We start from the raw sequence: 71,397 nt of genomic DNA, 5'->3' as shown, positions 1-71,397 counted from the left end.
AGATTTTGATTGGGATTTGGATGTTGTAGAATTTTCTTTTTATTGCATATAGGGCTCTTCGTGCTTTTTCTTTTAGTGCATTCACTGCTATGCTGAAGCTCCCTGATGCTGTAATAGTTAGACCAAGGTAGGTGTAGCTCATAGTGTGTCCTATAGTGGTATCACTGAGGGTAAACTGGTATTTGTTTTCCTGACATCTGGGCCTTTTTTGAAAAATCATGATGTTGGTTTTCTTTAGATTTACTGTTAGAGCCCAATTTTGGCAGTATTTGTCGAGTAGGTCTAGTTGTTGCTGTAATCCCTGTTCTGTGGGAGACAGCAGAACCAGGTCGTCCGCATAGAACAGGGATTTCACTTCTCCATCCAGGAGACGGAGACCTGGTGACTCGCTTTGCTCCAGCATGTCTGCTAATTCATTTATGTATATGTTGAACAGGGTCGGGCTCAAATTGCAGCCCTGCCGGACGCCTCTTCTCTGGGTGAAGAAATCGGTGCGTTTGTCTCCAATTTTGACCCCGCATTTGTTTTTCAGATACATTGATTTAATAAGGTCATAGACTTTGCCCCCTATTCCACACTGAAGAAGTTTATAATAGAGCCCTTCGTGCCATATAGAGTCAAAGGCTTTCTTGAAGTCGATGAAACAGGCGAATATTTTCCCATTTTTTGTTTGGTGTATATGTTTTTCAATGAGGGTGTGAAGGGTATAGATATGGTCGGCGGTGCGGTGTTTTGGAAGAAAGCCTATTTGGTTTTTTCTGAGGATATTATGTTTGTTAAGAAAATCAAGTAATCTACTATTTAGAATACTGCAGAATAACTTCCCTAGACAACTGTTGACACAGATGCCGCGGTAGTTATTTGGGTCTGATTTGTTTCCACTTTTATATATGGGGGAGATTAGTCCTTGGCACCAGATATCGGGAAAACAGCCTGAACGTAATATGATGTTGAATAATTTGAGTACCGCACCCTGCATCTCCATATTGCTGAACTTGAGCATTTCATTTTTGATGTTGTCTGGGCCACAGGCTTTCTTTAGGTGGAGAGATTTTGTTTTTGTGGCCAGTTCTTTCCATGTGATTGGGGAGTCTAGAGGGTTTTGGTTGTCTTTAATTGTTGCTTCTAATGTGTGGAGTTTTTCTGTGACCTGATGTTGACTTGGGTTTGTTTCGTTTATTGGGATGTCTTTGTAGAGGTTTTCAAAATGTGTTCTCCAGATGTCGCCATCTTGGATTGGTAATGCTTGCAATTGTGTTGTACTCAGGTTATTCCACATTTCCCAGAATTGTTTTGGATTGGTGGAGTTTTCAATTTCTTCGAGTATTTTGTGGGTATAGTTTTGTGTTTTGTTCCTAATGGTGTGTTTATATCTTTTGAGGGTTTCATTGTATCTAGTACGTAGGTCCGGATTGTTTGGTTGGCGATGCTTTTGGTTTGATATTTTTCTCAGGTCTTTTCTGGCATTTTTGCATTCGTGGTCAAACCATTTCTTATTTTTATTTTGTCTTTTGTGACGCTTCCTCTTCTGTTTCACAAGGTCGGCTTTTACAGCTGCCTCATGGAAGATCATATTTATATCCTCTATGGCCATGTTTACACCATCTCTGGTGATCTCGTATGGGTTTTCTTTAAATTTTGATATTTTACTTGTGAGATCAGGTGACTTTAGTGCTGTGATGAATTTTTCTCCACTGTCTGGGGCCCATCTGTATGTCTGGTTTATTTTATGGAGCTTACTGGGTTCCTTTTTTGTGTCTGTAGTTTGGGCAGAAAGTTTAAGGTACATATTTATTTGGTTATGGTCTGAGAGGGGGGATTGCTGCCTGACAGTGAATGAGTTGATATCGCAGGGGTCCAGGTCAGTGATTGTATAGTCCACCACACTAGACCCAAGAGTTGAGGAGTATGTGAGTCTCCCTAGGGAGTCCCCTCTGAACCTACCGTTAACTATGTACAGGCCTAAGGCTCGGCAGAGTTGCACTACCTCCCTACCGCTTTTATTTATTTCACGATCAAGGTTGTTCCGATTTGCGATGGCTGGTGTGACATCTAAAGGGGTCTGGCCAAACACATGGTTGTTTCCCTGTGGGTCTATGAAGTCAGGTTCACAACCGGTCCTTGCATTTAGGTCCCCACATATTATCACCTTTCCTTGGGCCTGGAAATGGCTGATTTCCATGTGGAGAGTATCAAATAACTCCTCTTCGAAATATGGCGATTCTATTGGAGGTATGTAGATCGCACATAAGTAAACATCTTTTTTTGCTATTCCTATATTTTTATCTAGTTTTAGCCATACGTGTGATTTTCCCTGTTTTACCGGTGAGATGTGTTTGTCCAGTTCTCCCTTATACCACACCAATATTCCCCCGGAGGCTCTGCCCTTGCGTGTTTTAGTGTTCTTTACTGAGGGCACAATGATTTCATGGTACATTGGAGGACAGTGGGTCGGCACGTCCTTTTGGCACCATGTTTCTGTTAACACAATTATATCAATGTCTTTTATAGCTTTTAGGAATTCAGGGTCTGTACTCTTCATCCCAAAAGTTGAGGAGCGGAGGCCCTGGATATTCCAGCAGCTTATGTGGAAAGAACGCATTTATATAGTTCAATAAAACGAAATAAAATGGACCTATTTTGTGGGATGAGTGTGGAAACACTATTTTCTATAATGCTAAATGATGATTTAGTATAAATTTCATGAGGCATGCACATATATCTATCTAATAATAGTAATAATACTGATCAATAATGATAATGATAAATAACAATACTAATAATTTCTCCGGCTTTCTATCAGGCTGTTCAGCATCGTCATGATCTTTCTCAGTTCTTGGTCTACAGTCTGTGGTCTAGAGTGGTCTAGAGGGGGGTCTTGGGTCAGGTATAAAAGCATGGTTCTGTTGTTGGTTTTGTAATGGGGGGTGGGGGACATTGGTGGTCCTGTTTGGGCTCCCAATGGTAGAGGGGGTGGGAGGGCTGCGTCTTTTGGCAGTGTTTATGAGGTTTCTTGCGAAGACCCACATCCGCTGTTTGAGTAGATGTATTTCGTCATAGAGGTCCCTTGTGTTGATGTTTGGATGATGGGCCAGGGAGACGTTGGGGAGGACAGAACATCTCGTGTCGATCTCCCTGTTGGTGTTGTGGATTATATAGGCTGGGGTGTCCTTTCTGGGCAGTAGTGTGGAGATCACGATCCGCGCCTCGGGGAATTCCCTGCTGGCCTTTTCCGCCATCCTGCTCACCGCCCTAGCAGTGCCTTCCTGTAGGGTGCGTAGGTCGTTCGTGCCTGTGTGGATCACAATCCATTTGGGGCTTCCAAGGGATTCTTTGTTCAGGATCTTCATTGCTTGGTCTGTGTTGCTGCACCATTTTTTCAGGACTTGATGGTCTGGGAACAGCCTCTGGGGGTCCAGAAACTTTCCGTTGGAGTCGGTCAGCAGGACCGCCTGAGGGGCTGGTTTTTCAGACTGGGTAACAGTAGTCTGGGTAGGACTCGCCTGGTGGCTGGTTGTTGGCTGGGTTTCTGGGATATGTTGTGTGGCAGGAGCGGGGTTTGGGGCTTTCGGTGTGTCCTCGTTTGGGGGGGTATCTGTCGGTTTTTGTGTTCCTGTGTGTGAGGACTGGGTAGCAGTAGTCTGGGCATGATTCGACTGAGGGCTGGTTGGAGCGGGGTTTGTGGCTTTCGGTGTGTCGTCGTGTGGGGTGGCATCCGGCGGGTTCTGTGTCCTTGTGTGTGTTGTTTTTGTGTCCTCAGGTTTTTGGACCTTAAGAGGTTTGTGTTGCCTGCTGAGCCTTTCTACGGTCTCCTTCGTTTTGTTTAGTTGAGTACGGAGTTCTTTGATCTAATTTCTTTGCTCCTCTATGGTCTTTGTCATCTTGTGGATGGTGGACTCGTGTTCCGTTTTTAGCTGTTTGAATTCCTCCTTCAGATTCTTGGCCAGTGTTTCTCTGTATTCGTTGAAATCAAGTTCTAGTTTGGCCAGATTCTCTTTCATCATTTTGTTTTCGTTGAGAGGTGTGGGGGGGGTGGAGATGGACAGGGAGGTGTTTTCCTCTGCTGGTCTCTCTTCTTCTTCCTCCACTTGGTTCTCATCATCCTCTGTTCGACTCTCTTTTGCTTCCTGTCCATTGGTCCTCTTTGTGTCTGCCTTAGTTTTCAACTGGGGGAATTCCTTTTCGAAGGAGTCCAGATTTTCCACATTCCCCTGTATCATGATCTTTCTATTTTTGTTGTAGTAGCTTATGGTTAGCAGGGGGTCATCTTTATCTAGGTTTCCATCTTTACATATTTTCAGTCTGCCTCCACTGCCAATACCTTCACTGGAGACGTATGCGTAGTGTTTTTGTAAAGTCTCCTTCCAGGAGGTGACGTATTCGGTGTAGAATATGAGGTTGTTCTTCAGCTTAGTCCCTTTGTGTGTGGTATAGTCAACGTAGAGGATCTCTGGGTTATTTTTTAGTGTTGTGTACTTGTATTTTTCCTTTGCTTTATTTTTTGTGCATTGCTCAGGATATATCATTTCCCTGCTCATTGTAGTCGTTTGTTTTTTGTCTCAGATAGATATCTTTTTTTTCCTCTTTTTTGTGTCGTGTTCCACCTTAGCCCACTTTTAGGTCCAAAATTGGGAGTTTTTCAGGGGTTCATCTTTGATATAGCTGTTCTTAAAGGTTTATCTTTCTCTTTCTCTCACAGGATCTTGGTTCGGGTAGTTTATCGTTTCTCTCGGGTTTCTATTCCTTTTCCTCGCGGGTTTGTTGTTCTTTTTTCAGGTTTTTTCGAACTAAATTTAAATAAAATTAAACTTTTTCCGAACTAACTTTAACTAAAATGAAACTTAGGTAGAATTAGGTAAAACTTATTTCTCCGTTTTTTTTTTTTTCTCTTCCGACTCTCTCACTCGTTCTCCGGGCCTTGGACTCGCTCTCTCTCTCCGTGTTCCAAACTCGTCCACTCTCCGTGCCCCGGACTCATTCGCTTTCCGCGCTCTGGGCGGATCTCCTCGTGTCGTCGTGTCGGTCTCAGGCCCCCGGGTTTTTTGACTGACCAGGCTGTTTTCTGCCCTGGTCTCCCGGTCTCCGTTCCCGCGGTCTCTGGGCCTCGCGGTCTCGGGTTCACCCTCCCCAGGCCTCTTACTCGTTTTCCCGGTTCGGGCCGCTCCTCCCGTTCTCCGACCTCGCGGTCTCGGGTTCGCCCTCCCCAGGCCTCTTACTTGTTTTCCCGGTTCGGGCCGCTCCTCCCGTTCTCCGACCTCGCGGTCTCGGGTTCGCCCTTCCCAGGCCTCTTACTTGTTTTCCCGGTTCGGGCCGCTCTCTCTCTCTCTCTCTCTCTCTCTCCCCCCTCTCTCTCCCCCCTCCCCCCTCCCCCCTCTCTCTCCCCCCTCCCCCCTCTCTCCCCCTCCCCCCCTCTCTCTGCTCTGTGGAGTATTGTGAGGTTATGGGCTGGCTGTGGTTCTCTAATAACACTGTTCCCAGAGCCAGGCCAGCTCTTTGAAGTGCTCTTATATTTGAAGAATGCTGGCTGTAATTCTGCCTGATTAGCTCCTCGGGGACCTATCCAGTTGGTGATAGTTCCTGTTGCTGGGAGGCTCACACATCTCAAATGTTTTCCTTTTTGTCTGTAGGAATTCCCTTCTCTGATGAGTTACTGCATTTAATGAACGGATAGAGTTACACCCCCTGGGGAAACGGCTCAGATCCCAGTCTGTCAGCATGAATGTGCAGCCAAAGGTGCCTCACCCCTCCACTCTGTCACCACCTTCTCTCGCTCGCCCTCTCTCTGTCTCTGACTCTCTCCCTCTCTCTGTCTGCTTCTCTCTATCAGTTCAGTTCAGTTCAGTTCAGTTCAAATGCTTTATTGGCATGAAAGTTTACAGAGAACCATATTGCCAAAGCTTACATAGCAAAAAGGTACAGTTTTCCAACATTCTGTAGGTGTCAATCGATTTGACATTTGTTGGGTACATACAATATTACTTTTAAACAATATTAATTTTAAACAGTCTTTCTACTTCATTTGGTACGTTCAATATTAATTTTAAACAGTCTTACTTTTACTATCTCTGTACACCACATTCTCTCTCAGTCTCTCCATCTCTCTCTCCATCTCTCTCTCTGTCTCTCTCCCTCCCTCTCTCTCTCTCTGACTCTGTCTCTCGCTCTCTCTCTCCCTCTCTCTGTCTCTCCCTCTGTCTCTCCCTCTCTCTGTCCGCTTCTCTCTGTCTCTGTCTCTCTCTCTGTCTCCCTCTCTCCGTCTCTCTCTCTGTCTCTCTCCCTCCCTCTCTCCCTCTGACTCTGTCTCTCGCTCTCTCTCTCCCTCCCTCTCTCTCTGACTCTGTCTCTCGCTCTCTCTCTCCCTCTCTCTGTCTCTCTCTGTCTCTCCCTCTCTTTGTCCGCTTCTCTCTGTCTCTGTACACCACATTCTCTCTCAGTCTCTCCTTCTCTCCCTCGCCCTCCTTCTCTGTCTCTACACACAATATCTGTCTCTCCCCCTCTGTGTTTCTCTCTCTGTCTCTCCCCCTCTCTCTGTCTTTGTCTCTCTCTGTCTCCCTCCCTCTTTCTGTCTATCGCACTCTCGCCTCTGAGTCAGAAGAACATAACATAAGAAACAGGATCAGGAGTCTGCCATTCGGCCCCTCGTGCCTGCTCTGCCATTCAATGAGATCATGGCTGATCTGATCTTAGCCTCAATTGCACTTCCCTGCCCGCTCCCCATAACCCTCGACTCACCTGTTTTTCAAATATCTGTCTAAATCCGCCTTGAAAATATTCAATGACCCAGCCTCCTCGGCTCTCCGGGGTAGAGAATTTCAAAGATCCACGCCCCTCTGAGAGAAGAAATTCCTCCTCATCTCCATTTTAAATGGACGACCCCTTATTCGGGGTCATGGGTTCAAGGCCCACTCCAAAAGCTTAAGCACATAATTCGAGGCAGACAGGCCCAGTGCAGTACTGAGGGAGCGCCGCACTGTCGGAGGGGCAGAACTGAGGGAGCGCCGCTCTGTCAGAGGGGCAGCACTGAGGGAGCGCCGCACTGTCGGAGGGGCAGTACTGAGGGAGCGCCGCACTGTCGGAGGGGCAGTACTGAGGGAGCGCCGCACTGTCGGAGGGGCAGTACTGAGGGAGCGCCGCACTGTCGGAGGGGCAGTACTGAGGGAGCGCCGCACTGTCGGAGGGGCAGTACTGAGGGAGCGCCGCACTGTCGGAGGGGCAGTACTTGGAGCGCCGCACTGTCGGAGGGGCAGTACTGAGGGAGCGCCGCACTGTCGGAGGGGCAGTACTGAGGGAGTGCCGCACTGTCAGAGGGGCAGTACTGAGCGAGCGCCACACTGTCGGAGGGGCAGTACTGAGGGTGCGCCTCACTGTCGGAGGGGCAGTACTGAGGGGGCGCCGCACTGTCGGAGGGGCGGTACTGAGGGAGCGCCGCACTGTCGGAGGGGTGGTACGGAGGGAGCGCCGCACTGTCGGAGGGGCAGTACTGAGGGAGCGCCGCACTGTCGGAGGGGCAGTACTGAGGGAGCGCCGCACTGTCGGAGGGGCAGTACTGAGGGAGCGCCGCACTGTCGGAAGGGCAGTACTGAGCGAGCGCCGCACTGTCGGAGGGGCGGTACTGAGGGAGCGCCGCACTGTCGGAGGGGCGGTACTGAAGGAGCGCCACACTGTCGGAGGGGCAGTACTGAGGGAGCGCCGCACTGTCGGAAGGGCAGTACTGAGCGAGCGCCGCACTGTCGGAGGGGCGGTACTGAGGGAGTGCCGCACTGTCGGAGGGGTGGTACTGAGGGAGCGCCGCACTGTTGGAGGGGCTGTACTGAGGGAGCGCCGCACTGTCGGAGGGGCAGTACTGAGGGAGCGCCGCACTGTCGGAGGGGCGGTACTGAGGGAGCGCCGCACTGTCGGAGGGGCGGTACTGAGGGAGCGCCGCACTGTCGGAGGGGCAGTACTGAGGGAGCGTCGCACTGTCGGAGGGGCAGTACTGAGGGAGCGCCACACTGTCGGAGGGGCAGTACTGAGGGAGCGCCGCACTGTCGGAAGGGCAGTACTGAGGGAGCGCCGCACTGTCGGAGGGGCAGTGCTGAGGGAGCGCCGCACTATCGGAGGTGCCTTCTTTCAGATGAGACATTAAACCGAGGCCCCGTCTGCCCTCTCAGGTGGATGTAAAAGATCCCACGGCCACTATTGGAAGAAGAGCAGGGGGAGTTCTCCCCGGTGTCCTGGGGCCAATATTTATCCCTCAACCAATATCCCTAAAACTACCTGATCATTATCACATTGCTGTTTGTGGGATCTTGCTGTGCACAAATTGGCTGCCTCGTTTCCTACATTACAACAGTGACCACACTCCAAAAAGTATATCATTGGCTGTAAAGCGCTTTGGGACGTCCAGTGGTTGTGAAAGGCGCTATAGAAATGCAAGTCTTTCTTTATCTCTCTTTGTGCCTCTCTCTATCTCTCCGTTTGTGTCTCTCTCTATCTCTCCGTTTGTGTCTCTCGCTATCTCTCCGTTTGTGTCTCTCTCTATCTCTCCGTTTGTGTCTCTCTCTATCTCTCCGTTTGTACCTCTCTCTAACTCTCCGTTTGTGTCTCTCTCTATCTCTCCGTTTGTACCTCTCTCTATCTCTCCGTTTGTACCTCTCTCTATCTCTCCGTTTGTGTCTCTCTCTATCTCTCCATTTGTACCTCTCTCTATCTCTCCGTTTGTGTCTCTCTCTATCTCTCCGTTTGTGCCTCTCTCTATCTCTCCGTTTGTGTCTCTCTCTATCTCTCCGTTTGTGTCTCTCTCTATCTCTCCGTTTGTGTCTCTCTCTATCTCTCTGTTTGTGTCTCTCTCTATCTCTCCGTTTGTGTCTCTCTCTATCTCTCCATTTGTGCCTCTCTCTATCTCTCCATTTGTGTCTCTCTCTATCTCTCCGTTTGTGCCTCTCTCTATCTCTCCGTTTGTGCCTCTCTCTATCTCTCCGTTTGTGTCTCTCTCTATCTCTCCGTTTGTCTCTCTCTCTATCTCTCCGTTTGTGTCTCTCTCTATCCCTCCGTTTGTGTCTCTCTCTATCTCTCCGTTTGTGTCTCTCTCTATCTCTCCGTTTGTGTCTCTCTCTATCTCTCCGTTTGTCTCTCTCTATCTCTCCGTTTGTGTCTCTCTCTATCTCTCCGTTTGTGCCTCTCTCTATCTCTCCGTTTGTGCCTCTCTCTATCTCTCCGTTTGTGCCTCTCTCTATCTCTCCGTTTGTGTCTCTCTCTATCTCTCCGTTTGTGTCTCTCTCTATCTCTCCGTTTGTGTCTCTCTCTATCTCTCCGTTTGTGTCTCTCTCTATCTCTCCGTTTGTGTCTCTCTCTATCTCTCCGTTTGTGTCTCTCTCTATCTCTCCGTTTGTGCCTCTCTCTATCTCTCCATTTGTCTCTCTCTCTATCTCTCCGTTTGTGTCTCTCTCTATCTCTCCGTTTGTACCTCTCTCTATCTCTCCGTTTGTGTCTCTCTCTATCTATCCGTTTGTGTCTCTCTCTATCTCTCCATTTGTCTCTCTCTCTATCTCTCCGTTTGTGTCTCTCTCTATCTCTCCGTTTGTGTCTCTCTCTATCTCTCCGTTTGTGTCTCTCTCTATTTCTCCGTTTGTGTCTCTCTCTATCTCTCCGTTTGTCTCTCTCTCTATCTCTCCGTTTGTGTCTCTCTCTATCTCTCCGTTTGTGTCTCTCTCTCTATCTCTCCGTTTGTGTCTCTCTCTATCTCTCCGTTTGTGTCTCTCTCTATCTCTCCGTTTGTGTCTCTCTCTATCTCTCCGTTTGTGCCTCTCTCTATCTCTCCATTTGTCTCTCTCTCTATCTCTCCGTTTGTGTCTCTCTCTATCTCTCCGTTTGTGTCTCTCTCTATCTCTCCGTTTGTGTCTCTCTCTATCTCTCCATTTGTCTCTCTCTCTATCTCTCCGTTTGTCTCTCTCTCTATCTCTCCGTTTGTCTCTCTCTCTATCTCTCCGTTTGTCCAATTCCAATTCCAATTAAAATGCTTTATTGGCATGAAAGTCTCTCTCTCTATCTCTCCGTTTGTGTCTCTCTCTATCTCTCCGTTTGTGCCTCTCTCTATCTCTCCGTTTGTGTCTCTCTCTATCTCTCCGTTTGTGTCTCTCTCTATCTCTCCGTTTGTGTCTCTCTCTATCTCTCCGTTTGTCTCTCTCTCTATCTCTCCGTTTGTCTCTCTCTCTATCTCTCCGTTTGTGTCTCTCTCTATCTCTCCGTTTGTGTCTCTCTCTATCTCTCCGTTTGTGTCTCTCTCTATCTCTCCATTTGTCTCTCTCTCTATCTCTCCGTTTGTGTCTCTCTCTATCTCTCCGTTTGTGTCTCTCTCTATCTCTCCGTTTGTGCCTCTCTCTATCTCTCCGTTTGTGTCTCTCTCTATCTCTCCGTTTGTGTCTCTCTCTATCTCTCCGTTTGTCTCTCTCTCTATCTCTCCGTTTGTGTCTCTCTCTATCTCTCCGTTTGTCTCTCTCTCTATCTCTCCGTTTGTCTCTCTCTCTATCTCTCCGTTTGTGTCTCTCTCTATCTCTCCGTTTGTGTCTCTCTCTATCTCTCCGTTTGTCTCTCTCTCTATCTCTCCGTTTGTGTCTCTCTCTATCTCTCCATTTGTGCCTCTCTCTATCTCTCCGTTTGTGTCTCTCTCTATCTCTCCGTTTGTACCTCTCTCTATCTCTCTGTTTGTGTCTCTCTATCTCTCCGTTTGTGTCTCTCTCTATCTCTCCGTTTGTACCTCTCTCTATCTCTCCGTTTGTGTCTCTCTCTATCTCTCCGTTTGTGTCTCTCTCTATCTCTCCGTTTGTGTCTCTCTCTATCTCTCCGTTTGTGTCTCTCTATCTCTCCGTTTGTCTCTCTCTCTATCTCTCCATTTGTGTCTCTCTCTATCTCTCCGTTTGTGTCTCTCTCTATCTCTCCGTTTGTGTCTCTCTCTATCTCTCCGTTTGTGCCTCTCTCTATCTCTCCGTTTGTGTCTCTCTCTATCTCTCCGTTTGTGTCTCTCTCTATCTCTCCGTTTGTGCCTCTCTCTATCTCTCCGTTTGTGTCTCTCTCTATCTCTCCATTTGTGTCTCTCTCTATCTCTCCGTTTGTGCCTCTCTCTATCTCTCCGTTTGTGCCTCTCTCTATCTCTCCATTTGTCTCTCTCTCTATCTCTCCGTTTGTGTCTCTCTCTATCTCTCCGTTTGTGCCTCTCTATCTCTCCGTTTGTGTCTCTCTCTATCTCTCCGTTTGTGTCTCTCTCTATCTCTCCGTTTGTGTCTCTATCTCTCCGTTTGTGCCTCTCTATCTCTCCGTTTGTGTCTCTCTCTATCTCTCCGTTTGTGTCTCTCTCTATCTCTCCGTTTGTCTCTATCTCTCCGTTTGTGTCTCTCTCTATCTCTCCGTTTGTGCCTCTCTCTATCTCTCCGTTTGTGTCTCTCTCTATCTCTCCGTTTGTGTCTCTCTCTATCTCTCCGTTTGTGCCTCTCTCTATCTCTCCGTTTGTGTCTCTCTCTATCTCTCCGTTTGTGTCTCTCTCTATCTCTCCGTTTGTGTCTCTCTCTATCTCTCCGTTTGTGTCTCTCTCTATCTCTCCGTTTGTGTCTCTCTCTATCTCTCCGTTTGTGTCTCTCTCTATCTCTCCGTTTGTACCTCTCTCTATCTCTCCGTTTGTGCCTTTCTCTATCTCTCCGTTTGTGTCTCTCTCTATCTCTCCGTTTGTGTCTCTCTCTATCTCTCCGTTTGTGTCTCTCTCTATCTCTCCGTTTGTGTCTCTCTCTATCTCTCCGTTTGTGTCTCTCTCTATCTCTCCATTTGTACCTCTCTCTATCTCTCCGTTTGTGTCTCTCTCTATCTCTCCGTTTGTGCCTCTCTCTATCTCTCCGTTTGTGCCGCTCTCTATCTCTCCGTTTGTGCCTCTCTCTATCTCTCCGTTTGTCTCTCTCTCTATCTCTCCGTTTGTGTCTCTCTCTATCTCTCCGTTTGTGCCTCTCTCTATCTCTCCGTTTGTCTCTCTCTCTATCTCTATCTCTTTCCCCACAGCCCTGCGAATTTCTCCCCTTCAAGTATTTCTCCAATTCCCTTTTGAAAGTTACTATTGAGTCTGCTTCCACCGACCTTTCAGGCAGCGCATTCCAGATCACAACAACTCGCTGCATTAAAAATTGTTTCCTTATGTTCCCTCTGGTTCTTTTGCCAATCACCATAAATCTCTGTCCTCTGGTTACCGACCCTCCTGCCAGCGGAAACCGTTTCTTCTTATTTACTCTATTCATGGTTTTGAACACCTCTATCAAATCTCCTCTTAATCTTCTCTGCTCTAAGGAGAACAATCCCTGCTTCTCCAGTCTCTCAGCATCACTGAAGTCCCTCATCCCTGGAACCATTCTGGTAAATCTCCTCCGCACCCTCTCCAAGGCCTTGACATCCTTCCTAAAGTGCAGGGCCCAGAATTCGACACAAGACTCCAGCCGGGGCCTAACCAGTGATTTTATAAAGGTTTAGCATAACTTCCTTGCTTTTATACTCTGTGCCTCTATTTATAAAGCCACTAGCTGAAGTGCCCGGCGGTGCCGAGGGTCTTTTGAGGGCATGTTGTTGTTGGAAGAGAGAGAGAGAGCGCGACTGGGGGGGGGGCGGAGAGAGAGAGAGCGCGACTGCGGGGGAAGAGAGAGAGCGACTGGGGGGGGGAAGAGAGAGAGCGACTGGGGGGGGGAAGAGAGAGAGCGACTGGGGGGGGAAGAGAGAGAGCGACTGGGGGGGGAAGAGAGCGAAAAAAATTGTACCATTTAGTTTGTATTACCCCTCCTCATTCTTCCTGCCAAAATTAATCTCTTCACACTTCTCTGTATTAAATTTCCTCTGTCGTGTGTCTGCCCGTTCCACCAGTCTGTCAGTGTCCTCCTGAAGTCTGTTACTGTCCTCCTCACTGTTGACTACATTCCAAGCTTTGTGTCTTCTGCAAGCTTTGAAATTGTGCCCTGTGCACCCAGGTCCAAGTCATTAATATATATCAAAAAGAGCAGTGGTCCCAGCACCGAACCCTGGGGAACACCGCTGTGTACATCCCTCCAGTCTGAAACACAACCGTTCAATACAATACAATACAATACAAATCGCTTCATTGGCATGATAAGGTACATCTTATGTTGCCAAAGCATCAAAATACATTTATGGTTGAACACATAAACGCGGTTCCATTCATACAGTGTATAAACAGGTATATCCCTGAGTGTATAAATATACATTCGCATTGTTTATATACACTCTTGTCTTAGTTTACTGGTTGTCCCTCTGTTCATGGCAAGCTGTAACATAGTGTGCCGCCAGTGTTACACAGCTTCTCTCCTCCCCCAGTAGGAATGGGAGTTTTTGGTTGTCAGTCAGATTTCTGAATTCAGGGCATATTTGTGAGAATTTTTGGTAGAAATTCTCTCTGATGCCCTGATATTTTCCACAGGCTGTGAGGAAGTGCATCTCTGTCTCAACTACTCCCTGACTGCAGTGAGAGCATATCCTGTCTTCTCTTGGCAGCCTGGTCTGCCTGTGTCTGCCTTTTTCGATCGCTAGGCTATGTTCGCTAAGTCTGTACCTTGTCAAGGTTCTTCTCAGTTTGTTATCCTTTACCATGGTCAGGTAATCAGCTATGTTGTATTGTCTGTTTAGGGCCAAGTAGCAATTGAGTTTGCTTTGGGTTTTTGTTGTTTCTGCCCAATATGACAGATATTTTTCCTTTTGCTTAGCGACGATTGTGTTGGGTCGAATTCTTTGTGTTACCCTGTCACTGTCCTGGGACTGGTTATTGTTAGTATTGTTATTAGTTACTTTATTGAGTCCCAGGACTAGTTGGTATTCTTCTTTATGGTCAGCTCTTGGCATTTCAGGGCGTCGTAGTGATAGCATTGGGGGTTGCTCATTTGTAGGTGATTCCAAAATTTGGTGGCTCTTTTTTGGATAGTGATTATTAATGGGTATTGGCCTAGTTCCGCCCTGCATGCGTTGTTTACTGTTTTCCTTTGAGTCCGGAGGATACTTTTACAGAATTCCGCATGTAGGATCTCAATTGGGTGTTTGTCCCATTTTGCAAAATCTTGTTGTGATTCAGAAGTGAGAGCGAAGGTGCCACTGAACCACAGCCAACAGCTCAAACCCACTTATCAATGTTCGAGAATTGGCAGTCGTAGCTAGGTGTGATCATGAGATAATTGACAATCATACAAATGTATAAACAGGGAATTTTTCACTGTCACACCCACATATTAACGTGGGATAATGGTCGCTTGCGTAATCAAGAAATATTCTAACTAAATTGGCCCTTCCACCCCAGACGTCAACATGAGATAACTGGCGGATCCCTCAGTGTTACTGAGAGATTTGAAACTCAGTCCCACGTAAAAAGCTGGCACTCAGCGCTCGGAGACAAGGGAGTCATTGTTCCCGACTCTGGGATTGCCGATCGGAGCAACAGTTCACAGACCTGGCTTTGCCTGGGGGCAGGTGGCTTTTTCCAAGGACAGCTCAGCCAGCCATTTCAATGTTCCGACTGCCCTGCAAGAAAGAAAGAGAGAATTGCATTTACATATCGCCTTTCACCAGCACCGGAAGCGCTTTACAGCCAATGAAGTACTTTTTGAAGTGGAGTCACTGTTCAAATGTGGGGAACGCAGCAGTCAATTTGCGCACAGCAAGCTCCCACGAACAGCAATGTGATAATGACCAGATCATCTGTTTTTTGTTATGTTGGTTGAGGGATAAATATTGGCCCCAGGACACCGGGGAGAACTCCCCCCTGCTCTTCTTCCAATAGTGGCCGTGGGATCTTTTACATCCACCCAAGAGAGGGCAGACGGGGCATCGGTTTAACATCTCATCCGAAAGATGGCACCTCCGACAGTTTGGCACTCCCTCAGTACTGCACTGGAGTGCTACCTGTAGTGTCCACGTATCAATAACACACGGACTGCAGGAGAACGGTAATAACAGGTGTTTACTGAACAGACGGTATGCTGAAACTAACTGTACAAATTACTACACGGTGTTATATACAGGTGTGGTCACTACTGGTACTGCAGTATACAGGGGCTGTAAAAGATAGTTCCTCTCTTAAAGGTACATACATTACAATTCCTCCCCTTTTAGATAAACAGTACATAACATTCATTTAACAATTAAATAATAACTAATTACAATTACAATTTTCTTTGTACTATATACATCAGCTGAAAGTAATCATTTATAAATTCAGTCTTTGAGGAGGCTTCCTGATCCTGTCTGGATAGCGCCTTTCTCGAGTATCCTGTTCTTGCGGCAGAGTCGATTCTGGCTCATTGTCATTGGTTGGTTCGTCAGCTTCCAATATCACTGATTCTGAGGTAGACGCAATCTGTACTTCGGGTTCATCACCAGGTACGTATGGGCGAGGCATGGGGTTGACTTGTTCCTGTGACTCTAGAATCTGGTCAACATGGCGTCTCACGATGCTCTCTCCAACGTCCACTGTGTACATTAGTGGTCCCTGCCATGTGCATATCGTTCCTGGCTGCCATTTTTCTGTTCGGTAGTCGTGGGCCAAGACTGGTTGCCCTATCTTGAAGCTCCTGGTTGGCTTCTCATTGATGTGCTGGAATTGCTTATTCTCAACATCTCGTCTTATGTTTGGTTTGAGCAAATCCAGGTGACATCTTAACCTTCAGTTAAAGAACATCATGGCTGGAGCTTGGTTGGTGACTGCATGTGTCGCATTCTGGCAAACAAGAAATTATCCACCTTGTGTTGCAGTGGTATGTTGTCGTTATACATCGCCTTTATTGCTTTTTTAAAGGTTTGAACAAACCTCTCAGCCAATCCATTTGTGGCTGGATGATATGGGGCGGATGTGTAATGCTTTACCCCATTATTCCTCAAAAACCTCTGGAAATCCTCGGACACAAACTGTGGTCCATTGTCGGAGCAAATCTGTTCTGGCAAGCCATTCCTGGCGAAGATGGTCCGTAGGACTGCAATAGTTTTCTCCGTGCTGGTGGAGGACATTTTGATGACCTCTGGCCATTTCGAATGTGCATCCATGGCGATTAAAAACATTGAGTCCATAAATGGACCAGCAAAATCAATGTGTACCCGTTGCCATGGAGATGAGGGCCACTCCCATGTGTGTAGCGGGGCCTGTGGTGGAGCGTTTTGGACTTTCTGGCATCCTGTGCATCTCTTGGTCATTTCCTCGATTTCTTTATCGATTCCCGGCCACCACACAAACGCCCTGGCTAGGCTCTTCATTTTTACCCCTCCCAGATGACCCTCATGAAGCTCATTGAGCACTCTATCTCTCAACTTGGGTGGAATTACCACTCGGGATCCACACATCAAGGTCCCCCGGCACACTGGCAGCTGTTCTCTCCTTGGCGAGAATGCTGGCAACAGTGAGTCACCATGTGCTGGCCATCACTTCACCATCAAATCATAGACCCGAGAGAGTGTCGGGTCATTTCGGGTTTCCTTCTCTATACTTGAGTTTGTAACAGGTAGACATTCAACTATGGTCGAGTGGAATATCTCAACAGGGTCCACTGCAGGTGCTTCCTCCACCGTAGGCAGCGGCAGGCGCGACAACCCATCAGCGTTTCCATGCTGTTTCGTGCCATTATACTCTATGTCGTATTGATGTGCCCCTAGAAAAAGGGACCATCTTTGCAGCCGTTGCGCCGTCATCACTGGAACGCCCTTCTTTGGGTTAAAAATGGAGACAAGAGGCTGGTGATCAGTCAGTAAGGTGAATTTCTGCCCGTGCAGATAGTGATTGAACTTCTTCACCCCCCACACCAGGCTGAGGGCCTCCCTGTCAATCTGGGCATAGTTACGCTCGGCTGAGGTTAACGAGCATGATGCAAAGGCTATTGGCCTCACTGAACCGTCAAGGAATTTGTGCGACAGCACCGCTCCAATGCCGTAGGGAGATGCATCACATGCCAACCGAATCGGTAGTGTTGGATTGTAGTGGGCCAATACTTCTTTTGAAGTGATTAGGCATTTACATTTCTGAAAGGCACGCTTACACTCATCACTCCATTTCCATGCTACTCCAGTTTGCAGCAGGGCGTTTAGTGGGTGCAGAATTGTAGACAAATTTGGCAAGAACTTATGGTAGTAGTTCACCAACCCGAGGAACGACCTCAGTTGCGACACATTTTCCGGTGCTGGAGCCTTGAATACTGCCTCAATCTTGTCTGGGGACTTATGTAACCCCTCTTCATCAATCACGTGGCCACAATACGAGATTTGTTTCCTGAAAAACTCGCATTTGGGGCGGTTGGCTTGTAGCCCATATTCTTGTAATCTAGTGAGCACCTGCTCCAGGTTGGCAAGGTGTTCACTGTCATTTTCGCCCGTGATCAGGATGTCGTCCAAATAACACTGGGTCCCTGGAATCCTTTGCAGGACTTGTTCCATCGCCCTCTGCCAAATAGCCGGAGCTGATGCTACCCCGAATACCAGTCAGTTGTACTGGTAAAGACCTTTGTGAGTGTTTATCGTGAGGTATTTTCTAGATGCTTCTTCTACCTCCATTTGTAGATATGCTTGGGCCAGATCAATCTTCGTAAAGCGTTTCCCTCCAGATAGTGAGGCGAAAATATCTTCTATCCGCGGAAGTGGATATTGTACTGTGTGAAGGACTGGGTTCACAGTTACCTTAAAGTCCCCACAGATGCGAACCTTCTTCGGCTCCCCAGGCCTGCTGCTCAATGATTTCTTCATTACAGGAACGATGGGTGTGGCCCACTTGCTCCAGTCCACCTTGGACAGCACACCCGAATGCTCCAGACTCTCCAGCTCTGCTTCGACGGCTGGGCGGATCGCATACGGTACCGGTCTGGCCTTAAAAAATTTTGGGTTTGCGTTATCTTCAATTTTTATCGTTGCCGTTACGCCTTTTAGAGTCCCAAGTCCTTGCTGGAACACCTCTTTTGCATCAGTTAGAATTTTTGACAGTCGTCCAGGTGTGACGTCGTCATCCTTTTTGTCAGCCACAGTCAGCGCCTGAATGGAATGCCAATCCAATTGTATTTTTCGGATCCATTCACGTCCCAATAATGGTGGTCCTCCATCTTGTAGTATATATAGATACAGTTTCTGTGTTTCCTTGCCGTTGTATTTAACGGGCACCCTTATTTTTCCTCTGGGGTAGACTTTTTGCCCCGTATATGTCTTCAAGACAATGGACGTGTCCTTCAAGGGTATGTGTGAGAATAGCTGCTCGTAGTCTCATCGATTCATGACTGTTAGGGCTGATCCTGTGTCCAATTCCATCTTTACTTGGGACCCTGCTATCATGAGGGTGACCCAAATGGTTCGGTGATCCTCCTTTGCGATCACGTTGTGTAACTTTAGACAACTTAGCCTCCTGCTCCCGGAGTCATTATCACTCTTCTGATCTTCTGAACTACTGTCCGTCATCTTTTGTACTTTCTTGTACTTTTCCTTAGTAGTTCTTTTAGTGTTGGTTTTCTTTCCCGACCTGCAGACTCGTGCTATGTGTCCCACTTTTCAACATTGCCTGCATACTTTGTCCTTAAACCAGCAATCCTTCTGGTCATGGGTTGTTCTGCCGCAGCGATAGCACTTTTCTGCTCTATATGCCATTTCATTGGTGCTATATTCTTGCGGTTTCTGTTGTATTTCCGCAGCTCCCCATGCTGCTGCTTCGTAGGATACTGCCACGCTGAAAGCCTTTTCTAGCGTAAGGTCCTTTTCTGAAAGTAGTCGTTTCTGGGTTCCTTCACTCTGGAGCCCACAGACAAACTTATCCCTTAAGGTATCTGCCAGTCCTGCTCCGAACTGGCAGTGTTTCGATAACTTGCGTAGTTCTGTAAGATAGTCAGCATTACTCTCATCTTTGTGCTGGTTTCTTTTATGGAACTTGAATCTTTCTGCTATCAGCAGCGGTGTAGGGTTTAGATGTTCCTGTAAGATATTGACAATCTCTTCAAAGCTTTTCTCCATTGGTTTAGCTGGGGTAATTAAATTCCGCAATATGCCGTACGTTCTCGCGCCCATCAAATTCAATAATACCGACACCTTCTTTTCATCGGCCACCTCATTTGCCTTGCAGTACACTTCAATTCTTTCCACATACGTGGTCCAGTCTTCTATTTCGTTGTCGAAAGCAGTGATGCTGCCACTCTTCGGCATCTTGGGTGGTTTAAAATGGCGCCTCCCGCGCTTTTCCTTCTTCCCCAATGGATTAAAATGGCGCCTCCCGCGCTTTTCCTTCTTCCCCCTGCTGCCAATGCTGCTCCTAGCGTTCTAAATAGTAATGGCGGCGCCCCGCGGATTTCTGCGCGTCTCTCTTTTGTTAATTAATTTTCTTAGTTTTATTCTTCTTCAATGCTGTCCACTGCGCGTCTCTTTTCCTTCCCCCTTTTTTATTTTCTTTAAAGCTGCCCGGCTCTTGAGCACCGGCCGCGCCCTGTGCGCTCCACCATCTCTCTCTTTTCCTTCCCGACGATGCTGCTCGGCCCCCTTGCAGAGCCGCTCGATCGAGCTCTAGCCCGCCGCAGTCTGGGAAGGGTCAGCGCACTACCTGCTACCAGCCCGATTTGCTGGAACACCTTGACTGGAGAACCAAGCCCAGCTCTCCACAGCCTCCCCTGCGATTCTCTGAACTCCGATGGATCACTGGGCGGTTGCCCTCGGTCGACGCCCGTTGCTCTGGCTTCGACCTCCAAGAAGCTTCTTTTCAGGGATGGATCTCCGTGAGGTGATGCAGTACTGCAGGTGAGTTTGAACCTGCTCGTCGCCACTGTAGTGTCCGGGTATAAATAACACACGGACTGCAGGAGAACGGTAATAACAGGTGTTTACTGAACAGAGGGGATGCTGGAACTAACTGTACAAATTACTACATGGTGTTATATACAGGTGTGGTCACTACTGGTACTGCAGTATACAGGGGCTGTAAAAGATAGTTCCTCTCTTAAAGGTACATACATTACACAACCCACTGAGCCACAGAGACCCTCAGCTGCTAACAGGTCATGGCACAGGAGGCTGACGAGAGCAAGGTGACGCTCTCGCATCCTCCCAGCCTGAATTACTGTTGAAGTCCAGCCGTTGTTGCATACGCCCACCCCACGGCCATTTTTGTGCACAGCAAGATGCCAAATCAATAACTGAACAAATAGCCAGTTAATCTTACTTACTGATTTTGGTTGAGGGCACAATGTTGGCCAAGTACAGTTTACCCTGGCCCAGCACAATCCCCTCATACCCAGGACAATCCCCATATCCCAGTACAATCCCTGCTAACCCAGTACAATCCCCCATGTCCCAGTACAATCCCTGCTAACCCAGTACAATCCCCCATGTCCCAGTACAATCCCTGCTAACCCAGTACAATCCCCCATGTCCCAGTACAATCCCTGCTAGCCCAGTACAATCCATGTCCAAGTACAATCCCTGCTAATCCAGTACAATTCCCACAGACCCAGCACAATCCCCATGTTCCAGTATAATCCCCACTAACCCAGCACAATCCCCATGTCCCAGTACAATTCCCACTAACCCAGTAAAATTCCAACTCACCCAGCGCAATCCCAATGTCCCAATACAGTCCCCATGTCCCAGTACAATCCCCGCTAACCCAGCACAATCCCCATGTCCCATTACAATCCCCATTAACCCAGTACAATTCCCACTGACCCAACACAAACCCCCATGTCCCAGTGCAATCCCCCCTGACCCAGTACAATCCCCACTGATTCACCATAATCCCCACTAACCCAGTAAAATTCCCCGAACCAATACAAAATCCCAAAGGGTCTTTCCAAGTACAGTCTACACTAACCCACTACAAATCCCGCTGACCCAATACAATCACTCCTCCCAGCTCACACTGACTCTCACTCCCGGCTAACACTGACTCTCACTCCCAGCTCACACTGACTCTCACTCCGAGCTAATACTGACTCTCAATCCCAGCTCACACTGACTCTCACTCCCAGTTCACACTGACTCTCACTCCCAGCTGACACTGACTATCAGTCCCAGCTCACACTGACTCTCACTCCCAGCTCACACTGACTCTCACTCCCAGCTCACACTGACTCTCACTCCCAGCTCACACTGACTCTCACTCCCAGCTCACACTGACTCTCACTCCCAGCTCACACTGACTCTCACTCCAGGCTCACACTGACACTCACTCCCAGCTAACACTGACTCTCACTCCCAGCTCACACGGACTCTCACTCCCAGCTCACACTGACTCTCACTCCCAGCTCACACTGACACTCACTCCCAGCTAATACTGACTCTCACTCCCAGCTCACACTGACTCTCACTCCCAGCTCACACTGACTCTCACTCCCAGCTGACACTGACTATCAGTCCCAGCTCAAACTGACTCTCACTCCCAGCTCACACTGACTCTCACTCCCAGCTCACACTGACTCTCACTCCCAGCTGACACTGACTATCAGTCCCAGCTCACACTGACTCTCACTCCCAGCTCACACTGACTCTCACTCCCAGCTCACACTGACTCTCACTCCAGGCTCACACTGACACTCACTCCCAGCTAACACTGACTCTCACTCCCAGCTCACACGGACTCTCACTCCCAGCTCACACTGACTCTCACTCCCAGCTCACACTGACACTCACTCCCAGCTCACACGGACTCTCACTCCCAGCTCACACTGACTCTCACTCCCAGCTCACACTGACTCTCACTCCCAGCTCACACTGACTCTCACTGCCAGTTCACACTGACTCTCACTCCCAGCTCACACTGACTCTCACTCTCAGCTCACACTGACTCTCACTCCCAGCTCACACTGACTCTCACTCCCAGCTCACACTGACTCTCACTCCCAGCTCACACTGACTCTCACTCCCAGCTCACACTGACTCTCACTCCCAGCTCACACTGACTCTCACTCCCAGCTCACACTGACTCTCACTCCCAGCTCACACTGACTCTCACTCCCAGCTCATACTGACTCTCACTCCAGGCTCACACTGACACTCACTCCCAGCTCACACTGACTCTCATTCCCAGCTCACACTGACTCTCACTCCCAGCTCACACTGACACTCACTCCTGGCTCACACTGACTCTCAATCCGAGCTCACACTGACACTCACACCCAGCTCACACTGACTCTCACTCCCAGCTCACACTGACTCTCACTCCCAGCTCACACTGACTCTCACTCCCAGCTCACACTGATACTCACTCCCAGCTCACACTGACTCACACTCCCAGCTCACACTGACACTCACTCCCAGCTCACACTGACTCTCACTCCCGGCTCACACTGACTCTCACTCCCGGCTCACACTGACTCTCACTCCCAGCTCACACTGACTCTCACTCCCAGCTCACACTGACTCTCACTCACAGCTCACACTGACTCTCACTCCCAGCTCACACTGACTCTCACTCCCAGCTCACACTGACTCTCACTCCCAGCTCACACTGACACTCACTCCCAGCTCACACTGGCTCTCACTCCCAGCTCACACTGACTCTCACTCCCAGCTCACACTGACTCTCACTCCCAGCTCACACTGACTCTCACTCCCAGCTCACACTGACTCTCACTCCAGGCTCACACTGACACTCACTCCCAGCTAACACTGACTCTCACTCCCAGCTCACAAGGACTCTCACTCCCAGCTCACACTGACTCTCACTCCCAGCTCACACTGACACTCACTCCCAGCTAATACTGACTCTCACTCCCAGCTCACACTGACTCTCACTCCCAGCTCACACTGACTCTCACTCCCAGCTGACACTGACTATCAGTCCCAGCTCAAACTGACTCTCACTCCCAGCTCACACTGACTCTCACTCCCAGCTCACACTGACTCTCACTCCCAGCTGACACTGACTATCAGTCCCAGCTCACACTGACTCTCACTCCCAGCTCACACTGACTCTCACTCCCAGCTCACACTGACTCTCACTCCAGGCTCACACTGACACTCACTCCCAGCTAACACTGACTCTCACTCCCAGCTCACACGGACTCTCACTCCCAGCTCACACTGACTCTCACTCCCAGCTCACACTGACACTCACTCCCAGCTCACACGGACTCTCACTCCCAGCTCACACTGACTCTCACTCCCAGCTCACACTGACGCTCACTCCCAGCTCACACTGACTCTCACTGCCAGTTCACACTGACTCTCACTCCCAGCTCACACTGACTCTCACTCTCAGCTCACACTGACTCTCACTCCCAGCTCACACTGACTCTCACTCCCAGCTCACACTGACTCTCACTCCCAGCTCACACTGACTCTCACTCCCAGCTCACACTGACTCTCACTCCCAGCTCACACTGACTCTCACTCCCAGCTCACACTGACTCTCACTCCCAGCTCACACTGACTCTCACTCCCAGCTCATACTGACTCTCACTCCAGGCTCACACTGACACTCACTCCCAGCTCACACTGACTCTCATTCCCAGCTCACACTGACTCTCACTCCCAGCTCACACTGACACTCACTCCTGGCTCACACTGACTCTCAATCCGAGCTCACACTGACACTCACACCCAGCTCACACTGACTCTCACTCCCAGCTCACACTGACTCTCACTCCCAGCTCACACTGACTCTCACTCCCAGCTCACACTGATACTCACTCCCAGCTCACACTGACTCACACTCCCAGCTCACACTGACACTCACTCCCGGCTCACACTGACTCTCACTCCCGGCTCACACTGACTCTCACTCCCGGCTCACACTGACTCTCACTCCCAGCTCACACTGACTCTCACTCCCAGCTCACACTGACTCTCACTCACAGCTCACACTGACTCTCACTCCCAGCTCACACTGACTCTCACTCCCAGCTCACACTGACTCTCACTCCCAGCTCACACTGACTCTCATTCCCAGCTCACACTGACTCTCATTCCCAGCTAACACTGACTCTCACTCCCAGCTCACACCGACTCTCACTCCCAGCTCACACTGACTCTCACTCCCAGCTCACACTGACTCTCACTCCCAGCTCACACTGACTCTCACTCCCAGCTCACACCGACTCTCACTCCCAGCTCACACTGACTCTCACTCCCAGCTCACACTGACTCTCACTCCCAGCTCACACTGACTCTCACTCCCAGCTCACACTGACTCTCACTCCCAGCTCACACCGACTCTAACTCCCAGCTCACACTGACTCTCACTCCCAGCTCACACTGACTCTCACTCCCAGCTCACACTGACTCTCACTCCCAGCTCACACTGACTCTCACTCCCGGCTCACACTGACTCTCAATCCCGGCTCACACTGACTCTCACTCCCAGCTCACACTGACTCTCACACCCAGCTCACACTGACTCTCACTCACAGCTCACACTGACTCTCACTCCCAGCTCACACTGACTCTCACTCCCGGCTCACACTGACTCTCACTCCCAGCTCACACTGACTCTCACTCCCAGCTCACACTGACTCTCACTCCCAGCTCACACTGACTCTCACTCCCGGCTCACACTGACTCTCACTCCCAGCTCACACTGACTCTCACTCACAGCTCACACTGACTCTCACTCCCAGCTCACACTGACTCTCACTCCCAGCTCACACTGACTCTCACTCCCAGCTCACACTGACTCTCACTCCCAGCTCACACTGACTCTCACTCCCAGCTCACACTGACTCTCACTCCCAGCTCACACTGATTCTCACTCCCAGCTCACACTGACTCTCACTCCCAGCTCACACTGACTCTCACTCCCAGCTCACACTGACTCTCACTCCCAGCTCACACTGACTCTCACTCACAGCTCACACTGACTCTCACTCCCAGCTCACACTGACTCTCACTCCCAGCTCACACTGACTCTCACTCCCAGCTCACACTGACTCTCACTCCCAGCTCACACTGACTCTCACTCCCAGCTCACACTGACCCTCACTCCCAGCTCACACTGACTCTCAGTCCCAGCTCACACTGACTCTCACTCCCAGCTCACACTGACTCTCACTCCCAGCTCACACTGACTCTCACTCCCAGCTCACACTGACTCTCACTCACAGCTCACACTGACTCTCACTCCCAGCTCACACTGACTCTCACTCACAGCTCACACTGACTCTCACTCCCAGCTCTCACTGACTCTCACACCCAGCTCACACTGAGTCTCACTCCCAGCTCACACTGACACTCATGCCCAGCTCACACTGACTCTCACTCCCAGCTCACACTGACTCTCACTCCCAGCTCACACTGACTCTCACTCCCAGCTCACACTGACTCTCACTCCCAGCTCACACTGACTCTCACTCACAGCTCACACTGACTCTCACTCCCAGCTCACACTGACTCTCACTCCCGGCTCACACTGACTCTCACTCCCAGCTCACACTGACTCTCACTCCCAGCTCACACTGACTCTCACTCCCAGCTCACACTGACTCTCACTCCCAGCTCACACTGACTCTCACTCCCGGCTCACACTGACTCTCACTCCCAGCTCACACTGACTCTCACTCCCAGCTCACACTGACTCTCACTCCCAGCTCACACTGACTCTCACTCCCAGCTCACACTGACTCTCACTCCCGTCTCACACTGACTCTCACTCCCAGCTCACACTGACTCTCACTCCCAGCTCACACTGACTCTCACTCACAGCTCACACTGACTCTCACTCCCAGCTCACACTGACTCTCACTCCCAGCTCACACTGACTCTCACTCCCAGCTCACACTGACTCTCACTCCCAGCTCACACTGACTCTCACTCCCAGCTCACACTGACCCTCACTCCCAGCTCACACTGACTCTCAGTCCCAGCTCACACTGACTCTCACTCCCAGCTCACACTGACTCTCACTCCCAGCTCACACTGACTCTCACTCCCAGCTCACACTGACTCTCACTCACAGCTCACACTGACTCTCACTCCCAGCTCACACTGACTCTCACTCACAGCTCACACTGACTCTCACTCCCAGCTCTCACTGACTCTCACACCCAGCTCACACTGAGTCTCACTCCCAGCTCACACTGACTCTCACTCCCAGCTCACACTGACTCTCACTCCCAGCTCACACTGACTCTCACTCCCAGCTCACACTGACTCTCACTCCCAGCTCACACTGACTCTCACTCACAGCTCACACTGACTCTCACTCCCAGCTCACACTGACTCTCACTCCCAGCTCACACTGACTCTCACTCCCGGCTCACACTGACTCTCACTCCCGGCTCACACTGACTCTCACTCCCAGCTCACACTGACTCTCACTCCCAGCTCACACTGACTCTCACTCCCAGCTCACACTGACACTCACTCCCAGCTCACACTGACTCTCACTCCCGGCTCACACTGACTCTCACTCCCAGCTCACACTGACTCTCACTCCCGGCTCACACTGACTCTCACTCCCAGCTCACACTGACTCTCACTCCCAGCTCACACTGACTCTCACTCCCAGCTCACACTGACTCTCACTCCCGGCTCACACTGACTCTCACTCCCAGCTCACACTGACTCTCACTCACAGCTCACACTGACTCTCACTCCCAGCTCACACTGACTCTCACTCCCAGCTCACACTGACTCTCACTCCCAGCTCACACTGACTCTCACTCCCAGCTCACACTGACTCTCACTCCCAGCTCACACTGACTCTCACTCCCAGCTCACACTGATTCTCACTCCCAGCTCACACTGACTCTCACTCCCAGCTCACACTGAGTCTCACTCCCAGCTCACACTGACACTCATGCCCAGCTCACACTGACTCTCACTCCCAGCTCACACTGACTCTCACTCCCAGCTCACACTGACTCTCACTCCCAGCTCACACTGACTCTCACTCCCAGCTCACACTGACTCTCACTCACAGCTCACACTGACTCTCACTCCCAGCTCACACTGACTCTCACTCCCGGCTCACACTGACTCTCACTCCCAGCTCACACTGACTCTCACTCCCAGCTCACACTGACTCTCACTCCCAGCTCACACTGACTCTCACTCCCAGCTCACACTGACTCTCACTCCCGGCTCACACTGACTCTCACTCCCAGCTCACACTGACTCTCACTCCCAGCTCACACTGACTCTCACTCCCAGCTCACACTGACTCTCACTCCCAGCTCACACTGACTCTCACTCCCAGCTCACACTGACTCTCACTCCCAGCTCACACTGACTCTCACTCCCAGCTCACACTGACTCTCACTCACAGCTCACACTGACTCTCACTCCCAGCTCACACTGACTCTCACTCCCAGCTCACACTGACTCTCACTCCCAGCTCACACTGACTCTCACTCCCAGCTCACACTGACTCTCACTCCCAGCTCACACTGACCCTCACTCCCAGCTCACACTGAGTCTCACTCCCAGCTCACACTGACTCTCACTCCCAGCTCACACTGACTCTCAGTCCCAGCTCACACTGACTCTCACTCCCAGCTCACACTGACTCTCACTCCCAGCTCACACTGACTCTCACTCCCAGCTCACACTGACTCTCACTCACAGCTCACACTGACTCTCACTCCCAGCTCACACTGACTCTCACTCACAGCTCACACTGACTCTCACTCCCAGCTCTCACTGACTCTCACTCCCAGCTCACACTGACTCTCACTCCCGGCTCACACTGACTCTCACTCCCAGCTCACACTGACTCTCACTCCCAGCTCACACTGACTCTCACTCACAGCTCACACTGACTCTCACTCACAGCTCACACTGACTCTCACTCCCAGCTCACACTGACTCTCACTCCCAGCTCACACTGAGTCTCACTCCCAGCTCACACTGACTCTCACTCCCAGCTCACACTGACTCTCACTCCCAGCTCACACTGACTCTCACTCCCAGCTCACACTGACTCTCACTCCCAGCTCACACTGACTCTCACTCACAGCTCACACTGACTCTCACTCCCAGCTCACACTGACTCTCACTCCCAGCTCACACTGACTCTCACTCCCGGCTCACACTGACTCTCACTCCCGGCTCACACTGACTCTCACTCCCAGCTCACACTGACTCTCACTCCCAGCTCACACTGACTCTCACTCCCAGCTCACACTGACACTCACTCCCAGCTCACACTGACTCTCACTCCCGGCTCACACTGACTCTCAGTCCCAGCTCACACTGACTCTCACTCCCAGCTCACACTGACTCTCACTCACAGCTCACACTGACTCTCACTCCCAGCTCACACTGACTCTCACTCCCAACACACACTGACTCTCACTCCCAGCTCACACTGACTCTCACTCCCAGCTCACACTGACACTCACTACCAGCTCACACTAACTCGCACTCCCAGCTCACACTGACTCTCACTCCAAGCTCACACTGACTCTCACTCCCAGCTCACACTGACTCTCACTCCCAGCTCACACTGACTCTCACTCCCAGCTCACACTGACTCTCACTCCCAGCTCACACTGACTCTCACTCCCAGCTCACACTGACTCTCACTCCCAGCTCACACTGACTCTCACTCCCAGCTTACACTGAATCTCACTCCCAGCTCACACTGACTCTCACTCCCAGCTCACACTGACTCTCAGTCCCAGCTCACACTGACTCTCACTCCCAGCTCACACTGACTCTCACTCCCAGCTCACACTGACCCTCACTCCCAGCTTACACTGAATCTCACTCCCAGCTCACACTGACTCTCAGTCCCAGCTCACACTGACTCTCACTCCCAGCTCACACTGACTCTCACTCGCAGCTCACACTGACTCTCACTCGCAGCTCACACTGACTCTCACTCCCAGCTCACACTGACTCTCACTCCCAGCTCACACTGACTCTCACTCCCAGCTCACACTGACTCTCACTCACAGCTCACACTGACACTCACTCCCAGCTCACACTGACTCTCACTCCCAGCTCACACTGACTCTCACTCCCAGCTCACACTGACTCTCACTCCCAGCTCACACTGACTCTCACTCCCAGCTCACACTGACTCTCACTCCCAGCTCACACTGACTCTCACTCACAGCTCACACTGACTCTCACTCCCAGCTCACACTGACTCTCACTCCCAGCTCACACTGACTCTCACTCACAGCTCACACTGACTCTCACTCACAGCTCACACTGACTCTCACTCCCGGCTCACACTGACTCTCACTCCCAGCTCACACTGACTCTCAATCCCAGCTCACACTGACTCTCACTCCCAGCTCACACTGACTCTCACTCCCAGCTCACACTGACTCTCACTCCAAGCTCACACTGACTCTCACTCCCAGCTCACACTGACTCTCACTCCCAGCTCACACTGACTCTCACTCGCAGCTCACACTGACTCTCACTCCCAGCTCACACTGACTCTCACTCCCAGCTCACACTGACTCTCACTCCCAGCTCACACTGACTCTCACTCACAGCTCACACTGACTCTCACTCCCAGCTCACACTGACTCTCACTCCCGGCTCACACTGACACTCACTCCCAGCTCACACTGACTCTCACTCCCAGCTCACACTGACTCTCACTCCCAGCTCACACTGACTCTCACAGCTCACACTGACTCTCACTCCCAGCTCACACTGACTCTCACTCCCAGCTCACACTGACTCTCACTCCCAGCTCACACTGACTCTCACTCCCAGCTCACACTGACTCTCACTCCCAGCTCACACTGCCTCTCACTCCCAGCTCACACTGACTCTCACTCCCAGCTCACGCTCACTCCCAGATCACACTGACTCTCCCAGCTCACACTGACTCTCACTCCCAGCTCACACTGACTCTCACTCCCAGCTCACACTGACTCTCACTCCCAGCTCACACTGACTCTCACTCCCAGCTCACACTGACTCTCACTCCCAGCTCACACTGACTCTCACTCCCAGCTCACACTGACTCTCACTCCCAGCTCACACTGACACTCACTCCCGGCTCACACTGACGCTCACTCCCAGCTCACACTGACTCTCAATCCCAGCTCATACTGACTCTCACTCCCAGCTCACACTGACTCTCACTCCCAGCTCACACTGACTCTCACTCCCAGCTCACACTGACTCTCACTCCCAGCTGACACTGACTCTCACTCCCAGCTCACACTGACTCTCACTCCCAGCTCACACTGACTCTCACTCCCAACTCACACTGACTCTCACTCCCAGCTCACACTGACTCTCACTCCCAGCTCACACTGACTCTCACTCCCAGCTCACACTGACTCTCACTCCCAGCTAACACTGACTCTCACTCCCAGCTCACACTGACTCTCACTCCCAGCTCACACTGACTCTCACTCCCAGCTCACACTGACTCTCACTCCCACCTCACAGTGACACTCACTCCCAGCTCACACTGACTCTCACTCCCAGCTCACACTGACTCTCACTCCCAGCTCACACTGACTCTCACTCCCAGCTCACACTGACTCTCACTCCCAGCTCACACTGACTCTCACTCCCAGCTCACACTGACTCTCACTCCCAGCTCACACTGACTCTCACTCACAGCTCACACTGACTCTCACTCCCAGCTCACACTGAATCTCACTCCCAGCTCACACTGACTCTCACTCCCAGCTCACACTGACTCTCACTCCCAGCTCACACTGAGTCTCACTCCCAGCTCACACTGACTCTCACTCCCAGCTCACACTGACTCTCACTCCCAGCTCACACTGACTCTCACTCCCAGCTCACACTGACTCTCACTCCCAGCTCACACTGACTCTCACTCCCAGCTCACACTGACTCTCACTCCCAGCTCACACTGACTCTCACTCCGAGCTAATACTGACTCTCACTCCCAGCTCACACTGACTCTCACTCCCAGCTCACACTGACTCTCACTCCCAGCTCACACTGACTCTCACTCCCAGCTCACACTGACTCTCACTCCCAGCTCACACTGACTCTCACTCCGAGCTAATACTGACTCTCACTCCCAGCTCACACTTACTCTCCCAGCTCACACTGACTCTCACTCCCAGCTCACACTGACTCTCACTCCGAGCTAATACTGACTCTCACTCCCAGCTCACACTTACTCTCCCAGCTCACACTGACTCTCACTCCCAGCTCACACTGACTCTCACTCCCAGCTCACACTGTCTCTCACTCCCAGCTCACACTGACTCTCACTCCCAGCTCACACTGACTCTCACTCCCAGCTCACACTGACTCTCACTCCCAGCTCACACTGACACTCCCAGCTCACACTGACTCTCACTCCCAGCTCACACTGACTCTCACTCCCAGCTCACACTGACTCTCACTCCCAGCTCACACTGACTCTCACTCACAGCTCACACTGACTCTCACTCCCAGCTCACACTGACTCTCACTCCCAGCTCACACTGACTCTCACTCCCAGCTCACACTGACTCTCACTCCCAGCTCACACTGACTCTCACTCCCAGCTCACACTGACTCTCACTCCCAGCTCACACTGACTCTCACTCCCAGCTCACACTGACTCTCACTCCCAGTTCACACTGACTCTCACTCCCAGCTCACACTGACTCTCATTCCCAGCTCACACTGACTCTCACTCCCACCTCTCAGTGACACTTACTCCCAGCTCACACTGACTCTCACTCCCAGCTCACACTGACTCTCACTCCCAACTCACACTGACTCTCACTCCCAGCTCACACTGACTCTCACTCCCAGCTCACACTGACTCTCACTCCCAGCTCACACTGACTCTCACTCCCAGCTCACACTGACTCTCACTCCGAGCTAATACTGACACTCACTCCCAGCTCACACTTACTCTCCCAGCTCACACTGACTCTCACTCCCAGCTCACACTGACTCTCACTCCCAGCTCACACTGACTCTCACTCCCAGCTCACACTGACTCTCACTCCCAGCTCACGCTCACTCCCAGCTCACACTGACTCTCCCAGCTCACACTGACTCTCACTCCCAGCTCACACTGACTCTCACTCCCAGCTCACACTGACTCTCACTCCCAGCTCACACTGAGTCTCACTCCCAGCTCACACTGACTCTCACTCCCAGCTCACACTGACTCTCACTCCCAGCTCACACTGACTCTCACTCCCAGCTCACACTGAGTCTCACTCCCAGCTCACACTGACTCTCACTCCCAGCTCACACTGACTCTCACTCACAGCTCACACTGACTCTCACTCCCAGCTCACACTGAGTCTCACTCCCAGCTCACACTGACTCTCACTCCCAGCTCACACTGACTCTCACTCCCAGCTCACACTGACTCTCACTCCCAGCTCACACTGACTCTCACTCCCAGCTCACACTGACTCTCACTCCCAGCTCACACTGACTCTCACTCCCAGCTCACACTGACTCTCACTCCCAGCTCACACTTACTCTCCCAGCTCACACTGACTCTCACTCCCAGCTCACACTGACTCTCACTCCCAGCTCACGTTGACTCTCACTCCCAGCTCACACTGACTCTCACTCCCAGCTCACACTGACTCTCACTTCCAGCTCACACTGACTCTCACTCCCAGCTCACACTGACTCTCACTCCCAGCTCACACTGACTCTCACTCCCGGCTCACACTGACTCTCACTCCCAGCTCACACTGACTCTCACTCCCAGCTCACACTGACTCTCACTCACAGCTCACACTGACTCTCACTCCCGGCTCACACTGACTCTCCCAGCTCACACTGACTCTCACTCCCAGCTCACACTGACTCTCACTCCCAGCTCACACTGACTCTCACTCCCAGCTCACACTTACTCTCCCAGCTCACACTGACTCTCACTCCCAGCTCACACTGACTCTCACTCCCAGCTCACACTGACTCTCACTCCCAGCTCACACTGACTCTCACTCCCAGCTCACACTGACTCTCACTCCCAGCTCACACTGACTCTCACTCCCAGCTCACACTGACTCTCACTCCCGGCTCACACTGACTCTCACTCCCGGCTCACACTGACTCTCACTCCCGGCTCACACTGACTCTCACTCCCAGCTCACACTGACTCTCACTCCCAGCTCTCTGTCTCTGGCTCCTCCCAGTCCCTGCAGGAGGCTGACTCTGTCAAAAACGTCTGGCTAAAGAGGTGAGGAAATTGGAGCAGTGCTTCTATTAAAAGGACAGTAGAGAGCGAGACAGACAGGCACAGAGTGAAACAGAGTGAGAGAGAGACAAAGAAAGGGACAGAAAGAGACACAGAGACAGACAGAGAGAGGGAGAGAAAGAGACATAGAGAGACAGAGAGAGACAGAGAGAGAGACACAGGCAGAGAGAGAGCGTGAAACAGAGGGAGAGAGAGAGAGAGAGAGACAGACAGACAGACAGAGACAGAGAGAGAGAGAGAAAGAGACATAGAGGGACAGAGAGAGACAGACAGACAGAGAGAGAGAGAGAGAGACACAGAGAGAGAGAGAGAGACAGAGAAAGAGAAAGAGAGGCAGAGAGAGAGACAGAGAGAGGGAGTGAGACAGAGACAGAGAGGGAGTGAGACAGAGACAGAGAGGGAGTGAGACAGAGACAGAGAGGGAGTGAGACAGAGACAGAGAGGGAGTGAGACAGCCACCACACCAGTGACGAGAGTCGGTGCGAACCGCCTGTTCCCGAGTCCCGGACCCGGAGCGCCGCTTGTTCCCAGGAGCCGCCGACACGATGTCCAATTTCACCGGCAGCTGGAAAATGAAAAGTAGCGAAAACTTCGAGGAACTTCTGAAACAGCTGGGTGAGTGAGAGAGAGAGAGGGGGAGAGAGAGAGGGTGAGGGTGAGGGAGAGTGTGAGTGTGAGTGTGAGAGTGTGAGAGTGTGTGAGAGAGTGTGAGGGAGAGTGTGAGTGCGAGAGAGTGCGAGAGTGTGTGAGAGAGTGTGAGTGCGAGAGAGAGTGTGAGAGTGTGAGTGCGAGAGAGAGTGTGTGAGAGTGTGTGAGAGTGTGAGAGAGTGTGAGTGCGAGAGTGTGAGAGAGTGTGAGTGCGAGAGAGTGTGTGAGAGTGTGAGTGCGAGAGAGAGTGTGAGAGTGTGTGAGAGAGTGTGAGTGCGAGAGAGAGTGTGTGAGAGTGTGAGAGAGTGTGAGTGCGAGAGTGTGAGAGAGTGTGAGTGCGAGAGAGTGTGTGAGAGTGTGAGTGCGAGAGAGAGTGTGAGAGTGTGTGAGAGAGTGTGAGTGCGAGAGAGAGTGTGTGAGAGTGTGAGTGCGAGAGTGTGAGAGAGTGTGAGTGCGAGAGAGTGTGTGAGAGTGTGAGTGCGAGAGAGAGTGTGAGAGTGTGAGTGCGAGAGTGTGAGAGAGTGTGAGTGCGAGAGAGTGCGAGAGTGTGTGAGAGAGTGTGAGTGCGAGAGAGAGTGTGTGAGAGTGTGAGTGCGAGAGTGTGAGAGAGTGTGAGTGCGAGAGAGTGTGTGAGAGTGTGAGTGCGAGAGAGAGTGTGAGAGTGTGAGTGCGAGAGTGTGAGAGAGTGTGAGTGCGAGAGAGTGTGTGAGAGTGTGAGTGCGAGAGTGTGAGAGAGTGTGAGTGCGAGAGAGTGTGTGAGAGTGTGAGTGCGAGAGAGTGTGTGAGAGTGTGAGTGCGAGAGAGAGTGTGTGAGAGTGTGAGTGCGAGAGTGTGAGAGAGTGTGAGTGCGAGAGAGTGTGTGAGAGTGTGAGTGCGAGAGAGTGTGTGAGAGTGTGAGTGCGAGAGAGTGTGTGAGAGAGTGTGAGTGTGAGAGAGTGTGTGAGAGTGTGAGTGCGAGAGAGTGTGTGAGAGAGTGTGAGTGCGAGAGAGTGCGAGAGTGTGTGAGAGAGTGTGAGTGCGAGAGAGTGCGAGAGTGTGTGAGAGAGTGTGAGTGCGAGAGAGTGCGAGAGTGTGTGAGAGAGTGTGAGTGCGAGAGTGTGTGAGAGTGTGTGAGAGTGTGAGTGCGAGAGTGTGTGAGAGAGTGTGAGTGCAAGAGAGTGTGAGGGAGAGTGTGAGTGCGAGAGAGTGTGAGTGCGTGAGAGTGCGTGAGAGTGCGAGTGTGAGAGTGTGTGAGAGAGTGTGAGTGCGAGAGAGTGTGAGGGAGAGTGTGAGTGCGAGAGAGTGTGAGAGAGTGTGTGAGAGTGTGAGTGCGAGAGAGTGTGTGAGAGAGTGTGAGTGCGAGAGAGTGTGTGAGAGAGTGTGTGAGTGTGAGTGTGAGAGAGTGTGTGAGAGAGTGTGTGAGAGAGTGAGAGAGTGTGAGTGCGAGAGAGTGTGAGGGAGAGTGTGAGTGCGAGAGAGAGTGTGAGAGAGTGTGTGAGAGAGTGTGTGAGTGTGAGTGTGAGAGAGTGTGTGAGTGTGAGTGCGAGAGAGTGTGAGAGTGTGAGTGCGAGAGAGTGTGAGAGAGTGTGTGCGAGCGAGTGTGCGAGAGAGTGTGAGTGCGAGAGAGTGTGTGAGAGAGTGTGTGAGTGTGAGTGCGAGAGAGTGTGAGACAGTGTGTGAGAGAGTGTGTGAGAGAGTGTGTGAGTGTGAGAGAGAGTGTGAGAGAGTGTGAGAGAGAGTTTGTGTGAGAGAGTGTGAGAGAGTGCGAGTGTGAGAGAGAGTGCGAGAGAGTGTGTGAGAGTGTGGGTGAGAGTGTGAGTGCGAGAGAGTGTGTGAGAGTGTGAGTGCGAGAGAGTGTGCGAGAGTGTGTGAGAGAGTGTGTGAGAGAGTGTGAGAGTGTGAGTGCGAGAGAGTGTGTGAGAGATTGTGTGAGAGTGTGAGTGCGAGAGAGAGTGTGAGAGAGTGTGTGAGAGTGTGAGTGCGAGAGAGAGTGTGAGAGAGTGTGTGAGAGTGTGAGTGCGAGAGAGTGTGCGAGAGTGTGTGAGAGTGTGAGTGCGAGAGAGAGTGCGAGAGAGAGTGTGATGGAGTGTGTGAGAGAGTGTGTGAGAGAGTGTGTGAGAGAGTGTGAGTGCGAGAGAGAGTGCGAGAGTGTGAGAGAGAGTGTGAGAGAGAGTGTGTGAGAGAGTGTGAGAGAGAGTGTGAGAGAGTGGGTGAGAGTGTGAGTGTGAGAGAGTGTGTGAGAGAGTGTGTGAGAGTGTGAGTGCGAGAGAGAGTGTGAGAGAGTGTGTGAGTGTGAGTGCGAGAGAGAGTGTGAGAGAGTGTGTGAGAGTGTGAGTGTGTGAGAGTGTGAGTGCGAGAGTGAGTGTGAGAGAGTGTGTGAGAGAGTGTGTGAGTGTGAGTGCGAGAGTGAGTGTGAGAGAGTGTGAGTGCGAGAGAGTGCGAGAGAGTGTGTGAGAGCGTGAGTGCGAGAGTGTGAGAGTGTGTGTGAGAGTGTGTGAGAGAGTGTGTGTGAGAGTGTGTGAGAGAGTGTGTGAGAGTATGTGTGAGAGAGTGTGTGTGTGAGAGTGTGTGTGAGAGTGTGTGAGAGTGTGAGTGCGAGAGAGTGTGCGAGAGAGTGTGTGAGAGAGTGTGTGAGAGAGTGAGGGAGAGTGTGAGTGCGAGAGAGTGTGTGAGAGAGTGTGTGAGAGTGTGAGTGCGAGAGAGTGTGTGAGAGTGTGAGTGCGAGAGAGTGTGTGAGAGAGTGAGGGAGAGTGTGAGTGCGAGAGAGTGTGTGAGAGAGTGTGTGAGAGTGTGAGTGCGAGAGAGAGTGTGAGAGAGTGTGTGAGAGTGTGAGTGCGAGAGAGAGTGTGAGAGAGTGTGTGAGAGTGTGCAAACAAGAATTTGCAAAATGGGACAAACACCCAATTGAGATCCTACATGCAGAATTCTGTAAAAGTATCCTCCAGACTCAAAGGAAAACCGTAAACAATGCATGCAGGGCAGAACTAGGTCAATACCCATTAATAATCACTATCCAAAAAAGAGCCACCAAATTTTGGAAACACCTAGAAGTGAGCAATCCCCAATGCTATCATTACGAAGCCCTGAAATGCCAAGAGAGGACCATAAAGAATAATACCCTCAGTCAACTAGTCCTGGGACTCAGTGAAGTAACTACTAACACTACTAACAATAACCAGCCCCAGGACAGTGACAGCGTAACACAAAGAATTCGACCCAAATCAATCGTCGCTAAGCAAAAGGAAAAATATCTGTCATATTGGGCAGAAACAACAAAAACCCAAAGCAAACTCAATTGCTACTTGGCCCTAAACAGACAATACAACATGGCTGATTACCTGACCATGGTAAAGGATAGCAAACTGAGAAAAACTATGACAATGTACAGACTTAGTGAACATAACCTGGCGATTGAAAAAGGTAGACACAGATAGACCCGGCTACCAAGAGAGGACAGGATATGCTCTCACTGCAGTCAGGGAATGGTGGAGACAGAGATGCACTTCCTCACAGCTTGTAGAAAATATCAGGGCATAAGGGAGAATTTCTACCCAAAATTCACAAAAATATGCCCGGAATTCAGAAATTTGAATGACGACCAAAAACTCCCATACCTACTAGGGGAAGAGAGAAATTGTGTAACATTAGCGGCACACTATGTTACAGCTTGCCATAAACAGAGGGACAACCAGTAAATATAAGAAAAGAGTATATATAAATTATATGAAAGTATATTTATACACTCAGGGATATATCTGTTTATACACTGTATGGATAGATCTGTATTTTTGTGAACAAACATGAATGTTTTCCGATGCTTTGGCAACATAAGATGTAACTTGTCATGCCAATAAAGCGATTTGAATTGAATTGAATTGAATTGAGTGTGAGAGAGTGTGTGAGAGTGTGAGTGCGAGAGAGTGTGTGAGAGAGTGTGTGAGAGAGTGTGTGAGAGTGTGAGTGCGAGAGAGTGTGTGAGAGTGTGAATGCGAGAGAGTGTGTGAGAGAGTGTGTGAGAGTGTGAGTGCGAGAGAGTGTGTGAGAGTGTGAGTGCGAGAGAGTGTGTGAGAGAGTGTGTGAGAGTGTGAGTTCGAGAGAGTGTGTGAGAGAGTGAGGGAGAGTGTGAGTGCGAGAGAGTGTGTGAGAGTGTGAATGCGAGAGAGTGTGTGAGAGAGTGTGTGAGAGTGTGAGTGCGAGAGAGAGTGTGAGAGAGTGTGTGAGAGTGTGAGTGCGAGAGAGTGTGTGAGAGTGTGAGTGCGAGAGAGTGCGAGAGAGTGTGTGAGAGTGTGAGAGAGTGTGTGCGAGAGAGTGCGAGAGAGTGTGTGAGAGAGTGAGTGAGAGTGTGTGTGAGAGTGTGTGTGAGAGTGTGAGTGCGAGAGTGTGTGTGAGAGTGTGTGTGAGAGTGTGAGTGCGAGAGAGTGTGTGAGAGTGTGTGAGGGTGTGAGTGCGAGAGAGTGTGTGAGAGAGTGAGGGAGAGTGAGTGCGAGAGAGTGTGTGAGTGTGAGTGCGAGAGAGTGTGTGAGAGAGTTTGTGAGAGTGTGAGTGTGAGAGAGAGTGTGAGAGAGGGTGAGGGAGTGTGTGAGAGAGTGTGTGAGAGTGTGAATGCGAGAGAGTGTGAGGGAGTGTGTGAGAGTGTGAGTGCGAGAGAGAGTGTGAGAGAGTGTGTGAGAGTGTGAGTGCGAGCGAGAATGTGAGAGAGGGTGAGGGTGTGAGTGCGAGAGAGAGTGTGAGAGAGGGTGAGGGTGTGAGTGCGAGAGAGTGTGAGAGAGAGTGTGTGAGAGTGTGAGTGCGAGAGAGTGTGAGAGAGTGTGTGAGAGTGTGAGTGCGAGAGAGTGTGTGAGAGAATGTGTGAGAGTGTGAGTGCGAGAGAGTGCGAGAGAGTGTGTGAGAGTGTGAGTGCGAGAGAGAGTGTGAGAGAGGGTGAGGGTGTGAGTGCGAGAGAGAGTGTGAGAGAGGGTGAGGGTGTGAGTGCGAGAGAGTGTGAGAGAGAGTGTGTGAGAGTGTGAGTGCGAGAGAGAGTGTGAGAGAGTGTGTGAGAGTGTGTGTGCGAGAGAGAGTGTGAGAGAGTGTGTGAGAGTGTGCAAACAAGAATTTGCAAAATGGGACAAACACCCAATTGAGATCCTACATGCAGAATTCTGTAAAAGTATCCTCCGGACTCAAAGGAAAACCGTAAACAATGCATGCAGGGCAGAACTAGGTCAATATCCATTAATAATCACTATCCAAAAAAGAGCCACCAAATTTTGGAAACACCTAGAAATGAGCAACCCCCAATGCTATCATTACGAAGCCCTGAAATGCCAAGAGAGGACCATAAAGAATAATACCCTCAGTCAACTAGTCCTGGGACTCAGTGAAGTAACTACTAACACTGCTAACAATAACCAGCCCCAGGACAGTGACAGCGTAACACAAAGAATTCGACCCAACACAATCGTCGCTAAGCAAAAGGAAAAATATCTGTCATATTGGGCAGAAACAACAAAAACCCAAAGCAAACTCAATTGCTACTTGGCCCTAAACAGACAATACAACATGGCTGATTACCTGACCATGGTAAAGGATAGCAAACTGAGAAAAACCTTGACAATGTACAGACTTAGTGAACATAACCTGGCGATCGAAAAAGGTAGACACAGACAGACCCGGCTACCAAGAGAGGACAGGATATGCTCTCACTGCAGTCAGGGAGTGGTGGAGACAGAGATGCACTTCCTCACAGCTTGTAGAAAATATCAGAGCATAAGGGAGAATTTCTACCCAAAATTCACAAAAATATGCCCGGAATTCAGAAATTTGAATGACGACCAAAAACTCCCATACCTACTAGGGGAAGAGAGAAATTGTGTAACACTAGCGGCACACTATGTTACAGCTTGCCATAAACAGAGGGACAACCACTAAATATAAGAAAAGAGTATATATAAATTATATGAAAGTATATTTATACACTCAGGGATATATCTGTTTATACACTGTATGGATAGATCTGTGTTTTTGTGAACAACCATGAATGTTTTCCGATGCTTTGGCAACATAAGATGTAACTTGCCATCATGCCAATAAAGCGATTTGAATTGAATTGAATTGAATTGAGTGTGAGAGAGTGTGTGAGAGTGTGAGTGCGAGAGAGTGTGTGAGCATGTGAGTGCGAGAGAGTGTGTGAGAGAGTGAGGGAGAGTGTGTGTGCGAGAGAGTGTGAGTGCGAGAGAGTGTGTGAGAGTGTGTGTGAGAGAGTGTGTGAGAGTGTGAGTGCGAGAGAGTGTGTGAGAGAGTGTGTGAGAGTGTGAGTGCAAGAGAGTGTGTGAGAGTGTGAGTGAGAGTGTGTGAGAGAGTGTGTGAGAGAGTGTGTGAGAGTGAGGGAGAGTGTGAGTGCGAGAGAGAGTGCGAGAGAGAGTGCGAGAGAGAGTGCGAGAGAGAGTGCGAGAGAGTGTGTGAGAGTGTGTGTGAGAGTGTGAGCGCGAGAGAGTGTGTGAGAGTGTGTGTGAGAGTGTGTGAGAGAGTGTGTGAGAGTGTGAGTGCGAGAGAGTGTGTGAGAGTGTGTGTGAGAGTGTGTGTGAGAGTGTGTGAGAGAGTGTGTGAGAGTGTGAGTGCGAGAGAGTGTGTGTGAGAGTGTGTGAGAGAGTGTGTGAGAGTGTGTGTGAGAGAGTGTGTGAGAGTGTGTGTGAGAGTGTGTGAGAGTGTGTGTGAGAGTGTGAGTGCGAGAGAGTGTGTGAGAGTGTGTGAGAGTGTGTGAGAGTGTGTGTGAGAGTGTGAGTGCGAGAGAGTGTGTGAGAGTGTGTGAGAGTGTGTGAGAGTGTGTGAGAGAGTGTGAGAGAGTGTGTGAGAGAGTGAGGGAGAGTGTGAGTGCGAGAGAGTGTATGAGAGAGAGTGTCTCTGGGAGGTTATTTGTGTCCTCCTTTGTGAAGACAGAACCAAAATATGTATTTAATTGGTCTGCCATTTCTTTGTTCCCCATTATAAATTCCCCTGATTCTGACACTTGACTTCACCAATCTTTTTCTCTTCCCATATCTATAAAAGCTTTTACAGTCCGTTTTTATGTTCTCTGCAAGCTTGCTCTCATATTCTATTTTCCCCTTCTTAATTAATCCCTTTGTCCTCCTTTGTTGAATCTTAAACTGCTCCCAATCCTCAGGTTTACTGCTTTTTCTGGCCAATTTATATGTCCTCTCCTTGGATCTTTTGCTATCCCTAATTTCCCTTGTTAGCCACGGTTGAGTCACCTTTTTTGTTTTATTTTTATGCCAAACTGGGATGAACAAATTCTGAGAAAGTGGGGGAGGGTGGGAGAGGGGGTGAGAGAGAGGGGGTGGGGGAGAGGGGGGGAGGGAGAGAGAGTGAGAGGGAGGGAGAGAGGGGGTGAGAGAGAGGGGGAGGTAGAGAGGGGGTGAGAGAGAGAGGGGGAGGGAGAGAGAGAGAGGGAGGGACAGAGGGGGTGAGAGAGAGAGGGGTGAGGGAGAGAGAGGGGGAGGGAGAGAGGGGGTGAGAGAGAGAGGGGGAGGGTGAGAGAGAGAGGGGTGAGGGGAGAGAGAGGGGGAGAGAACAGGGATCGGAGGAATGGGCATGGGGAGCGAGGATAGAGAGGGAATGGGGATACGGGGACCATGTGTGTGTGTGTCTGTGTGTGTGTGTGTGCGCGAGTATGCATGCTCATTGCCTGTGTGTGGAAGTCACACTAGCAATTCAACACACACAGCACTGCCAGAGACTGAGCCTCATGTACTGCTTAAAGGGGGTCAAGCGACACAAGAACATAAGAATTAGGAGCAGGAGTCGGCCATTCGGCCCCTCGAGCCTGCTCCGCCATTCAATGAGGTCATGGCTGATCATCGACCTCAACTCCACTTTCCTGCACTATCCCCATATCCCTTGATTCCCCGAGAGTCCAAAAATCTATCGATCTCAGCCTTGAATATACTCAACGACTGAGCCTCCACAGCCCTCTGGGGTAGAGAATTCCAAAGATTCACCACCCTCTGAGTGAAGAAATTCATCCTCATCTCAGTCCTGAATGGCCGACCCCTTATCCTGAGACTGTGACCCTTGGTTCTAGACTCTCCAGCCAGGGGGAAACAGCCTCTCAGCATCTACCCTGTCAAGCCCTGTAAGAATTTTGTATGTTTCAATGAGAATCACCTCTCATTCTTCTAAACTCTAGAGAATATAGGCCTAGTCTACTCAATCAATTCAATTCAAATCGCTTTATTGGCATGACAAGGTACATCTTATGTTGCCAAAGCATCGAAAAACATTTATGGTTGAACACATAAACGCGGATCTATCCATACAGTGTATAAACAGATATATCCCTAAGTGTATAAATATACATTCGTATAATTTGTATATACTCTTTTAGGTTTAATGGTTGTCCCTCTGTTTATGGCAAGCTGTAACATAGTGTGCCGCTAAGGTTACACAATTTCTCTGTTCCCCTAGTAGGTATGGGAGTTTTTGGTCGTCATTCAAATTTCTGAATTCAGGGCATATTTTTGTGAATTTTGGGTAGAAATTCTCCCTGATGCCCTGATATTTTCCACAAGCTGTGAGGAAGTGCATCTCTGTCTCCACCACTCCCTGACTGCAGTGAGAGCATATCCTGTCCTCTCTTGTCAGCCAGGTCTGTCTGTGTCTACCTTTTTCGATAGCCAGGCTATGCTCACTAAGTCTGTACATAGTCAAGGTTTTTCTCAATTTGCTATCCTCATAGGTCAATCCCCCCATCCCAGGAGCCAGTCTGGTGAACCTTCGTTGCACTCCCTCTATGGCAAGTATATCCTTCCTTAGGTAAGGAGACCAGAACTGTCCACAATACTCCAGGTGTTGTCTCACCGGGGCCCTATATAATTGCAGTAAGACATCTTTACTCTTATACTCAAATCCTCTTGTAATAAAGGCCAACATACCATTTGCTTTCCTAATTGCTTGCTGTACCTGCATGTTAACTTTCAGTGATTCGTGTACAAGGACACCCAGGTCCCTCTGAACACCAACATTTCCCAATCTCTCGCCATTTAAAAAATATTCTGCTTTTCTATTTTCCCTACCAAAGTGGGTAACTTCACATTTCTCCACATTATATTCCATTTGCCATGTTCTTGCCCAATCACTTAACCTGTCTATATCCCTTTGCAGCATCTTTGCATCCTCCTCACAGCTTACTGTTCCGCCCAGCTTTGTATCGTCAGCAAACTTGGATACATGACACTCAGTCCCGTCACCTAAGTCATTGATGTAGATTGTGAATAGCTGAGGCCAAAGCACTGATCCTTGCGGTACCCCACTAGTTACAGCCTGCCAACCCGAAAATGACCCGTTTATTCCTACTCTCTGATTTCTGTCCGTTAAACAATCCTCAATGAGTGAGTGTAAGTGCTTATCCGTGACCCTTTGCGGTGGATCAGTGATCCTGACGTCCTGTGCTCTGCCTCTAGAGGTGGGCCTGCTGCTGAGGAAGATTGCGGTGAAAGCTGCTTCCAATCCGGCCGTGGAGATCAAACAGGATGGAGAGAGTTTCTACATCAAGACCGCAACCACAGCAAGGACCACGGAGATTAGGTTCAGGGTCGGAGAGGAGTTTGAGGAGCAGACTGTCGATGGAAGGCCATGCAAGGTGAGGGAGGGAAAGAGAAAGGTTTACACGGGCCCCTGAGACCACAGGCCCAGAGACCCCGGTTACCATGGGCCCCGAGTCCCTGGTTACCACGGGTCCCGAGACCCCGGTTACCACGGGCCCAGAGACCCCGGTTACCACGGGCCCAGAGACCCTGGTTACCACGGATCCAGAGACCCCGGTTACCACGGGCCCGGGGACCCTGGTTACCACGGATCCAGAGACCCCGGTTACCACAGGCCCAGAGACCCCGGTTACCATGGGCCCAGAGACCCCGGTTACCACGGGCCCCGAGTCCCTGGTTACCACGGGCCCAGAGACCCCGGTTACCACGGGCCCAGAGACCCTGGTTACCACGGATCCAGAGACCCCGGTTACCACGGGCCCAGGGACCCCGGTTACCACGGGCCCAGAGACCCCGGTTACCACGGGCCCAGAGACCCCGGGCCCAGGGACCCCGGTTACCACGGGCCCAGAGACCCCGGTTACCACAGGCCCCAAGACCCCGGTTACCACGGGCTCAGAGACCCCGGTTACCACGGGCCCAGGGTCCCCAGTTACCATGGGCCCCGTGACCCCGGTTACCACAGGCCCAGAGACCCCAGTTACCACAGGCCCAGAGACCCTGATTCCCATGGGCCCAGGGACCCCGGGCCCCGAGACCCTGGTTACCACAGGCCCAGAGACCCGGTTATCACGGGCACCGAGACACTGGTTACCACGGACACCGAGACCCCGGTTACCCCAGGCCCCGAGACCCCGGTTACCACGGGCCCCGAGACCCCGGTTACCGCGGGCCCCGAGACCCCGGTTACCACGGGCCCAGAGACCCCGGTTACCACGGACTCAGAGACCCCGGTTACCACGGGCCCAGAGACACCTGTTACCACGGGCCCAGAGACCCCGGTTACCATGGGCCCAGAGACACTGGTTACCATGGACACTGAGACCCCGATTACCATGGGCCCAGAGATCCCGGTTACCATGGACTCAGAGACCCCAGTTACCACGGGCCCAGAGACCCCGGTTACCACGGGCCCAGAGACCCCGGTTACCACAGGCCCAGAGACCCCGGTTACCATGGACTCAGAGACCCCGGTTACCACGGGCCCAGAGACCCCGGTTACCATGGGCCCAGAGACCCCGGTTACCACGGGCCCAGAGACCCCGGTTACCATGGACTCAGAGACCCCGGTTACCATGGGCCCAGAGACCCCGGTTACCATGGGCCCAGAGACCCCGGTTACCACAGACTCAGAGACCCCGGTTACCACGGGCCCAGAGACCCCGGTTACCACGGGCCCAGAGACCCCGGTTACCATGGGCCCAGAGACCCCAGTTATCACGGGCCCAGAGACCCCGGTTACCATGGGCCCAGAGACACTGGTTACCATGGACACTGAGACCCCGATTACCATGGGCCCAGAGATCCCGGTTACCACGGGCCCCGAGACCCCGGTTACCACGGGCCCAGAGACCCCGGTTACCACGGGCCCAGAGACCCCGGTTACCACAAGCCCCGAGGGGCCCAGGCCGAGTGGGTTCAGACCGAGACTCCTCTTTTCCCAGGATTGTCATTCCGTGTTTTTTCTCTTACAGAGTTTGGCCAGGTGGACCGGGGAGAATAAGATGGAGTGTGAACAGAAACTGCTGAAAGGACAGGGACCCAAAACCTCATGGACTCGCGAGCTCACCAGCGACGACCAGCTGATTCTCGTAAGGGCTTTCACCCCATTAGTGACCCGTTGGTCTCTCCCGCAGTCTCTCTGCCCTGTTGGTACAATTTTAAAGGGGTTGCAGGAACAGGGACCTGGGGGTGTATGTAGACAAATCTTTGAAGGTGGCAGGGCAGGTTGAGAAGGCTGTTAAAAACACACGGGATCCTGGGCTTTATTAATAGAGGCACAGAGTACAAAAGCAAGGAAGTTATGCTCAACCTTTATAAAACACTGGTTAGGCCTCAGCTGGAGTCTTGTGTCCAATTCTGGGCGCCGCACTTTAGGAAGGATGTCAAGGCCTGGGAGAGGGTGCGGAGGAGATTTACCAGAATCGTTCCAGGGATGAGGGACTTCAGTGATGTGGAGAAGCTGGGATTGTTCTCCTTAGAGCAGAGAAGGTTAAGGGGAGATTTAATAGAGGCGTTCAAAATCATCAAGGGTTTTGATCGAGTAAATAAGGAGAAACTGTTTCCAGTGGCAGGAGGGTCGGTAACCAGAGGACACAGATTGAAGATAATCGGCAAAAGAACCAGAGGGGGAGATGAGGAGAATGTTTTTTACGCAGCGAGTTGTTGTGATCTGGAACGCGCTGCCTGAAAGGGCGGTGGAAGCAGATTCAATAGTAACTTTCAAAAGACAATTGGAGAAATACTTGAAGGGGAAAAATTCGCAGGGCTGTGGGGAAAGAGCAGGGGGGAGTGGGACTAATTGGAGAGCTCTTTCAAAGAGCCGGCACAGGCACGATGGGCCGAGTGGGATCCTTCTGTGCTGCGTGATTCTAATCACAGGGTGTGACATGAAGCTTGTCATTCATGTGGAAATGACTTATGAAATAATACTGGCGGCCTGCTGGTGGCGCTGTCCAGGGAGAGTATAAATACTCGGGCATGGGCCCAGCTTGCTCAGGACATTCTTTAACAGGAACTAGTAAAGGACACAACTAGATCTCCATGTTGAAAAACAATTGATTAAAGCCTTGTTTAATACTTAGACCAAGTACGTAGGGGTGTCTAGCGGGGAGGGACTCCAGGGCGGGTGGTGGATCTCCGGGGTGGGGGTCCCCAGGAGGGGTGGGGGTCCCCGTGCGGGGCCCCAAGGTGCTGGTTTCCTGTGGCAGTCAGCAGCTGATCAATTTGCTCCTTGTCTTTCCCTCTCCTAGACCATGACTGCTGATAACGTGGTCTGCACACGCCTTTACGTCCGAAAATAAGACGGTGGATCAGCCAACGGAGCGGGGAAACCAACCGGATCAAACAACGGCAGCCCAGCACCCAGAACCTGCACCCTGACCCCTGACCCACCCGGCCCCGACCTCACGTCTGAACCAATTCACGGAGGGCCAGGGGATTCAGGGGCCAGGGGATTCAGGGGCCGGGGGATTCAGGGGCCGGGGGATTCAGGGGCCGGGGGATTCAGGGGCCGGGGGATTCAGGGGCCGGGGGATTCAGGGGCCGGGGGATTCAGGGACCGGGGGATTCAGGGGCCGGGGGATTCAGGGACCGGGGGATTCAGGGACCGGGGGAGTCAGGGACCGGGGGATTCAGGGGCCGGGGGATTCAGGGGCCGGGGGAGTCAGGGACCGGGGGATTCAGGGGCCGGGGGATTCAGGGGCCGGGGGATTCAGGGGCCGGGGGAGTCAGGGGCCGGAGGTGTCAGGGGCCGGGGGATTCAGGGGCCGGGGGATTCAGGGGCCGGGGGATTCAGGGGCCGGGGGATTCAGGGGCCGGGGGATTCAGGGGCCGGGGGATTCAGGGGCCGGGGGATTCAGGGACCGGGGGATTCAGGGGCCGGGGGATTCAGGGGCCGGGGGATTCAGGGACCGGGGGATTCAGGGGCCGGGGGAGTCAGGGGCCGGGGGATTCAGGGACCGGGGGAGTCAGGGACCGGGGGATTCAGGGACCGGGGGATTCAGGGACCGGGGGATTCAGGGACCGGGGGATTCAGGGGCCGGGGGATTCAGGGGCCGGGGGATTCAGGGACCGGGGGATTCAGGGGCCGGGGGATTCAGGGGCCGGGGGATTCAGGGACCGGGGGATTCAGGGGCCGGGGGATTCAGGGGCCGGGGGAGTCAGGGGCCGGGGGATTCAGGGACCGGGGGATTCAGGGGCCGGGGGATTCAGGGGCCGGGGGAGTCAGGGGCCGGGGGATTCAGGGACCGGGGGAGTCAGGGGCCGGGGGATTCAGGGACCGGGGGAGTCAGGGGCCGGGGGATTCAGGGACCGGGGGAGTCAGGGACCGGGGGAGTCAGGGGCCGGGGGATTCAGGGGCCGGGGGAGTCAGGGGCCGGGGGATTCAGGGGCCGGGGGATTCAGGGGCCGGGGGATTCAGGGGCCGGGGGATTCAGGGGCCGGGGGATTCAGGGGCCGGGGGATTCAGGGGCCGGGGGATTCAGGGGCCGGGGGATTCAGGGGCCGGGGGATTCAGGGGCCGGGGGATTCAGGGGCCGGGGGATTCAGGGGCCGGGGGATTCAGGGGCCGGGGGATTCAGGGGCCGGGGGAGTCAGGGACCGGGGGAGTCAGGGGCCGGGGGAGTCAGGGGCCGGGGGAGTCAGGGGCCGGGGGATTCAGGGGCCGGAGGATTCAGGGGCCGGGGGATTCAGGGGCCGGAGGATTCAGGGGCCGGGGGAGTCAGGGACCGGGGGATTCAGGGGCCGGGGGAGTCAGGGGCCGGGGGATTCAGGGGCCGGGGGAGTCAGGGGCCGGGGGATTCAGGGGCCGGAGGATTCAGGGGCCGGGGGATTCAGGGGCCGGAGGATTCAGGGGCCGGGGGAGTCAGGGGCCGGGGGAGTCAGGGGCCGGGGGAGTCAGGGGCCGGGGGATTCAGGGGCCGGGGGATTCAGGGGCCGGGGGAGTCAGGGGCCGGGGGAGTCAGGGGCCGGGGGAGTCAGGGGCCGGGGGATTCAGGGACCGGGGGATTCAGGGGCCGGGGGATTCAGGGGCCGGGGGATTCAGGGGCCGGAGGATTCAGGGGCCGGGGGATTCAGGGGCCGGGGGATTCAGGGGCCGGGGGATTCAGGGACCGGGGGATTCAGGGACCGGGGGAGTCAGGGACCGGGGGATTCAGGGGCCGGGGGATTCAGGGACCGGGGGAGTCAGGGACCGGGGGATTCAGGGGCCGGGGGATTCAGGGGCCGGGGGATTCAGGGGCCGGGGGAGTCAGGGGCCGGGGGAGTCAGGGGCCGGGGGATTCAGGGGCCGGGGGAGTCAGGGGCCGGGGGAGTCAGGGGCCGGGGGATTCAGGGGCCGGGGGAGTCAGGGGCCGGGGGAGTCAGGGACCGGGGGATTCAGGGGCCGGGGGATTCAGGGGCCGGGGGAGTCAGGGGCCGGGGGAGTCAGGGGCCGGGGGATTCAGGGGCCGGGGGATTCAGGGACCGGGGGATTCAGGGGCCGGGGGAGTCAGGGGCCGGGGGATTCAGGGGCCGGGGGAGTCAGGGACCGGGGGATTCAGGGGCCGGGGGATTCAGGGACCGGGGGATTCAGGGGCCGGGGGATTCAGGGGCCGGGGGATTCAGGGGCCGGGGGAGTCAGGGACCGGGGGATTCAGGGGCCGGGGGATTCAGGGGCCGGGGGAGTCAGGGACCGGGGGAGTCAGGGGCCGGGGGATTCAGGGGCCGGGGGATTCAGGGACCGGGGGATTCAGGGACCGGGGGATTCAGGGGCCGGGGGAGTCAGGGGCCGGGGGATTCAGGGGCCGGGGGAGTCAGGGGCCGGGGGAGTCAGGGGCCGGGGGAGTCAGGGACCGGGGGATTCAGGGGCCGGGGGAGTCAGGGACCGGGGGATTCAGGGGCCGGGGGAGTCAGGGGCCGGGGGATTCAGGGGCCGGGGGAGTCAGGGGCCGGGGGAGTCAGGGACCGGGGGATTCAGGGGCCGGGGGAGTCAGGGACCGGGGGATTCAGGGGCCGGGGGATTCAGGGGCCGGGGGATTCAGGGACCGGGGGATTCAGGGGCCGGGGGATTCAGGGGCCGGGGGATTCAGGGGCCGGGGGATTCAGGGACCGGGGGATTCAGGGGCCGGGGGATTCAGGGGCCGGGGGATTCAGGGGCCGGGGGATTCAGGGACCGGGGGAGTCAGGGGCCGGGGGAGTCAGGGGCCGGGGGATTCAGGGGCCGGGGGATTCAGGGGCCGGGGGAGTCAGGGGCCGGGGGAGTCAGGGGCCGGGGGAGTCAGGGGCCGGGGGAGTCAGGGACCGGGGGAGTCAGGGGCCGGGGGAGTCAGGGGCCGGGGGATTCAGGGACCGGGGGAGTCAGGGGCCGGGGGAGTCAGGGGCCGGGGGATTCAGGGACCGGGGGAGTCAGGGGACTGGGGACAACAGGGGACGGGGGATTCAGGGGACCAGGGACGGGTGCCGACAGGGGCCGGGGGATTCAGGGACCGGGGGATTCAGGGGACGGGGGATTCAGGGGCCGGGGGATTCAGGGGACAGGGGATTCAGGGGCTAGGGGAGTCAGGGGCCGGGGGATTCAGGGGACAGGGGAGTCAGGGGCTAGGGGACAACAGTGGAAACAGGGCCGGGGGCAACAGTGCAGAGTACGTGCTGGACCCTATCTGTGATTGAACGTGTACATCAGCCATGGGTCAGTGAGAGATGGAGGGAGGGTCAGTGAGGGAGATGGAGGGAGGGTGAGTGGGGGAGATGGAGTGAGGGTCAGTGAGGGAGATGGAGGGAGGGTGAGTGGGGGAGATGGAGGGAGGGTGAGTGAGGAGATGGAGGGAGGGTGAGTGAGGGAGATGGAGGGAGGGTGAGTGAGGAGATGGAGGGAGGGTGAGTGAGGGAGATGGAGGGAGGGTCAGTGAGGGAGATGGAGGGAGGGTCAGTGAGGGAGATGGAGGGAGGGTGAGTGGGGGAGATGGAGGGAGGGTGAGTGAGGAGATGGAGGGAGGGTGAGTGAGGGAGATGGAGGGAGGGTCAGTGAGGGAGATGGAGGGAGGGTGAGTGGGGGAGATGGAGGGAGGGTGAGTGAGGGAGATGGAGGGAGGGTCAGTGAGGGAGATGGAGGGAGGGTCAGTGGGGGAGATGGAGGGAGGGTGAGTGGGGGAGATGGAGGGAGGGTGAGTGGGGGAGATGGAGGGAGGGTGAGTGGGGGAGATGGAGGGAGGGTGAGTGAGGGAAATGGAGGGAGGGTGAGTGGGGGAGATGGAGGGAGGGTGAGTGGGGGAGATGGAGGGAGGGTGAGTGAGGAGATGGAGGGAGGGTGAGTGAGGGAAATGGAGGGAGGGTGAGTGAGGAGATGGAGGGAGGGTGAGTGAGGGAAATGGAGGGAGGGCCAGTGAGGGAGATGGAGGGAGGGTCAGTGAGGGAGATGGAGGGAGGGCCAGTGAGGGAGATGGAGGGAGGGTCAGTGAGGGAGATGGAGGGAGGGTGAGTGAGGGAGATGGAGGGAGGGTGAGTGAGGAGATGGAGGGAGGGTGAGTGAGGAGATGGAGGGAGGGTGAGTGAGGGAAATGGAGGGAGGGTCAGTGAGGGAGATGGAGGGAGGGTCAGTGAGGGAGATGGAGGGAGGGTGAGTGAGGGAGATGGAGGGAGGGTGAGTGAGGGAGATGGAGGGAGGGTCAGTGAGGGAGATGGAGGGAGGGTCAGTGAGGGAGATGGAGGGAGGGTGAGTGAGGGAGATGGAGGGAGGGTGAGTGAGGGAGATGGAGGGTCAGACAAGGAGATGGAGGGAGGGCCAGTGAGGGAGATGGAGGGAGGGTCAGTGAGGGAGATGGAGGGAGGGTCAGTGAGGGAGATGGAGGGAGGGTGAGTGAGGAGATGGAGGGAGGGTGAGTGAGGGAGATGGAGGGAGGGTGAGTGAGGGAGATGGAGGGAGGGTCAGTGAGGGAGATGGAGGGAGGGTGAGTGAGGGAGATGGAGGGTCAGACAAGGAGATGGAGTGAGGGAGGGAGGGTGAGTGAGATGGGGGTGGGTTGGGGAGAGAGTTGGGGGCTCGCGGGGGGGGCTCCCGATTGGCCTCTGTAGAGTCAGCGGATCCCATTTTTCCGTGTATCTACAATTCCTGTCAATCAGACAGACTCCGAGGAAATCCCCGCCTGAGAATGAATTTATAACGACTCCAGGTCCTCAGAAAAAGGCCACAAATCTCCCAATTCAGATCGCTTATGCTGCAGGGAATCATCCTGCTCCCTCTCACTCCCCCCCACTCCCGGGATGGACCCTCCCCGAGCCTTCAGCTTTGGGCTGTGCTCCCAGGTAAATGGAGCAGGCCCCGGGAATAAGAACATAAGAACATAAGAAATAGGAGCAGGAGTAGGCCAATCGGCCCCTCGAGCCTGCTCCACCATTCAATACTCACACCATACCTGGCTCGGACCCCTCCCCTCCCCTCCCCTCCCCCTCCCCTCCCCATGAGCTACAGACCCGGCTATTCCCCAAAGCTGCCTTTGCCCCAGTCTGGGACGGTTGGCGTGTCGCTGTGTCAGCCGTCCGTGTATCTGTATTTACTTCATGTTCTGATCCTCCTGGTGTCTCTGAATAAATTCTGGAGCAGGCTTGGCTGCTGCTACATTCCATCGCTCGCCTCTCGCTCTTTGACTTATTTTCCCTGGGCTCGAGAGTGGGGGAATTAGAGGGGTAAAGGAGCACAGAAATTGTAAATATAACACCAAGCATTGGCAGCAATGCTTCCCCTAATCTTAAATTTGGGTGCACGGTTGATTTAACGGACTTTGTAGCCCATTCAAAGTTTCGCACATTGGAAAAGCTGGTGGCTGGTGTTACAGGACCAGCAGATAGTTGCACAGCCATGCAGCTTAGACAGGACGTTGGTTGGCAGTCAGCTACCAGAAGATCACTGGCACTCTCTCCCCCCAAAAACTGTCGAGGCTGGAGGGGGGTCAGTTGAAAATTGCAAAACTGAGGTCGCTAGATTTTAGTTGGGCACGGGTGTCGGGGGTTACAGAGCCAAGGCAGGTAGATGGGGTTACGATACAGATCAGCCGTGATCTGACATGAATGGCGGAGCAGGCTAGAAGGGGCTGAATGGGCCGCCTCCTGTTCCCATCTCCCCAGTTGTTAATTGGATTTTATGCGGCTGGGGACTGACTGACCAGTTGAAACTGGAGCGTGTCTGAAAGGTATTTATTACAGGACACGGTGGACTGCAATCTGAGTACCGACACTAAAAGGGGAACTTGGTGCAAGGGGGGAGGAGGTGCTAAGTAATTTAAACCGAGGGACAACATTAAAAGGGAAATACTTTTACAGAGAATTAAGCAAACTATTATCTACACTCTAACTATAGAGTTGATTAAGGGGCTAATTAATAAATAAATAACTGTTATATAAATATTAAATAAATAAATATAGAGTCAAAATGGCAGCACAGAAAGTGTGTCGGGACTGCAGTATGTGGACAGTGAGGCTGTCGCGGATTGCCACATCGGCAGGAAATGTCTCTGGCTTGACTCACTCTGGCTCAGAATCTGTGAGTTAGAGAGGGGGAGGGATTTCCGGCTAGTTTACACCAGAACTCAATCACACCCAGTCGAGAGAGGCAGATGCAGGGAGGGGAAGACTGTGACTGTCAGTCAGCAGGGTAAGGGGAGATAGATAAGGAGGTCCCGCATTTACTGGTCCTGTCCAACTGGTACGAGGTACTTGCTACCTGTGAAGATAAGGATGAAGGCTGCAAGGAGGATGGCCAGAATGCTAACCATGGCACAGGAGGCCGTCCAATGGGGAGGGGGAAGAGCAGAATAGAAAGGTTATAGTCATAGGGGAATCGATAATAAGGGGGATCGATTGAGTCCTCTGCAGTCACGACCGAGCCCAGAAAGAAAGATAGACTTGCTGGGAATGTCTCTGGCTTGACTCACTCTGGCTCAGAATCTGTGAGTTAGAGAGGGGGAGGAATTTCCAAAGGGTGGAACTGAAAGAAATCAATATTTGTAGGGAAATGGTGTTAGGAAAATTGATGGGACTGAAGGCCGATAAATCCCCAGGGCCTGATAATCTACACCCCAGGGTACTTAAGGAAGTGGCCCTAGAAATAGTAGATGCATTGCTGGTCATCTTCCAGAACTCGATAGACTCTGGAACAGTACCCATGGATTGGAGGGTAGCTAATGTTACCCCACTATTCAAAAAAGGTGGTAGAGAAAAAGCGGGGAATTATAGACCGGTAAGCCTGACATCGGTAGTGGGGAAAATGCTAGAGTCCATTATAAAAGATGTACTAGCAGAGCACTTGGAAAGCAGTGACAGGATCAGACAAAGTCAACATGGATTTACAAAAGGTAAATCATGCTTGACTAATCTACTGGAATTTTTTGAGGATGTAACTGGTAAAATAGATAAGAGAGAACCAGTGGATGTGGTGTATTTGGACTTTCAGAAGGCTTTCGATAAGGTCCCGCATAAGAGATTAGCGTGCAAAATTAAGACACATGGGATTGGGGACAAGGTATTGACTTGGATAGAGAACTGGTTGGCGGACAGAAAACAAAGAGTTGGAATAAACGGGTCGTTTTCCGAGTGGCAGGCAGTGACTAGTGGGGTACCGCAAGGATCGGTCCTAGGACCCCAGCTGTTCACAATATATATTAATGATCTGGACGAGGGAATTGGATGTAATATCTCCAAATTTGCAGATGACACAAAGCTGGGTGGGAGGGTAAGCTGTGAGGAGGATGTCGTGAAACTCCAGTACGATTTGGACAGGTTGGGTGATTGGGCAGAAACATGGCAAATGCACTATAATGTGGATAAATGTGAGGTTATCCACTTCGGTGGCAAAAACAGGAAAACAGATTATTATTTGAATGGCAATAGATTGGGAGAAGGGGAAGTGCAAAGAGACCTGGGTATTCTTGTGCACCAGATGCTGAAGGTAAGCATGCAGGTGCAGCAGGCGGTTAAGAAGGCAAATGGTATGTTGGCCTTCGTAGCAAGAGGGTTCAAGTACAGGAACAAGGATGTCTTGCTACAGTTGTACAGGGCCTTGGTGAGACCGCACCTTGAATATTGTGTGCAGATTTGGTCGCCTTACCTGAGGAAGGATGTTCTTGCCATGGAAGGAGTGCAGCGAAGATTCACCAGGCTGATACCTGGGATGGCAGGAATGACGTATGAGGAGAGATTGTGTCGATTGGGCTTATACTCACTGGAGTTTAGAAGATTGAGAGGGGATCTCATCGAAACCTATAAAATTCTGTCAGGCCTGGACAGACTAGATGCAGGAAGGATGTTTCTGATGGCTGGGGAGTCCAGAACCAGGGGTCATAGTCTAAGGATAAGGGGTAAGCCATTTAGGACTGAAATGAGGAGGAATTTCTTCACCCAGAGAGTGGTGAACCTGTGGAATTCTCTGCCACACAGGGCGGTGGAGGCAAGTTCATTAAATATATTCAAGAAAGAGTTGGATATATTTCTTGAGGCTAAAGGGATCAAGGGATATGGGGAGAAGGCAGGGACAGGGTACTGAATTTGGATGATCAGCCATGATCTCATTGAATGGCGGAGCAGGCTCGAGGGGCCGAATGGCCTACTCCTGCTCCTATCTTCTATGTTTCTATGTTTCTATAGCACCTTTCACAACCACCAGATGTCCTTCACAGCCAATTTTTGAAGTGTGGTCACTGTTGTAATGTAGGAAATGCAGCAGCCAATTTGCACACAGCAAGCTCCCAGAAACAGCAATGTGATAATGACCAGATAATCTGTTTTTGTTATGTTGATTGAGGGATTAATATTGGCCCCAGGACACCGGGGAGAACTCCCCCTGCTCTTCTTCGAAATAGTGCCATGGGACCTTTTACATCCACCTGAGAGAGCAGATGGGGCCTCGGTTTAACGTCTCATCTGAAAGACAGCACTTCTCATCTGAAAGACAACACCTCTGACAGTGCAGCACTCCCCTGGAGTGTCAGCCTAGCTTTATATGCTCAAGTCCCTGGAGTGGGATTATGAACCCACAACCTTCTGACTCAGAGGCGAGTGTGCCACCCACTGAGCCACAGCTGACCATGCTGGCATTGCCTCCACGGTGCAAAGGCAAAGGATACCTTGGAGCAACTGGCAAGGAACTTGGAAAGGGAGGGGGGAAGATCTAGTTCTCATGGTTCATGTCAAGACCAATGACATAAGGAAGAACAGGGAGGAGGTCGACTGAGGAAGGTAGGAGCTGAATTAAAAAGCAAGGCCCCGTGGGTGGTAATTAGCCGAGCCATGTGCTAACTGGCACAGGTCAAATGGGTGAATGCATGGCTGAAAGACTGGTGTGGGCAGGAGGGGTTCCATTCCAGGGGACACTGGCACCAGAACTGGGAGACAAAGGAGCTGATCGGCTGTGATGGGCTGCGTCTGATCCGGGCTGGATCCTGGGTCCTAGCGGGATGGATATATAGGGCTGTAGAAAGGACTTTAAACCAATAAGGGGAGGGGAGTTCAGCTAGTAATAACGGTAAAACTGATAACAACCTAAAGCTGAGGAGATGGGAGGAGAGCAAAGGTCAGAGTGCAAAAAGAGATATGAAAAATCCAAGTTCAGATAATATAATAATTAATAAAATGCCTGATTTAAATCAAACAAATGTTGAACAGTAAGAAAAAGTGGGAGAAGTTAAAAACTGTGAGAAAAATATCATCGGGATATATGGGCAGGGTGAGGACTGTTCAACAAATCAGAGTTCTGTACACAGTGTGTGTAGCACAAGGAATAAATCAAGAGAATTAGAAGCACAGATTCAGCACAGGGTATGATGTAGAGGGTCCTCACTGAGACCCTTCCCTCACTGAGACCCTTCCCTCACTGAGACCCTTCCCTCACTGAGACCCTTCCCTCACTGAGACCCTTCCCTCACTGAGACCCTTCCCTCACTGAGACTCTTCCCTCACTGAGACCCTTCCCTCACTGAGACCCTTCCCTCACTGAGACCCGTCCCTCACTGAGACCCTTCCCTCACTGTGACCCTTCCCTCACAGAGACCCTTCCCTCACTGTGACCCTTCCCTCACTGAGACCCTTCGCTCATTGACACTCTTCCCTCACTGAGACCCTTCCCTCGCTGAGACCCTTCCCTCACTGAGACCCTTCCCTCACTGAGACCCTTCCCTCACTGAGACTCTTCCCTCACTGAGACCCTTCCCTCACTGAGGCGCTTCCCTCGCTAAGACCCTTCCCTCACTGAGACCCTTCCCTCATTGAGACCCTTCCCTCACTGAGACCCTTCCATCACTGAGACCCTTCCCTCACTGAGACTCTTCCCTCACTGAGACCCATCCCTCGCTGTGACCCTGCCTTCACTGAGACCTGGTCCTCACTGAGACCCTTCCCTCACTGAGACCTGGTCCTCACTGAGACCCTTCCCTCACTGAGACCCTTCCCTCACTGAGACCCTTCCCTCACTGAGACCCTTCACTCACTGAGACCCTTCCTCACTGAGACCCTTCCCTCACTGAGACCCTTCCCTCACTGAGACCCTTCCCTCACTGAGACCCTTCCCTCACTGAGACTCTTCCCTCACTGAGACCCTTCCCTCACTGAGACCCTTCCCTCACTGAGACCCTTCCCTCACTGAGACTCTTCCCTCACTGAGACCCTTCCCTCACTGAGACCCTTCCCTCACTGAGACTCTTCCCTCACTGAGACCCTTCCCTCACTGAGACCCTTCCCTCACTGAGACCCTTCCCTCACTGAGACCCTTCGCTCACTGAGACCCTTCCCTCACTGAGACCCTTCCCTCACTGAGACCCTTCCCTCACTGAGACCCTTCGCTCACTGAGACCCTTCCCTCACTGAGACCCTTCCCTCACTGAGACCCTTCCCTCACTGAGACCCTTCCCTCACTGAGACCCTTCCCTCACTGAGACCCTTCCCTCACTGAGACCCTTCCCTCACTGAGAGCCTTCCCTCACTGAGACCCTTCCCTCACTGAGACCCTTCCCTCACTGAGTCCCTTCGCTCACTGAGACCCTTCGCTCACTGAGAGCCTTCCCTCACTGAGACCCTTCCCTCACTGAGACCCTTCCCTCACTGAGTCCCTTCACTCACTGAGACCCTTCCCTCACTGAGTCCCTTCGCTCACTGAGACCCTTCGCTCACTGAGACCCTTCCCTCACTGAGACCCTTCACTCAATGAGACCCTTCGCTCACTGAGACCCTTCACTCACTGAGACCCTTCGCTCACTGAGACCCTTCCCTCACTGAGTCCCTTCACTCACTGAGACCCTTCGCTCACTGAGACCCTTCCCTCACTGAGACCCTTCCCTCACTGAGACCCTTCCTTCACTGAGACCCTTCCCTCACTGAGACCCTCCCTCACTGAGACCCTTCCCTCACTGAGACCCTTCCCTCACTGAGACCCTTCCTTCACTGAGACCCTTCCCTCACTGAGACCCTTCCCTCACTGAGACACTTCCCTCACTGAGACCCTTCCCTCACTGAGACCCGGCCCTCACTGAGACCCTTCCATCACTGAGACCCTTCCCTCACTGAGACCCTTCCCTCACTGTGACCCGGCCCTCACTGAGACCCTTCCATCACTGAGACCCTTCCCTCGCTGAGACCCTTCCCTCGCTGAGACCCTTCCCTCACTGAGACCCTTCCTTCACTGAGACCCTTCCCTCACTGAGACCCTGCCCTCACTGAGACCCTTCCTTCACTGAGACCCTTCCCTCACTGAGACCCTTCCCTCACTGAGACCCTTCCCTCACTGAGACCCATCGCTCACTGAGACCCTTCCCTCGCTGAGACTCTTCCCTCGCTAAGACCCTTCCCTCACTGAGACCCATCCCTCACTGAGACTCTTCCCTCACTGAGACCCTTCCCTCATTGAGACCCTTCGCTCATTGAGACCCTTCCCTCACTGAGACCCTTCCCTCACTGAGACCCTTCCCTCACTGAGGCCCTTCCCTCACTGAGACCCTCCCTCACTGAGACCCTTCGCTCACTGAGACCCAGCTCTCACTGAGACCCTTCCCTCACTGAGACCCTTCCCTCACTGAGACACTTCTCTGACTGAGACCCGGCCCTCACTGAGACTCTTCCCTCACTGAGACCCTGCCCTCACTGAGACCCTTCCCTCACTGAGACCCTTCCCTCACTGAGATCCTTCCCTCGCTGAGACCCTTCCCTCGCTGAGACCCTTCCCTCGCTGAGACCCTTCCCTCACTGAGACCCTCGCTCACTGAGACCCTTCCCTCACTGAGACCCTTCCCTCACTGAGACCCTTCCCTCACTGAAACCCTACCCTCACTGAGACCCCTCCCTTGCTAAGACCCTGCCCTCACAGAGACCCTTCCCTCACTGAGACCTGGTCCTCACAGAGACCCTTCCCTTGCTAAGACCCTTCCCTCACTGAGACACTTCCCTCACTGAGACCCTGCCCTCACTGAGACCCTTCCCTCACTGAGAGCCTTCCCTCACTGAGACCCTTCCCTCACTGAGACCCTTCCCTCACTGAGTCCCTTCACTCACTGAGACCCTTCCCTCACTGAGTCCCTTCACTCAATGAGACCCTTCGCTCACTGAGACCCTTCCCTCACTGAGACCCTTCCTTCACTGAGACCCTTCCCTCACTGAGACCCTTCACTCACTGAGACCCTTCGCTCACTGAGACCCTTCCCTCACTGAGTCCCTTCACTCACTGAGACCCTTCGCTCACTGAGACCCTTCGCTCACTGAGACCCTTCCCTCACTGAGACCCTTCCCTCACTGAGACCCTTCCTTCACTGAGACCCTTCCCTCACTGAGACCCTCCCTCACTGAGACCCTTCCCTCACTGAGACCCTTCCCTCACTGAGACCCTTCCTTCACTGAGACCCTTCCCTCACTGAGACCCTTCCCTCACTGAGACACTTCCCTCACTGAGACCCTTCCCTCACTGAGACCCGGCCCTCACTGAGACCCTTCCATCACTGAGACCCTTCCCTCACTGTGACCCGGCCCTCACTGAGACCCTTCCATCACTGAGACCCTTCCCTCACTGAGACCCTTCCCTCGCTGAGACCCTTCCCTCACTGAGACCCTGCCCTCACTGAGACCCTTCCTTCACTGAGACCCTTCCCTCACTGAGACCCTTCCCTCACTGAGACCCTTCCCTCACTGAGACCCATCGCTCACTGAGACCCTTCCCTCGCTGAGACTCTTCCCTCGCTAAGACCCTTCCCTCACTGAGACCCATCCCTCACTGAGACTCTTCCCTCACTGAGACCCTTCCCTCATTGAGACCCTTCGCTCATTGAGACCCTTCCCTCACTGAGACCCTTCCCTCACTGTGACCCTTCCCTCACTGAGACCCTTCCCTCACTGAGACCCTTCCCTCACTGAGACTCTTCCCTCACTGAGACCCGGCCCTCACTGAGACTCTTCCCTCACTGAGACCCTGCCCTCACTGAGACCCTTCCCTCACTGAGACCCTTCCCTCACTGAGATCCTTCCCTCGCTGAGACCCTTCCCTCGCTGAGACCCTTCCCTCGCTGAGACCCTTCCCTCACTGAGATCCTTCCCTCACTGAGACCCTTCCCTCACTGAGACCCTTCCCTCACTGAGAACCTTCCCTCGCTGAGACCCTTCCCTCGCTGAGACCCTTCCCTCGCTGAGACCCTTCCCTCGCTGAGACCCTTCCCTCGCTGAGACCCTTCCCTCACTGAGACCCTCGCTCACTGAGACCCTTCCCTCACTGAGACCCTTCCCTCACTGAAACCCTACCCTCACTGAGACCCCTCCCTTGCTAAGACCCTGCCCTCACAGAGACCCTTCCCTCACTGAGACCTGGTCCTCACAGAGACCCTTCCCTTGCTAAGACCCTTCCCTCACTGAGACACTTCCCTCACTGAGACCCTGCCCTCACTGAGACCCTTCCCTCACTGAGACCTGGTCCACACTGAGACCCTTCCCTCACTGAGACCCTTCCCTCACTGAGACCCTTCCCTGACTGAGACTCTTCCCTCACTGAGACCCTGCCCTGACTGAGACCCTTCCCTCACTGAGGCCCTTCCCTCACTGTGACCCTGCCTTCACTGAGACCGGGTCCTCACTGAGACTTTTCCCTCACTGAGACCCGGCCCTCACTGAGACCCTTCCCTCACTGAGACCCTTCCCTCACTGAGACCCTTCCCTTACTGAGACCCTTCCCTCACTGTGACCCTTCCCTCACTGAGGCCCTTCCCTCACTGAGACCCTTCCCTCACTGAGACCCTTCCCTCACTGAGACCCTTCCCTCACTGAGACCCTTCGCTCACTGAGACCCTTCCCTCACTGAGACCCTTCCCTCACTGAGAACCTTCCCTCACTGAGACCCTTCGCTCACTGAGACCCTTCCCTCACTGAGACCCTTCCCTCACTGTGACCCTTCCCTCACTGAGAACCTTCCCTCACTGAGACCCTTCCCTCACTGAGACCCTTCGCTCATTGACACTCTTCCCTCACTGAGACCCTTCCCTCATTGAGGCTCTTCCCTCACTGAGACCCTTCTCTCACTGAGACCCTTCCCTCACTGAGAGCCTTCCCTCACTGAGACCCTTCCCTCACTGAGACCCTTCCCTCACTGAGACCCTGCCCTCACTGAGACCCTTCCCTCACTGAGACCCTTCCCTCACTGAGACCCTTCCCTCACTGAGACTCTTCCCTCACTGAGACCCTTCCCTCACTGAGGCCCAGCCCTCACTGAGACCCTTCCCTCACTGAGACCCTTCCCTCACTGAGATCCTTCCCTCACTGAGACCCTTCCCTCACTGAGACCCTTCCCTCACTAAGACCCTTCCCTCACTGAGACCCTTCCCTCACTGAGACCCTTCACTCGCTGAGACCCTTCCCTCACTGAGACCCTTCCCTCACTGAGACCCTTCCCTCACTGAGACCTTTACCTCACTGAGACCCTTCCCTCACTGAGACCCTTCCCTCACTGAGACCCTTCCCTCACTGAGACCCTTCACTCGCTGAGACCCTTCCCTCACTGAGACCCTTCCCTCACTGAGACCCTTCCCTCACTGAGACCCTTCCCTCACTGAGACCCTTCCCTCAATGAGACCCTTCCCTCACTGAGACCCTTCCCTCGCTGTGACCCTGCCTTCACTGAGACCCTTCCCTCACTGAGATCCTTCCCTCACTGAGACCCTTCCCTCACTGAGACCCTTCCCTCGCTGTGACCCTGCCTTCACTGAGACCCTTCCATCACTGAGACCCTCCCTCACTGAGACCCTTCCCTCACTGAGACCCGGCCCTCACTGAGACCCTTCCCTCACTGAGACCCTTCCCTCACTGAGACCCTTCCATCACTGAGACCCTTTCCTCACTGAGACCCGGCCCTCACTGAGACCCTTCCCTCACTGAGACCCTTCCATCACTGAGACCCTTCCCTCACTGAGACCCTTCCCTCGCTGAGACCCTTCCCTCACTGAGACCCTTCCCTCACTGAGACCCTTCCCTCAGTGAGACCCTTCCCTCGCTGTGACCCTGGCTTCACTGAGACCGGGTCCTCACTGAGACTCTTCCCTCACTGAGACTCTTCCCTCACTGAGACCCTTCCCTCACTGAGACCCTTCCCTCACTGAGAACCTTCCCTCACTGAGACCCGGCCCTCACTGAGACCCTTCCATCACTGTGACCCTTCCCTCACTGTGACCCTTCCCTCACTGAGACCCTTCCCTCGCTGAGACCATTCCCTCACTGAGACCCTTCCCTCACTGAGACCCTTCCCTCACTGAGACCCGTCCCTCACTGAGATCCTCCCTCACTGAGACCCTTCACTCACTGAAACCCTTCCCTCACTGAGGCTTTTCCCTCACTTAGACCCTTCCCTCACTGAGACCCTTCCCTCACTGAGACCCTTCACTCACTGAGACTTTTCCCTCACTTAGACCCTTCCCTCACTGAGACCCTTCCCTCACTGAGACCCTTCGCTCACTGAGACCCTTCCCTCACTGATACCCTTCGCTCACTGAGACCCTTCGCTCACTGAGACCCTTCGCTCACTGAGACCCTTCCCTCACTGAGACCCTTCGCTCACTGAGACCCTTCCCTCACTGAGACCCTTCGCTCACTGAGACCCTTCCCTCACTGAGACCCTTCCCTCACTGAGACCCTTCGCTCACTGAGACCCTTCTCTCGCTGAGACCCTTCGCTCACTGAGACCCTTCCCTCACTGAGACCCTTCGCTCACTGAGACCCTTCCCTCACTGAGACCCTTCGCTCACTGAGACCCTTCCCTCACTGAGACCCTTCCCTCACTGAGACCCTTCCCTCACTGAGACCCTTCCCTCACTGAGACCCTTCCCTCACTGAGACCCTTCTCTCGCTGAGGCCCTTCCCTCACTGAGACCCTTCTCTCGCTGAGGCCCTTCCCTCACTGAGACCCTTCCCTCACTGAGACCCTTCTCTCGCTGAGGCCCTTCCCTCACTGAGACCCTGACCTCACTGAGACCCTTCCCTCAATGATACCCTTCCCTCACTGAGACCCTTCGCTCACTGAGACCCTTCGCTCACTGAGACCCTTCCCTCACTGAGACCCTTCGCTCACTGAGACCCTTCGCTCACTAAGACCCTTGCCTCACTGAGACCCTTCCCTCACTGAGACCCTTCCCTCACTGAGACCCTTCCCTCACTGTGACCCTTCCTTCAGTGAGACCCTTCCCTCACTGAGACCCTTCCCTCACTGAGACTCTTCCCTCACTGAGACCCTTCCCTCACTGTGACCCTTCCTTCAGTGAGACCCTTCCCTCACTGAGACCCTTCCCTCACTGAGACCCTTCCCTCACTGAGACCCTTCCCTCACTGAGACCCTTCCCTCACTGAGACCCTTCCCTCACTGAGACCCTTCCCTCACTGAGACCCTTCCCTCACTGAGACCCTTCCCTCGCTGTGACCCTGCCCTCACTGAGACCAGGTCCTCACTGAGACTCTTCCCTCACTGAGACCCTTCCCTCACTGAGACCCTTCCCTCACTGAGACCCTTCCCTCACTGAGACCCTTCCCTCACTGAGACCCTTCCCTCACTGAGACTCTTCCCTCACTGAGACCCTCCCTCACTGAGACCCTTCCCTCACTGAGACCCTTCCCTCACTGAGACCCTTCCCTCACTGAGACCCTTCCCTCACTGAGACCCGGCCCTCACTGAGACCCTTCCCTCACTGAGACCCTTCCCTCACTGAGACCCTTCCCTCACTGAGGCCCTTCCCTCACTGAGACCCTTCCCTCACTGAGACCCTTCCCTCACCGAGACCCTTCCCTCGCCGAGACCCTTCCCTCACTGAGACCCTTCCCTCACTGAGACCCTTCGCTCACTGAGACCCTGCCCTCACTGAGACCCTTCCCTCACTGAGACCCTTCCCTCACTGAGACCCTTCCCTCACTGAGACCCTTCCCTCACTGAGACCCTTCGCTCACTGAGACCCTTCCCTCGCCGAGACCCTTCCCTCACTGAGACCCTTCCCTCACTGAGACCCTTCGCTCACTGAGACCCTTCCCTCACTGAGACCCTTCCCTCACTGAGACCCTTCGCTCATTGAGACCCTTCCCTCACTGAGTCGTGGTCCTCACTGAGACCCTTCCCTCACTGAGACCCTTCCCTCACTGAGACCCTTCGCTCACTGAGACCCTTCGCTCACTGAGACCCTTCCCTCACTGAGACCCTTCGCTCACTGAGACCCTTCGCTCACTGAGACCCTTCCCTCACTGAGACCCTTCCCTCACTGGGACCCTTCCTCACTGAGACCCTTCCCTCACTGAGACCCTTCCCTCACTGAGACCCTTCCTCACTGAGACCCTTCCCTCACTGAGACCCTTCCCTCACTGAGACCCTTCCCTCACTGAGACCCTTCCCCCACTGAGACCCTTCCCTCACTGAGACCCTTCCCTCACTGAGACCCTTCCCCCACTGAGACCCTTCCCTCACTGAGACCCTTCCCTCACTGAGGCCCTTCCCTCACTGAGACCCTTCCCTCACTGAGACCCTTCCCTCGCCGAGACCCTTCCCTCGCCGAGACCCTTCCCTCACTGAGACCCTTCCCTCACTGAGACCCTTCGCTCACTGAGACCCTGCCCTCACTGAGACCCTTCCCTCACTGAGACCCTTCCCTCACTGAGACCCTTCCCTCACTGAGACCCTTCCCTCACTGAGACCCTTCGCTCACTGAGACCCTTCCCTCGCCGAGACCCTTCCCTCACTGAGACCCTTCCCTCACTGAGACCCTTCGCTCATTGAGACCCTTCCCTCACTGAGTCGTGGTCCTCACTGAGACCCTTCCCTCACTGAGACCCTTCCCTCACTGAGACCCTTCGCTCACTGAGACCCTTCGCTCACTGAGACCCTTCCCTCACTGAGACCCTTCGCTCACTGAGACCCTTCGCTCACTGAGACCCTTCCCTCACTGAGACCCTTCCCTCACTGGGACCCTTCCTCACTGAGACCCTTCCCTCACTGAGACCCTTCCCTCACTGAGACCCTTCCCTCACTGAGACCCTTCCCTCACTGAGACCCTTCCCCCACTGAGACCCTTCCCTCACTGAGACCCTTCCCTCACTGAGACCCTTCCCTCACTGAGACCCTTCCCTCACTGAGACCCTTCCCCCACTGAGACCCTTCCCTCACTGAGACCCTTCCCTCACTGAGACCCTTCCCCCACTGAGACCCTTCCCTCACTGAGACCCTTCCTTCACTCTGGGTAGAATTAAGAGACAGCAGCGTTGTGGGGTTGTTGACAGACCTGCTGACAGCAGTGGTGTAGTCGCGAGATAGATAAATCCTGGGATCTGAGAAACTTGTAGCAGAAGCAAAGCAGTTATAACGAGAGATTTTAATTTTCTCACAGGCTGGGAGAAGCAAAATAGCTCAAGTGGGGAAGCACTGAATTTCTAGAGCGCAACTCGGACTGTTTTTGAACCAACAACGGAACAGGCCCTACTCTGAGGAGGAGGAATTCCTGGAATGTTTTCGGGACGGTTATCTGGACCAATATGTCGAGGAGCCGACTCGAGATCAGGCCATTTTAGACTGGGTATTGTGCAATGAGAAGGGACTTATCAGCAATCTTCTTGTACGAGGCCCCTTGGGTCAGAGCGATCATAATATGATCGAGCTCTCAGTCGAGATGGAGAGTGAGGGAATTGAATCAGAGACTAAGGTCCAGAACATAAATAAAGGGAATTACGAGGGTATGAGACGGGAATTGGGTAAGATTGATTGGGTGGTGTTTCTGGGGGGATTGACAGTGGATAGACAATGGCAAGCATTCAAAGATAGAATGGAAGAATTCCAGAACATGTTTATACCGGTTTGGCATAAAAATAAACCTAAAAAGGTGGCTCAACCGTGGATAACGAGGGAAATTAGGGACAGCATAAAATTTAAAAAAAGGGCATATCAACTGGCAAAAAAAAGCACCAGACCGGAAGATTGGGGGCAGTACAGGATACAGCAAAAGAGGACAAAGGGATTAATCAGGAAGGGGAAAATAGAATACGAAAGTAAACTTGCAGCAAACATAAAGACAGACTGCAAAAGCTTTTATCGGTATATCAGGAGGAAAAGACTGGTAAAATCCCAAGTCGGTCCCTTGCAGTCCGATTCGGGAGAATATATAATGGAGAATAAGGAAATGGCAGACCAATTAAACTCATACTTTGGTTCTGTATTCACAAAGGAGGACACAAATAACCTCCCAGGAATATCGGCAAACATAGGGACTAATGAGAGGGAGGAGCTGACAGAAATTAGTATCTCTAGGGATATGGTGTTGGGTAAGTTGAGGGGACTGAAGGCCGACAAATCCCCAGGGCCTGATAAACTACATCCTAGGGTACTTAAGGAGGTGGCCCTGGAGATAGCAGATGCTCTAAGGATCATCTTCCGGAACTCCATTGACTCGGGAACAGTACCCGTGGATTGGAGGGTAGCTAATGTTACCCCAATATTTAAAAAGGGGGGTAGAGAGAAAGCAGGGAATTATAGACCAGTAAGCCTTACATCGGTTGTGGGCAAAATGCTAGAGTCCATTATTAAGGATAAAATAGCGGAGCACTTGACAAATGGGGAAAGGATCGGACAGAGTCAACATGGATTTACAAAGGGTAAATCGTGTTTGACTAATCTGCTGGAATTTTTTGAGGAAGTAACTGGTAAAATAGATGGGGGAGAGCCAGTGGATGTGGTGTACCTTGACTTCCAGAAAGCCTTCGATAAGGTTCCACACAAAAGATTATCATGCAAAATTAAGGCTCATGGGATTGGGGGCAAAGTATTAACGTGGATAGAGAACTGGCTGGCGGATAGAAAACAGAGAGTTGGAATAAACGGCTCGTTTTCGGAGTGGCAGGCAGTGACCAGCGGGGTGCCGCAAGGATCTGTCCTGGGACCCCAGCTGTTCACAATATATATAAATGATCTGGATCAGGGAATTGGATGCAATATTTCCAAATTCGCTGACGACACTAAACTAGGAGGAGGGGTGGGCTCTGATGAGGATGTCAGGAGGCTACAGTGCGATTTGGACAGGTTGGGGGAATGGGCGGATACGTGGCAGATGCACTATAATGTGGATAAATGCGAGGTTATCCACTTTGGGGGTAAAAACAGGAGGGTAGATTATTATCTAAATGGCAATAGATTGGGAGATGGGGAAGTGCAGAGGGACCTGGGTGTTCTTGTGCACCAGTCACTGAAGGAGAGCATGCAGGTGCAACAGGCGATTAAGAAGGCAAATGGTATGTTGGCCTTCATATCAAGGGGGTTCGAGTATAGGAATAGGGATACCTTACTACAGCTGTACAACGTGCTGGTGAGACCGCATCTGGAGTATTGTGTACAGTTTTGGTCGCCCCATCTGCGGAAGGATGTTCTTGCCATGGAAAGAGTGCAACGGCGATTCACCAGGCTGATACCTGGAATGGCGGGAATGACCTACGAAGAGAGATTAAATAGTTTGGGCTTGTACTCACTGGAGTTTAGAAGATTGAGAGGGGATCTCATCGAAACATATAAAATTATGGCAGGCCTGGACAGGCTGAATTCAGAGAGAATGTTTCCAATGGCCGGGGAGCACAGAACCAGGGGCCACAGTCTAAAAATAGCGGGCAAATCATTTAAAACAGAGATGAGGAAGAATTTCTTCACTCAAAGAGTGGTGAGCCTGTGGAATTCCCTGCCACAGAGGGCTGTGAAGGCTAATTCAATAAATATTTTCAAGAGAGAATTGGATATATTTCTGAAGGCTAAGGGGATTAAGGGTTACGGAGAAAAGGCGGGGACGGGGTACTGAACTGGTAAGATCAGCTATGATCTCAGACGAAGATCAGCCATGATCTCATTGAATGGCGGAGCAGGCTCGAAGGGCCGAATGGCCTACTCCTGTTCCTATCTCTATGTTACTCGGTTGAGTCATGAGTGATGAGCCAGAATTAATCGGACAGTGAGGGAGCACCTTGCAAACAGTGACCATAACATACTGGAGCTTGACATCAAGTTCAAGAAGGAGAAAGAGCAAACTTCACTTCACTTCACTTCAAATCGCTTTATTGGCATGATGAATGACAAGGTACATCTTATGTTGTCAAAGCATCGAAAAACATTCATGTTTGTACACAAAAATACAGATCAACCATACAGTGTATAAACAGATATATCCCTGAGTGTATAAATATACATTCATATAATTTGTATATACGCTTCTTATATTTAGTGGTTGTCCCTCTGTTTATGGCAAGCTGTAACATAGTGTACGGCTAAGGTTACCCAATTTCTCTCTTCCCCTAGTAGGTATGGGAGTTTTTGGTCGTCATTCAAATTTCGTCACCCTTCTCCCCCCCCGCCGCCCTTCTCCCCCCCACCCTTCTCCCCCCCACCCTTCTCCCCCCCACCCTTCTCCCCCCCACCCTTCTCCCCCCCACCCTTCTCTCCCCCACCCTTCTCTCCCCCACCCTTCTCCCCCCCACCCTTCTCCCCCCCACCCTTCTCCCCCACACTTCTCCCCCCCACCCTTCTCCCCCACACTTCTCCCCCCCACCCTTCTCCCCCCCACCCTTCTCCCCCACACTTCTCCCCCCCACCCTTCTCCCCCCCACCCTTCTCCCCCACACTTCTCCCCCCACCCTTCTCCCCCCCACCCTTCTCCCCCACACTTCTCCCCCCCACCCTTCTCCCCCCCACCCTTCTCCCCCCCACCCTTCTCCCCCCCACCCTTCTCCCCCCCAACCTTCTCCCCGCCACCCTTCTCCCCCACCCTTCTCCCCCCCACCCTTCTCCCCCCCACCCTTCTCTCCCCACCCTTCTCCCCCCCACCCTTCTCCCCCCCACCCTTCTCCCCCCCACCCTTCTCCCCCCCACCCTTCTCCCCCCCACCCTTCTCCCCCACCCTTCTCCCCCCCACCCTTCTCCCCCCCACCCTTCTCCCCCCCACCCTTCTCCCCCACCCTTCTCCCCCCCACCCTTCTCCCCCCACCCTTCTCCCCCCCACCCCTCTCCCCCCCCCCTCTCCCCCCCACCCTTCTCCCCCCCACCCTTCTCCCCCCCACCCTCTCCCCCACCCTTCTCCCCCCCACCCTTCTCCCCCCCACCCTTCTCCCCCCACCCTTCTCCCCCCCACCCTTCTCCCCCCCACCCTTCTCCCCCCCACCCTTCTCCCCCCCACCCTTCTCCCCCCCACCCTTCTCCCCCCCCACCCTTCTCCCCCCCACCCTCTCCCCCACCCTTCTCTCCCCCACCCTTCTCCCCCCACCCTTCTCCCCCCCACCCTTCTCCCCCCACCCTTCTCCCCCCACCCTTCTCCCCCCACCCTTCTCCCCCCCACCCTTCTCCCCTCCACCCTTCTCTCCCCCCACCCTTCTCCCCCCCACCCTTCTCCCCCCCACCCTTCTCCCCCCACCCTTCTCTCCCCCACCCTTCTCCCCCCCACCCTTCTCCCCCCCACCCCTCTCCCCCACCCTTCTCCCCCCCACCCTTCTCCCCCCCACCCTTCTCCCCCCACCCTTCTCCCCCCCACCCTTCTCCCCCCCACCCTCTCCCCCCCACCCTTCTCCCCCCCACCCCTCTCCCCCCACCCTTCTCCCCCCACCCTTCTCCCCCCCACCCTTCTCCCCCCCACCCTTCTCCCCCCCACCCTTCTCCCCCCACACCCTTCTCCCCCCCACCCTTCTCCCCCCACCCTCCTCCCCCCCACCCTTCTCTCCCCCCCTTCTCCCCCCCACCCTTCTCCCCCCCACCCTCTCCCCCCACCCTTCTCCCCCCCCCTCCTCCCCCCCCACCCTTCTCCCCCACCCTTCTCCCCCCCACCCTTCTCCCCCCCACCCTTCTCCCCCCCACCCTTCTCTCCCCCCCCCTTCTCCCCCCCACCCTTCTCCCCCCCACCCTTCTCCCCCCCCCCTTCTCCCCCCCACCCTTCTCCCCCCCACCCTTCTCCCCCACTTCTCCCCCCCACCTTCTCCCCCCCACCCTTCTCCCCCCCACCCTTCTCCCCCCCACTCTCCCCCCCACCCTTCTCCCCCCCCACCCTTCTCCCCCCCACTTCTCCCCCCCACCCTTCTCCCCCCCACCCTTCTCCCCCCCACCCTTCTCCCCCCCCCCCTTCTCCCCCCACCCTTCTCCCCCCCACCCTTCTCCCCCCCCCCTTCTCCCCCCCACCCTTCTCCCCCCACCCTTCTCTCCCCCCCTTCTCCCCCCACCCTTCTCCCCCCCACCCTTCTCCCCCCCACCCTTCTCCCCCCCACCCTTCTCCCCCCCACCCTTCTCCCCCCACCTTCTCTCCCCCCTTCTCCCCCACCCTTCTCTCCCCCCTTCTCCCCCCCACCCTTCTCTCCCCCCTTCTCCCCCCCCACCCTTCCCCCCACCCTTCTCCCCCCACCTTCTCTCCCCCCCTCCCCCCCACCCTTCTCCCCCCACCCTTCTCCCCCCCACCCTTCTCCCCCCACCCTTCTCCCCCCCACCCTTCTCCCCCCACCCTTCTCCCCCACCCTTCTCCCCCCCACCCTTCTCTCCCCCCTTCCCCCCCCACCCTTCTCCCCCCACCCTTCTCCCCCCCACCCTTCTCCCCCCCACCCTTCTCACCCCCCACCCTTCTCCCCCCCACCCTTCTCCCCCCCACCCTTCTCCCCCCCCACCCTTCTCCCCCCACCCTTCTCCCCCCCACCCTTCTCCCCCCCACCCTTCTCCCCCCCCCCCTTCTCCCCCACCCTTCTCCCCCCCACCCTTCTCCCCCCCACCCTTCTCCCCCCCACCCTTCTCCCCCCCACCCTTCTCCCCCCCACCCTTCTCTCCCCCCCTTCTCCCCCCCACCCTTCTCCCCCCACCCTTCTCCCCCCCACCCTTCTCCCCCCCACCCTTCTCCCCCCACCCTTCTCCCCCCACCCTTCTCCCCCCCACCCTTCTCCCGCCACCCTTCTCCCCCCACCCTTCTCCCCCCCCCTTCTCCCCCCACCCTTCTCCCCCCCACCCTTCTCCCCCCCACCCTTCTCCCCCCCACCCTTCTCCCCCCCACCCTTCTCCCCCCCACCTTTCTCTCCCCCCTTCTCCCCCCCACCCTTCTCCCCCCACCCTTCTCCCCCCCACCCTTCTCCCCCCACCCTTCTCCCCCCACCCTTCTCCCCCCCACCTTTCTCTCCCCCCCTTCTCCCCCCCACCCTTCTCTCCCCCCCTTCTCCCCCCCACCCTTCTCTCCCCCCCCTTCTCCCCCCCACCCTTCTCCCCCCACCCTTCTCCCCCCCACCCTTCTCCCCCCACCCTTCTCCCCCCCACCCTTCTCCCCCCACCCTTCTCCCCCCACCCTTCTCCCCCCACCCTTCTCCCCCCCACCCTTCTCTCCCCCCACCCTTCTCCCCCACCCTTCTCCCCCCCACCCTTCTCCCCCCCCCCCTTTCTCCCCCCCACCCTTCTCCCCCCACCCTTCTCCCCCCCACCCTTCTCCCCCCACCCTTCTCCCCCCCACCCTTCTCTCCCCCACCCTTCTCCCCCCACCCTTCTCCCCCCCACCCTTCTCTCCCCCACCCTTCTCCCCCCACCCTTCTCCCCCCCACCCTTCTCCCCCCCACCCTTCTCTCCCCCCCTTCTCCCCCCCACCCTTCTCCCCCCCACCCTTCTCCCCCCCACCCTTCTCCCCCCACCCTTCTCCCCCCCCACCCTTCTCTCCCCCACCCTTCTCTCCCCCACCTTCTCCCCCCCACCCTTCTCTCCCCCCCTTCTCCCCCCCCACCCTTCTCCCCCCACCCTTCTCCCCCCCACCCTTCTCCCCCACCCTTCTCCCCCACACCCTTCTCTCCCCCACCCTTCTCCCCCCCACCCTTCTCCCCCCACCCTTCTCCCCCCCACCCTTCTCCCCCCCACCCTTCTCCCCCCCACCCTTCTCCCCCCCACCCTTCTCCCCCCCACCCTTCTCCCCCCCACCCTTCTCCCCCCCCACCCTTCTCCCCCCACCCTTCTCCCCCCCACCCTTCTCCCCCCCACCCTTCTCCCCCCCACCC

General features: G+C 53.8%; 1 protein-coding gene across 1 annotated transcript; it reads left to right on the top strand.

Annotated features, from left to right (window-relative positions):
- Positions 1-33,027: 33,027 nt before the first annotated feature.
- LOC147086629 (cellular retinoic acid-binding protein 2-like) lies at positions 33,028-46,410 on the top strand. The gene is made up of 4 exons (XM_085978373.1): positions 33,028-33,673; positions 43,123-43,301; positions 44,901-45,017; positions 46,179-46,410. The coding sequence occupies exons 1-4, from the start codon at positions 33,604-33,606 to the stop codon at positions 46,227-46,229; spliced, it is 417 nt and encodes a 138-aa protein (XP_085834499.1). The 5' UTR covers positions 33,028-33,603; the 3' UTR covers positions 46,230-46,410.
- Positions 46,411-71,397: the final 24,987 nt, after the last annotated feature.

The sequence above is a fragment of the Somniosus microcephalus genome, unplaced genomic scaffold (assembly GCF_052327205.1).
Source record: "Somniosus microcephalus isolate GS21.2 unplaced genomic scaffold, FLI_Smic_1.0 unresolved_chr7, whole genome shotgun sequence".
NCBI lineage: Eukaryota > Metazoa > Chordata > Chondrichthyes > Squaliformes > Somniosidae > Somniosus > Somniosus microcephalus.
The sequence above is the reverse complement of the archived record's forward strand: the minus strand, read 5'-3'. Positions and strand labels throughout refer to the sequence as shown.

Coding starts and splice junctions, on each gene's coding strand:
- LOC147086629 (XM_085978373.1), top strand. CDS start 33,604: ATGTCCAATTTCACCGGCAGCTGGAAAATGAAAAGTAGCGAAAACTTC. Junction 33,674..43,122: donor GGAACTTCTGAAACAGCTGG/GTGAGTGAGAGA, acceptor CTCTGCCTCTAG/AGGTGGGCCTGCTGCTGAGG. Junction 45,018..46,178: donor GCGACGACCAGCTGATTCTC/GTAAGGGCTTTC, acceptor TCCCTCTCCTAG/ACCATGACTGCTGATAACGT.